The following is a 50926-nucleotide window of genomic DNA, read 5'->3' on the forward strand; positions in this document are numbered from 1 at the left end:
AAACTTGTAATTTAGTAAATATCATATATATTTAATAAGTTAAAGTTTACTGAAATTTTAAGGAAAATTGGAAATAAATAACCCACCTTTTGTGTATTGGTCGATAATAATCTCACCTTTAAAAATCACTAGCAATGGTCCCACCTTTTAACTATTTTGTCTCACTGGTCCTCCGTTAAAAAATACTTAACGTCGTTATGTTTTTTCCCTAATTTCAAACCGATGCTCTAGGGCTTTTGATAGAAAGAACAATATGAGTCGACTAATGTAAAACTTATCTCGAAACGGTGATTCAAATGGCTTAATTTTTGTTAATTGGAAATTCAAGCACTCGAATTGAAACATTGTTTCGTCGTTTGGATCACCATTTCGAGATAAGTTTTACATCGGTCGACTCGTATCCTTCTTCCGATCAAAAGCCCTAAAACATCGGTTTGAAACTAGGGAAAAAACATAACGACGTTAAATATTTTTTAACGGAGGACTAGTGAGACAAAAATAGTTAAAAGGTGGAACCGTTGCTAGTGATTTTTAAAGGTGTGATTATTATCAGCCAATACACAAAATGTGGGATTATTTATTTCCAATGTTCCAAATTTTAATTGTAAATTAATCCTGCCTCTTCATCCAATGATATCATTTCTTATAAAATCTCAATATTAATTAACTAATATAATATATTTAAAACCTTAATTTTTGGCATCATTATTCAAAATAAATGTGAAATTTTGTTACTTTAAAAACCTAATATTAATAACTAATACAATATATTTATATAAAACAAAATATATATTTATGTTGTTCTTAAAATTTTTAAATAATGAGAATTATTAAAAAAGAAAATGAAAGATTAAAAAGAAAAAAGAATGAAATACAAATTTACTAAGAAGAAAGAAAAATGTATTCTATATGAGAGAGATGAAGGAAAAATTTGTAAAGATAATCATGGTGATGGCATGTGACACTTAGAAAGTTTTGTTTATTATATAGTATAGATTATCGTATTTATTTTTGGTAGTGGATACAGAAAATATAATAAAGAAAAGAATAAATAAATAAATACGATTTAATTGAATTGAAATAGTTATGAGGATTTGGATATAGAAGATTTTTAATAGATGAAAGTTTATTTATAAAAGTGTTTTTTTAGTTAAAATGTAAGTATTCTATAAATATTGGCAAAAGTAAGAAAAATGAGAAGAATTTATAATCTAATAAAGAAAACCCTAAAAAAATTCATAACTCAGAATATAAAATGTTTCACCTGTCTTCCTCATTTCAAAAAAGAAAAGTTAAAAAATAATTAGAATGTTTCCTCCAGTTTCCTCGTTTAAAAAAAAACAATGTTAAGGAAAAAAATCATTGCGTCTTTTTATTTATCACTGTCTTTTTTGTTTATTTTCATTATTGATTGTGCATTTTTTCCTTAATATTTTGTTCATGCTATATTTTGCTCGGTAATGTCTTATATTTTGCGATTTATTTTGTCTTTTTTCTATTTATTATTGTGTTTTTTTCGTCATTGTATCTTTTTTTTCTATACATTATGTCTCTTTTGTTTTGTTGTTTTTTTTTTGAACAAGGAAGATGTGAGGGGAAATATTTTAGTTTTCTTTTTACTTTTTTCTTTTTCTTTTAAGTATACTTTGAGTTATGATTTCTTTTATATTTCTTGAATTTTTTAGAGGATTTTTTTCATAAATTCTTCTCACTGTTCTTATTTTTATCTTTTTTTCTATTTTAACATTTTCCTCAAAAATAATGATTAATTCCAATGTGGCCATCAAATAATTTTATTTTTCCTTTTTTTGGTGTTTAACTCTTTCTTTTTTACTTTCTAATAATAATGGGTTTTGAATTTTTTTTATAAGATCTTGACAAAAAAAAAAGGAAAAAGACTAAGCTATTAGTGCCAAGTACCTAACTTTCTTATCCATGAGCAAGAGACCAATATATCACACCCCGATTGGGAACATGGAGAGGGGTGGGGTGGTTACTAACCGTTGATGTCTAATAATTTTATACGTAGTATAATATACACTTTATGAAATTTTAAAATACAATTTTATAATAACATAGGGTAACAACCTATATGTTTATATGTTCATGAAGAAACAAGAATCCAAACCGTATAAGGTCGGATTAATATTTCCACCGGGTAAGGGTTAGGAAGTGAATGAAGGTCAATAGGAGTCAATAATCAAGCTAAATCAGGATCTATGACTGCAAAACAGAACACTGTGAGTCTCGTTACTGGAAGGACAATATGGGGGGGGGGGGTCTTCCCGTAACCACCCTCCGGCATGAAAATAAGTACCATTCTTTAGAGAGGAGGAGTACTAAGTGATTGATGTAATATTGGAATTGTGAATGAATACCTTATGATGATGGAAAAGGTATTTATAGCCGAGGGTGAGGGAATGTGATTGTAGGGTTGTCACTATCTGGAAGATGCATGCTTCCTTCTACCTGAATTGACGCGTGGCTTGTTTTGATAGGAGATGAGAGCTAGCCATGTGTAGGGTTGTTACAAAACATCCTGCTGGCCTCTCCAGATTGGCTGTGTCGTCACGTGCTCTCCTTTAGGAGGTAAAGGTTAGGGAATATTTTCACCAATCTTCTGGAAGGGCATTCGTTATAACCGTCTCCATTAATGAGTGCGAAGTCCTTTATTGTTTCTTTCTTGTGTGGGAAGTTTATGCGGCCCCTAGGAGGGTATTTGGACTTTTGTTCCTTTGTGAATAACTCCCGCGGGTATTGTGAATGATCCGCAGGTGTCTCCCACGGGTATTACGAAAGACCTGCGGGTACCTTCCGCGGGTATTGTGAATGACCCGCAAGTATCTCCCACGGGTATTGTGAATGACCCGTGGGTATCTTTATTTAGTTTCTTGGATTTTTGCTACCCTACCTCTATAAGTTCCTCGGTCCATTGTTTCTTCCACGGTGCATTTTTGCATATGGAATTTTGGACTTGAGTTTTCGAGGGTCAAGTGACTTTGATGATATATGGAATTTTGGACTTGACTGTTCCATCTCCCTTTTTTGCTTTTCCTGCCAGACGTGTCGGATATCCATTGGGACCTCCCCCTTTCTCTTTCTTATGTGCAACTTCCATCGTATTAATGGCGATGCGTATAAATATGAGGCACCCTTTGCGTAACCCTTTACACTTCTTCTACCTTTTTTCTCGAAGCTCAACCGGAAAAACTTATTTTTCCCTTATAAACCCTAGTTTTATCATAATAGCTCGCTACAAAAAATTTCTTGCTGATTACATGATGGCTAAGAAAAAAATTCTCCATCTATTGATCGTATAACGATTAATTGGAAAGGAAAGGGACTTTCAAGATATCGTCAATGCTTGCGGTCTTGCTCCAGAATGGGAGCCGAAGCTTCCTGCTGATGGGTCTACTGCCGATAAACCTTCCGAAAGGCAAGATGGCTCTATATGCCGAAGATTTCACTACCGGAAATCTATGTTTGCTGATTACCAAATTCTTAGGGAATTTGTTGACGGTAAGCATGATTCATCTCTCTCAGATGCATTCATTTGGTCTTATGAGAATCCGGCATTTTGAGTTTTGTTGTTGGGCACATAATATTGTACCCACTGGGAGAAGTTTTCTGTGTTTTACAAGATAGGCGGTCGCGGTGGGTAGCTTAACTGTTCGTCTAATGGGAAGGGATGGACAGGGAAGGAACCTCCACGGAGTGTATACGAATAACGGACGAAGTTTTTACGGATCCGTAAGATGTCATCCCCATCCCCATGGTCTGCCGCCCCTTGAATGAGAAGTTGCCTGACTTAACTTTTGCTACCTACATAGACCAGCCCCGGTACTCGAATTCGACCCGCACAGCTACCCCGATGCGTGCCATAAGTGAAGCTGCTTTGGTGCGTGCTGGGATGAGCCGCTTGTGGCCGTTTCCGGACCTTAAGCCTTTCTACCGCAAGCCTGGTGGATTTAAGTATTTTATATTTATTACTTATGGGTTTCCGAATTTATTTAACTTCTTTCGTTTCTTTCTTCTCCTTTATTAGCTGAGGGAACGATTTTGGCCACCCTTGTGGATGTTGCCCCGAGTTGTATGAAGCATCGCACGCGCGACCCAAAGGCGTTCCCTATACTTGGTAGGACACGCGACAATTTTTTGTTACCAAAAACCATTCGCCTGAGCCTGTGATATCTGTGTAACATTTGTTACTTTTCAAACCCGAGAGCCCAACCCATTTCGAATTTTCAGTTTTGTTTATAAATATATGTATATATATATATTATTAAATTCTCAAGTTTCGTTTCATGTATTCGTCAATGTTTATTATTTGTAATTGTATTTGTATTCGTTAAACCGACCCGGTTTATCGTTTTAATGTATTCTTGTTCATCGTTTATTGTTAACATTATATTCCTGGTAATTTACGTTTATCGTACATTTATTTTCTATTCGTATTGAATTCCGAGGATTTAGAGTTATCGTTTGCCGTTTTCAATTCATTTTGTGTAATTAACAAAAGTTAAATGATTTAAAGTCTTGCTTAATCAATTTCCAAACTATTCAGGTTTAATATGAAAATATCCAAGTATTTAAACGTTTATTCTAATCTTAACATGTTCAAACTTCAAGGTCCACCTTGTGATTTTAGTTTAATTATATTTTGAAAACTTCTTGAATTAGCAGGGACCAGAAGTGTAAAGTGATATAAAATATCCCCCAAACCTACCCAGTCCCCCCCCCCATGGTGCGGTTTTCTGGCTCAGCGGTCCAGCCACCGGAATCCGGCTTCAGCGTGTGTTAAATCCCGTCAATCATGCATCAAAACCCAATTAACTACTCGTAATTATCATTGACCATAATGGCAAACACTAATAAACGATAATAACGCACAATTAACAACTGATTTGACTGTACTGATCCGTAACCACCGGTGATAACCGCCAACCATTATTCTAAAATCAATAATGATCAATTAAGCCTTATACGCTCCGATTATTAGTATAAAATTATAAATAGGACCTAATCAATCATCTAAACTCGTCTCAATCTTCTATTCCATTTGGTAAACTCTCTTTAATCACTAATTAATCAGCCAAAGTCATTTTCCGACGAGTCTCCGTCCGTCGTCAAACAAGAACATCTAAAGGTAATAAGTATATGCATTTGATTAGTTTTTACCCGATTAATAAAACCCCTCACCTAATTATAATGAATATGGAGCGAATTAACAAGATTGAAGCTTTGGGTTTTGAAGAAGAAGGTGATCCTGAATGTAAATATATGTAGTTTTTGTTAAAATTTAATAAGCTGACAACACCCTCGGTTGGGTCCCTCTTCATAAATCCCAACATTTCTGATAATAAGCACCACAAACTCCGTTGAACCATGGAGTGCGTAGTCGTGACCGTGCCCAAAATGCCCTAGCGGAAGGAGGCAGTGGTATGAATGAGAATTTGATGGGCAAATTGTTTTTGATGAGATACCAATTTGTAACAATGGTGTCTATGTAAATGCTAATTTGTAATGTATAATTATTAATTTCAAATTTCAAGTTTCTATAATTTCGTCTGATTATCGTTATTGTTAAATGTTATGTAGATAGAGAATATTGTGAAATAATATAAGAATATAAACATTATAAATCTGATGATGATGTTAGTTATGTTGATGATGATGATGATGTTGATGATGATGACGATGATGATGATGATGATGATGATGATGATGCTGCTAATGATGTTGATGATGATGATGATGTTGTTGTTGAAGATGATGATCTTGATGATGATGATGACGATGTTAATGATATTGTTCATGATGATGATGATGTTAATGATGTTGTTCATGATGATGATCATGATGATGATGATGTTAATGATATTGTTCATGATGATGTTAATGACATTAATGATGATGTTAATGATGTTGTTCATGATGATGATGATGCTGAAGATGATGATCTTGATGATAAAGAAATCTTCTCAACCTCCTCAGAATATGCTAAGTAAGGAATCCAAGCAAGCTTAGGCACTCCGAGCAAGAAAAATGCTTCCTCGAGCAAGATATTCTATCCGAGCAGGATATTTTTCATTAAATCTTCCAAATGTTGAGTTCGAGCAAACTCCACTTCATCGAGCATGGTTTAAACTGAGTTTACGAGTAAACATGGTGGTCGAGCAAGGTATATAATAAAGAACCTTGCTCGAAGAGGTCAAAACGCCATGGTATTATTAACATTATTATATAATTATAATAGTAATATTATATAATATTAATAATATTATTATATTAATATTATAACATTAATATTAATAAGGGTTATCCGTGGGGCTATCCGCCACGGAGAGACCTCTCCGTGGCGGATATGATCTAAAAAAATATCTTGATCTGCCACGGAGAGGTCTATCCGCAGCTGATCAAGCCACAAATAACCCCTTTCCATCACGGGTTAGTTACATAATCAACAACAGCAGCACACACAGTATCATATATTCAAGATCCGACTCCAACCCGTTTCAACCCGTTCGCATCATCTATTCGAGATCCGAATCAGCCACACGTCTATTCTCGTATTGACACATCGAGGTTTGTTTAATTCTCGTATGTCACCCATTTATAACCAGGTTTGATTTACGGTTTGATTTAGGGTTTGGTTTAGGGTTTGAAACGGTTTGATTTACTGTTTGAAACGGGTTTGATTTACGGCTTTGAAACGGGTCTGTTAACAGACCCATTTTGATGAAGAAGAAGGCTATCCGCAGTACATTGCCCTCTTCGCTACGGATAGATCTTTATTATTCTTTTTAACCTTAAATAACATATATTCTAATAAATTAATTATAATAATATTATAGCTTATAATAATATTAGCATCTTATACTTTGATGATGGGGATGAGTTTCTATATGACTACGCGCCTTTGTAGCTTGAAGAGCAGAGCACACACCGTATTTGGTTTCAGAAGCTCCTGCGTATGACGCCGCAGGCTGTCTCGACCTTGTTGTAACACCCCGGCTTAAGCGGAAATGCCTGAGTGTGACGTACAGATTGCTCAAAGCACATGTGACACTATTAAGTGACAATATTATCATTAATTAATTTCAACGTCAAGTACACAAGTTGTAACAAGAAATACAAGAAAATTATAAAAAAAACAATTAAAACAACTTGTCCATTTGTTGATATAACCTAAGTTCTAGTGTATTCTCCAAAGCGTCATCCTCTAATGTTTGTCCCAGTAGCATATATATAAAAGGTATATTCGTTTTTAATGATCCAAACTATTGTCTTTTGGTCACTACTGGTCCCAACTAATGAATTGGTTACTAACGTTCCCAACTTTTAAAGTATTTGTTCCTAATGGTCCGTGACTAACAGAATCCTAAAGTCGTTAGTTTCAGGTTGCTGGAAAAACGGTTTTGGCCAGAAAACTCAATTTTTTTCCCGAAAACTCAACATTTTCGTCCCAAACATCTTGGTAACTTCGTATCAGACCTTTAGGAACCTTTTTCTAGTAAAAGCCCCAATTATTGAGGTCGATGGAAACCCTAGAACCATAGTCGGAATCGATTGACGGTGCTCAAGTGGTGGTAGTTGGTTAGCGTTGAGTCAATTGCCGGTGGGTGCGGTGCTCAGCTGGTGTTTTCCGACAAAAAATTTGAATTTTCCGGCCAAAGACGTTTTCCCGGCGACCTGAAATTAACGGCGTTAGGATTCTGTTAGTCGCGGACCATTAGGAACAAATACTTTAAAAGTTGGGACCATCAGTAGCCAATTCATTAGTTGGGACCAGCAGTTACCAAAAGGCAATAGTTGGGACCATTAAAAACCAATAAACCTATATAAAATAAAGGTCAACTAAACAAATAGTTGGTAGTTCACACAAGTTTTGATATATATAATATAAAAACCATACAATTCCATGGGACATGTGTAAATAACGCAAGTAAGGTCCTTTCCGGTTGGTAACAACAAACGTACTCAGACAATGAGGTCCTTTCCACTCATAACAAAATGGTCATGAGTGCAAAGAGGGGCGTATGATCATACTTATTGAGGATACCATGTGCAAGTAAGTTTTGAACAAGTAATCAAGTAAACACACAAGTCCATGATACGAATTGTAGTTTCATAAACGAATAAGTAAACAATTTAATTGACAGGATATATATATATATATATACACTATCCCCAAAATGTAAAAGTGTTAAAAAGGGGATGTGAGAAACTTACCTCAAAAATGAGGATGAAAGTTTGAAAGAGTCGAACAAACAAGGCAGAGGATCAGGGTGGATTATCCTAAACAAGTAATATGTATTATATATTTTAATACAAGTCTAAATGGAAAGGAAACTACGGCAAATTGAGACTTAGAGATTTTTGATAAAAATGAGTTTAACTAAAATGAATTAAAGTTTATGTAAATTATTTGATATTTATTAGTTGAATAATGATTTGTAAATGCATAATTATAACTTATTAATATAGTCTTAAATAACACGATTAAAAACAATTTATGATTACATGTTTTGCTTTATTTTAGTAACATAATAAATTAGTTTACAAATTAATTTGTTTAAAGACTTTTCATAATTTATTATAAAGAAATTATACATATTGTTTTGTAGGTTAAACAATAATAGTTAATTTTCTCAATTAATTATTTAGAGATATCAAGTATATTAGTTCTATTATAAGAAATATTTAAACAATATCTTTTATAAATCATCTTACTTAAAAGAAAGCGTGTAAAAGTTTATGAGGTCAGATTATTCTACAAAGGGAGATAAGGATGAGAATGATTTATAACCATACAAAAAAAACCCTTCAAAAAAAATTAAAAATAAATAAATAAGAAATCATAACTCAAAATTTAATAAAATAACAAAAAAAGTAAAAACACAAAAATGTTTTCATCGTCTTTCTCGTTATTAAAAAAAACTCAAAAAAGACACAATGTTGAGTGAAAAAGACCGTTGTGTCTTTTTGTTTATCATTGTGCTTTGTGTTTATTTTCGTCATTGATTGTGTCCTTTTTCCTTAATATTGCGTCTTTTTTTCTTGATATTGTGTTATATTAGTCAACATTGTGTTATATTTTGTTCCGCATTATGTTATATTTTGCGATTTATTGTATCTTTTTTAGTTATAATTTTGTCTTTTGTTCATTTTCGTCATTGTGTCTTTTGTCTCTGCATTGTGTCTTTTCGGGGACTTCTTTTTTTTTTAAACGAGAATGATGAGGGAAACATTTTTGTTTTTTTAATTTTTTAATTTTTTATTTATATTTCGAGTTATGATTTTTTTAATTAATTTTTTGGAATTTTTTTGAGGGATTTTTTGTATGGCCACAAATCCTTCTCACCCTTCTCATTTTTGTCTCCCTTTGTATTTTAACTTTTCCCAAGTTTATGATCATCAATGGATCAAAAGATTGAGATAAATATTCATGCTTGTTCTTGCAAAATAACTAGGTTTGATCCAAGATTTAGAAAAATCAAAGTGCTTATCTTGAATATCCATGATCATAATGATACTTAAAACCAAAATATAAGAGTTTTATGATAAAAATACCATGATTATGAAGAACAACTTATGAACAAGTATGAAAATTTAATGTAAACTTAAAACAAAAGCTATAAAATGCATGAAATGGTACAACTTACTTGTTAGTGCTCTTAAGCTTAAGAAAAGAATGTATTGAGGTGTGAAAATGATGGAGGATTACTCCTTTTTTTATAGTGAAATTATAGAGTTGTTATGCCTATAGAATTTATATGGAATTTAATCATGTTTAATATAATTAAAAACAAAAATTAAAATGGTTTAAAAGGTTTTCAAAGTATTTAACTCTTTCAATAAATTTATTTAATTAAAACAGTCATTGGTTTATTTTTATTAGTAAAAAAAACAACATATGAAAAGATGATAATAATAATAATAATCCAAGAATAATTATAGTGATTTGCATGGGAAAAGTTCATTAATAAATTATCTTTTATTATAAATGTTTTAGATGAGCGTGCAATACTATAAGGGTGGTGAAAAATATCATTACATAGAAATGATCACATAAAATACATGAAACGAAAATTGAGATTAATTAATAACATTAATATATATATATATATAATAAAAACAAAACCGAAAATTTAAAACGGACCAGGTTTTAAGATTTGAAAATTAACGAATGTTACACTTGTTTACGATCTATATATAGGGTTGCGGTGCGGGAGACAGGTTGACGAATATTATTGGGAAGGATTTACCGTGGCGCAGATTGTTTACCATCGCCAAGCCCGCGTACCGGGCGCTCACACTAGAGTTTTACTCTACATTCACTTTTCAGGTATATTTTGCTTTTCAAATAACTTACAAACTCGATTTACCAAACGTGTTATTATTGTTTCAGGCCACGCCCCGCTGGAGACTCGCAAATTTCGATGTTGGCTCTTGGTGCGAATCATGATCGGGAGGAGGGTTCCACATGTTCGGGGTGGACCATTACTGTCGATGGAGGAGTTTGCTGTGGCACTCGGCATATACATGACGGAGGAGGTATTCCAGCCAATTTACACGTAGAGCATACCCAATACACCGGATGACTTGTTGCGGCATTGGTGGAGGGCGATTAGCGATGGTCCTTTCCCTTTCCCAGCCACCGCCACTGACGCCAAGGCCTCATCCATCAGGGACCGGTTGCACAGGTATGTGTATAACTGTATCACCCCGGCTAAAGCGGAAACGCCTGAGTGTGACGTACAGATTGCTCAAACACACGCGACACTATTAGGTGACCATAATAACATTATTTCATTTAAATCATCATCTAACACACGTTTATCAAATAATACAAGTTGAAACAATAATTAAATAAATGATAAGTTGTTCTTTGAATATCCTATAGGTATGCTATGTGTCTTCTAACTTTCATCCTCGTATCTTTACACATGTAACATATGTATAAAATAAAGTCAGCCATGAACATAGCTGGTGAGTTCCCACAGTTTTATATACCGACATAAAAATCATACAATTCATGGACAAGTGATAAACGAGCAAGTAAAGTCTTTTCCAGTTGGTATCAACCAACGTACTTAGGTAATCGCGCAAGTAAGGTCCTTTCCAGTTGGTAGCAACCAACGTACTCGGATAATGTGGCCCTTTTCCACTCGATACAAATGGACCTGAGTGCAAAGGAGGGCGTATGATCATACTTATTGAGGCTACTACGTGCAAGTAAATTCGAGCAAGTAATCAAGTAACACACAAGTCCTATACGAGTTGTAGTTTTATTATAGAATAAACAATGCTTGAATTTTTATAAGGATACATATGCTACCATAAAACATTAAAACACTAAAAAAAGGGGTGGTGAAAAACTCACCTTAGTAATTGAAGTAAAAAGGAATAAGAATAACTTGAATGCGTCAAAGGAAACCGAAGCGGTCAATCCGTACGAACTATAAATAAGAATAAACACGACTTTTAACGACTATTCTAACGGGATTTTAAGATTGATAAATTGTATGAATAATTTTTAGAAGTTAGTTATTATTTTATTATAATTTAATACAAATTTTGTGGATCATTGATTATTATATTATTATTTATGTTTTAACGGAAAAACGGTTATTAATATAATTTAAGTAGTTTAACGGCGAGAATATGGAGTTTGTACTTTCGAAATACTTGAACTATTGTTTATAAGTCGAAAATAAGGTTATTGCTTTAGCGAAACGATTCTTAGTAAATTTGAGTTTGCGTTACGATTAGTAGACGATTTTTAGTTATGGTTTACGAAAACGATGTTTTTAAGTGTAAAATGGTGAGATATATTTTATATTTATTTTACATAATTTTTATTTAATTTAAAAAGATTTTTATAAATTTATTATGATTTTTAAATGATTAAAAAGGTAAATATATACTTGAAAAATAAATACCAAAAATAAGTGTTTGACCCGGGTTTCGAACCTGGGTCTCCGCGTTACGAGTTCCAAGTGTTACCAGCTGCTCTAGGGGAAAGACATCCAATTTAGTTTGGTTTTTAATATTTATATATACTAACAGATTATGGTTTTCAAGTTTAATAAACATTTAAAAAAAGAAAATACAAAAAGCCGCTTGACCCGGGTTTCGAACATGATTCAAGGGAGTTTATTTCTTGATGAGTGAGTTAAACTTGAAGCGTCAAAATAAGTATAAACGACTGATATTTAATATTTCATCTTAGAAAGGCTTACATGGATATTAGAAGCAGGGGCAGATAGGGCTGTCACCTTTACCCGAAATCCGAAACCCAACCCGAAAAAACCCGCACCCGAACCCGAACTAACCCGACCCGAAAAATCCGAACCCGAGAAAAGACTAACCCGAACCGAAGTAATTCGGGTTGGTTCTCGGGTTTGATTTATAAGTTTCGGGTCAACCCGAAAAACCCGACTAAACTTTTAGTTTTTGAAATTAAATATATTTTTAGGTTATAATATTCTTAGTCTCAGTCACTAAAATTATCAGAATCTGAGCCTAATCAGCATTTGTCATTCCAACCATTATAGATCGATTGTTTATTGTTAATTTATGTTTTCCGTTTATTACTAATAGCAACCGTAATCGAACAACCAAATCACCTCTGATTGAAACTGATTATGGTTTAAGTTAGTTACTTAGTTTTACTCTTCTTTTGAATCGTTTTATAACTTTATCAAGCTATGTTAGTTTATTATTTGATTATTTGCGTTACGAGCAAAGAAGAATATGTTGTTTTAATTTTAGTATTGAAGTTTTTTTAATTTTTTTGTTTTTAGTTTCATTTTCTACGATACTCGAAACCCGATTAACCCAACCCGAAAAAACCCGAACCCGAATTACCCTAACCCGAAAAACCCGTGATAGATTTGGGTTGGGTTTCGGGTTAAGATTTAAAACTTTGAAACCCGAAGAACCCGACCAAAAAAAACCTGAAACCTGAAAAACACCCCTAGGGGCAGATCTAGCTTAATGACAGGGGTAGCACCCGCTACCCCTCATCCTTTCTGGCGAAGTGAAAAGTTTTTAATATTTTTTACGTTTTATGTATTACGTTACGCTGAGATTATATTGTGTTACCCCTCAAACTTTTAAAAGCAAAAAAAAAAATAACTTAGAGAACAAATTTGGTGAATCCTACCATCAACCACCACACTGTTTGTCTCCATGGCAGACCACCCACCTTCCTACATGCCTTTGCCGGGCTTAAGAACGAAGTGTGGATAGGTTATAGTTGTTTTGATTGATTATTTTTCAAGAGGGGCGTATAGAACATATATACAAAATACATAACCTATCCACTATATTAGGAAACTAGGTTAGATACCGTGTTTTACACGGGTGAAAATTATAATAAAAATAAAAACTATTATATGTAATACGTTAATTCAGTTATTTCATATAATAAGTTTTATTTATGACTTTTATTTTATATTCATTTAAATCAAATTATAACTTAAAGTATTAAAATTGAAACACATGTACATAAAAAATTTAAAAGATTTGTCCATGATTTTCACCATTTAATAATTTTCTAAGATTTTAGTTATTGTATTGATTTATATAGTCAAAATTTTGTTATTGAGTTAAATGATTGTAAAATAAAATTAATGGAGAATTTTATATTGAATTGTAAAAGGTTAAAGATTAGTCTTTCTAAATTTATATGAATAAACTAATATAATTTTAGAATGGTAACTAAAAGAAAAATAATGAATAAAGGATTTTATACATTTAATGAATTGTTATACATTTTAATGAATTTAATGAATGTTAATTAGGTGGAAAACGTATTTAAGGGAATTGAATATGTGGAATCCAATGTGGACACTCTATAATGGTGACATTTGGAATCATCTTGCTTTAATAGTATAGTTAGATTAGATACAGCTGACAAATTAATAACAATTTAATACAATAATATCGGTATTTTTCTTTGGGTTATCGGATATTGAAGCTAGCATTGGTTTTACTGGTTACAACCACGGTCGTTGAAAAATGTTTTTCTTAATTGAAGCTTATCAAGACGAATTGGTGAAAAAGTGTTTGAATAATACTCAAGTTTGTGCGGTCGAAGGAGAAACATTTGATTAAGTAACAGAAGACGTTGTAATGACATGATTTCAAGCTTTTAAATATGTATAACTCTATTTATTATCGTGTTTTTCTTAACGAACGTTAAAAAAAATTACGCTACCCCCTGAAATTATGTGGCGAATTTATGAGTAATTCCAAACAGCTGGAAGAAAAAAAAGGAAAACAAAAAATACAAAATACATGAAACATCTTATTATTTTATAAATATAAAGCCGTGTAACATTTGTACGCAAGCTTAGAAATAACATCACAAGTGTCAGTCACCCTTAATCCCTTATCATTCTTCTTCTAATCAATCAGGATAATAATCAAATATCTTGTTAGCAGAATCATCATCCATCAACAATGGCGTACAAATCGCTGGGCTCCATCCGCATGCCCGACATACTTGAGCTCGGGATTCCAGTGGAAACAGCCACCGAACTTCACCAGAAGCTCACTGAAATCATCCAGAGTTACGGCTCCGGTACTCCGGACACATGGAAGCAAATATCGACCCGACTTTTGAATCCGGATCTTCCGTTCTCGTTTCACCAGATGATGTATTACGGATGCTACATCCATTTCGGACCCGATCCTCCAGCCTGGTTACCTGATTTGTAACTTTCCTATCCGCTGAGTTTATTAATTATGATTTTTAATTTTAAATATGACTAATACATATTATTTAACAATAATGAGAATATTAAATTGTATATTTAATATATATTAAATAAAAAATAGATAAGTAATTAGAATTTGATTGTTGTGTTTGGTGATAACTTGACCTACTTTTGGAAGTAGAGATTTTAGCTTTTGAAGTTTGTTTTGAATTTTTGCTTGATTAGGAGTTTTGTATGTGTTTACTGAGCTGCCAAAATAGTTACATATAGGTTGCGACTGATTCAATTTGCTTTCGGTAAGAAATGAATAGCTTCAATTCAAAATTTCTAACGGATTATAAATTTAGGGGAAGCTTGTCCGCTCGTTTTGAGCTTTATTTCTAAAGCTCAAGCTACGCTCGTCACTACTTTTTCAAGCTCGGCTCTTTACTAATTATGTTTATACTTTTATATACAACAAAAGCAATAATAATAATAATAATAAGAATAATAATAATAATAGATAATGTAAAATAATGGTATATATATAAATATTAATATTCTAGAATAGATCAGAAAAATTATTGATGTTCTGTTATTTTACATTATCTATTAAATAATGAGAATTGTAAGAATGTATATCTAATATATAAGATTAAAAATTAGATAAATTATAGGCTCGTTTAGGCTCGAGTCCGACAAGTGAAGCTCGGGCTTAGACTTGTTGATTAAGCAAACTTATTTTTAAGCTCTGCTCAGTTCGAGTTCTTAACGGGCCGATCGCTAGTAGCTCACGAGTGGCTTGGCTTGGCTCGTTTACACCCACCCCTAGTTATAATGGATGAAGATGAAGTATTCAAGTTGCTGTTCATTTTCCACCGTTTTCTGCTGGTTAATTTAGTATAATTAGCTTTTGATGCTCATTTATAAAGCTTGCTAACTGATTATCTGTTTATGAGATCAATTTACTTTCAGTATGAAATGAATAAATTAAATTGAAAATTTCAATTATTTTCATGAACCATAATGGTTGAAGATGAAGTTTCAAGTTGCTGTTCATTTTCCACCATTTTTGCTGATTATATTATTGAAATTAGGTTATGTAGCTCCTTGATAAAGCTTGCTTAACAACTAATTCACTAATTGATTATCTGTTTATGTTCATATTGTTCATTGGTATGACAGGGAAGATGCAAAATCAACAAACATAGGAAGCTTATTAGAGAGGAAGGGAAAGGAGTTATTGGGTCACACTTATAAAGATCCAATTTCAAGCTACATTGCTTTTCATGAATTCTCGGTTTCAAATCTAGAGGTATAATCTTGAGGAAAACCATGAATTGATTTGGGATTTAAGCGTTTTTGTTGCATGATTAAGCAATGATTATGATTTAATGATAGGTGTATTGGAAAACAATATTGGATGAAATGAGTGTATCGTTTTCTGTGCCTCCAAACCGCATATTAGTCGATGATCCATCTGAAGAAAGTCAACTCTCGCATCCAGGAGGTCAATGGCTTCCTGGAGCTTATGTAAATCCAGCTGGAAATTGTCTAAATTTAGACAGTAAGAGAAAATCAAGTGACATAGCGGTTATATGGCGCGATGAAGGAAATGATGACTCACCCGTCAACATTCTGACATTCGAGAAATTGCGTTCAGAGGTTTGGTATGCTTAATTTCAATCTTTTCTTATAATTTTTGGATACTTTTGTTAAAGGATGTAGAAAAACAGTTAAATGCGATGTCGAATAAACCTTTATACATGTGAAATGATTTAGGTTGGTTGCATATGCTATTGAAAAACTTGGATTTGAAAAAGGATCTGCCATTGCAATTGATATGCCTATGAATGTTAAATCTGTGGTGATCTATCTGGCAATTGTTTTATCAGGCTATGTGGTTGTATCCATTGCTGATAGTTTTGCTCCGAGTGAGATTTCAACGAGACTTGTATTATCAAAAGCAAAAGCAATTTTTACTCAGGTTATTATTTATTTACTTATTTAATTATTTAATCATTATATAAGCGATTGAATAACAAAATGGTTATGTATTTGACGACTTGCATATGCTTAAATTTTTTTTTTCCAGGATGTGTTTAATCGTGGTGACAGAAGCCTTCCATTATACAGGTGTTGTTCACTTGTTCTTGTATTTATATTCAAATTAAAAAAAAAACCATTATTCTCACATAGGGTAAAAGGGTACATTCTGCAGCCGAGTTATTGATGCTGGATCACCTCTAGCAATTGTTATTCCTGCAAGTGGCTTGAGTCTTAGTATGAAACTGCGTGACGGTGATATTTCTTGGCATGATTTTCTAGAACAAGTTGAAAGTTACAAGTATGCTTTATCTTTTTTCTTAATCTTGTGACATGTTCTATTGTTTGTGCATTATTAATGTGGGGCGGCTATTGTAAAAAGCCTTTTTAACGCATGAAGGGTACGGAGTGCCTATATAGTCACACACACACACACACACAATAGAAAGATAAAAAGTAAATCATTCGTTTCTTTTTTTAAAAAAATATTTAAATACAAGAACATGGTTCAAATGTATCGTTTAAAAAAATACATAAAAAACTATGTTTCTTTATACAACCTACACATGGTAGGTTATGTGTATCAAGGCTGCCTTCGAGGATTTAAATACCTCGGCCGAGCCAAAATAAAAAGCCTATAGCCTTAACGAATAACAAAATATATAAGCTAATTTTTTTAAACAACGCTTAATATTATAACAATAAACATAGAAAAATTTATTATTAAAATCAAACACCATAATAACTAACGATTAACCGATGATTCGTGAAGCTCTCCTAACATTGGAAAAAAAACATAGCTTGGTCCTTGTTGGCTGGCTTGGTCAACCATGGAGGATCTTGGTAGTCAACGAAGAACCAACAATGGTGGTCGGTTGGGTTGGTCGTTGTTTAGGTTTTGTTCAGCATTCGCAAAGAAGGAAGGAACCAAGGAGGAATTTCAATCAGCCGCTATTTCTTTTATTTTGCATTGGGTTTTATTAATTTTTTTTCAGTTTTTAGTTTTAGTTTTTGGGCCCAATAATTTAAATTTGATTAAATGGATTATAGATAAAATAATTTTGGGCCCAATAATTATAAGATGGTAAAGATCAAATCATATTTTATACGTTTTATATTTTTAAATGTATATATAAAAAATATTAAAAAAATTGCCCCCCAAAAATTACGTGCCCCGGCCGACGTTCCGACCGGCACTACCTCTCAGCCGGCCCTGATGCGTATTATGTGCAGGTGTATTTCCTACGCATAACCTACACATGGTAAACATTTAAAAGTGAAAAAAAAATATATATGAACAATTTAGTTTAATGGATTTTTTGTATGTATTACATCGACATTTGTATGCAAGAACTAAAAGATTTTAAAAATATGAACCTGTTGATAGAAAAATCAAATGATTTAGGTTTATTCTTTTTGTTCTTGCAACAATGTAGACTTCTTTAACGAATCTCTGCACAATACATCAACGTTTTATAAGAAAAGTCATACTCAAATTAAATTGAATAAAATGCTTGATTGTATGGTATAATTTGAAGTTTTTTTTATAAAGTATATAAAACTTTTGTGAGACTAAGAAACTGACAAAACTAGATAAAAAGTCAACAGTGGTTGCTTCTCCTTCTTGGCTCATTCAGTCAAAACTAGCGCCCGACTGTTACAAAATTGCCGCCGCCTCATTTCAGCCATTGATTTCCCTTGATCAATGGTCCTGAACTTCGTACACTTCTCACAAAAAAGACTTTTTATTTGATTCTGCCTCTTGTTGATGATCTCTCTCTCTCTTGTGAACCAAATAATAAAGAAGTACATTCAGGATGAATTCTATTTATAATGTACAGGAATATCGAGTTTGTTTCAGTGGAACGACCAGTTGAAGCTTTCTCAAATATCCTCTTTTCTTCAGGAACCACAGGTAGGAAATATTCAATTTCTTATTTTGTTTATTAGTTATGTCATAATTCAATATTATTAAATGTATGAGTCTAACACAGGGGAACCAAAGGCAATTCCATGGACTGTTGCAACACCATTTAAGGCAGGCGCAGATGGTTGGTGTCACCTGGACATCCGCAAAGGTGATGTGGTTGCATGGCCCACTAATCTTGGATGGATGATGGGCCCGTGGCTCGTTTATGCATCGTTACTAAACAGGGCTTCGATTGCTCTATTTAATGGTTCTCCTCTCACTACTAGCTTTGCCAAATTTGTACAGGTTGTTATTTTCTTAACTTTATACCAAAAATATCAACTTTTTCAAAATAAACCAAATTTAGAAACGTGTTGAAGGATTCGCAAATTGGTTATTATAAAAAAATGTTGATATTTTGATTCTGATTGTAATAGTATAACTTTACAAAATAAAGGGTGAAAAGTTTCAGGGCTAGTCATCTTTCACGCATACTAAAACTACCTGCTACCCAATCCACCCAACTAGGCCTATAAATCAATTGATCATTGTACAGTTCGTGAACCATTCGGTTGGAAGTTCATTCATTTCATAAATGAACGTACATGAACTAAAATTTTTGTTCATTGAGATGAACGAATGAACTTGACCACATGTCTTGTTAGTAAGGGTTTGTTTACGTCGGCTCATTTATGTTTTAGGGGCCCCAATTCTTGACATGGAGGGAGGGAGGAGGGGGGGGGGGGACACCAACGGACTCTGCCCTTACATCCATTGGATAGATAGAGAGGGAGGGCATGTCCGTGAGGATCCCACCAGAGCGCCTTCCACTTTTAATAGGCCACGGTAGTTTACGTTTGTTTAAGTTCAAACATGACAACATGTCTCGCTTGTTCATTTATGTTCGTGAATGTTTGCTTATGTTCATTCATTCAGATATGTTTATGCTCATTCATTTACGTTTCTTTTAGTTCGAACATGAACACATGTTTCGTTCGTTCATCTATGTTCATGAATGTCCGTTATGTTAAATTCGTTTATGTCCATTTGTTTACTTTCATTTATGAATGTTTTGTTTAAGTTCATTCGTTTAAATATTCATTTGAATTTTTTTAGCCAGCTACAACTTTGTCTAGTTTTAATAACTTTTAGGCTCAACACATTGTTCTTCACATTACTTTTAACCAGTTTTAGCTCAGTTATGTTCGTTTATCTATGTTCAGTTATGCTTGTTTGTTTACATTTGTGAACTGATCATATATATCATTAATGAACGAACATAAATGAGCATGAACGTAACCATACCACATAGTTCCGGCAACAATAAGTATTCTTAAGAACAAAAACGAACAAGGAAATGCATTCATTTAATTGTTTAGGTTCAGTTAAAGTTAAAGAACGAACACGGGTAGTGCTTTGTTCTTGTTCGTTCGGTTCATTTATAAGCCTACATCCAAACAGCCTTATGTAATTTTATTTTCATTGTTGAAACTTTACAGGATGCAAAAGTAACAATGCTGGGAGTGATTCCAAGTATTGTAAGGGCATGGAGAACAAAGACTTGTACAGCTGGCTTTGACTGGTCAACCATCCGGTGAGTATTGTTGATTCTTAATATTAGCATGAAATCACTCCCCTTTATTCTGGTCTACTACTATCTAGGCTTGTAAATGAACCGAACATTCAATGAATTGTTCGTTAAGAAGTTCGTTTAGTTAATAAACGAATGAATATTGACGAAACTTTTTGTTCATTTGGTTAAACGAATGAACATGAGCACATGGCCGCGGTTGTTCCCTTAAATTCATTAATGTTCGCTGGTTTACGTTTGTCCGTTAACTTTCGTTAATATATTCATTTAAATTTTACAGGCCCATTGCAATTTTGTCTGGTTTTAATAACTTTTTAGATGCAGCACATCATTGTTCTCATTTATTTTTAATTGGTTCGTTATATATGTTCAGTTATGTTCATTTACCTTCGTGAACCATTTGCTTATATTGTTAATGACTGAACATAAACGGAAATGGACATGCTCAATTCTTAACGAACAAACACGAAAAAGTAATCCTGTTCGTTTAATTGGTCATGTGTGATTGTTAGTTCGGTTATAATTAAATGAACGAACGTATGCATGCTTTGTTCGCCTACTACTATCTGATGAAAACAGTTAGGTTTCTTTTTCTAGTTAAAATCTGAATATTAGATATTGTTAGCATAATGTACAAAATTGTATTTGCGGGCCAGCCTGGACCGTTTTAAATCACAGTAAAACTTGTTTCAACCGACACCTGTTTCAATTTGGTAGGTGCTTTGGGTCAACTGGTGAGGCATCTAATGTGGACGAATACCTTTGGTTAATGGGAAGAGCTCGATACAAACCGATTATCGAGTATTGTGGGGGCACGGAGATTGGTGGTGGTTTTATTACAGGATCAGTATTGCAGCCTCAATGCTTGTCTGCTTTCAGCACACCAAGTTTAGGATCTAATCTGTTTATTCTTGGCACAGATGGAATCCCTATAGTAAGCACAATCTTTCCATAACCCCCCCCCCCACCCAAAAAAAAAAAAAAGAAAGAAAGATAAAAAGAACCACAAGAAGAAAGACGACAATTTGGATTATATGTTATTTTTGGTGGCTAACGAAAGATGCCTAGCTTAGAGAGAATATAGGCCTATAAACGAACCGAACGTTCAATGAACTGATTGAAAAGAAATTAATTTATGCTTGTTAATTTAATAAATGAATGAACATGAACAACAATGTTTGTTCATATAATTAACTGAACGAACGTGACGCATGTCTCGTTCACTCATTCATTTCGTGAAAGTTCGTTTACGTTCACTCATTCAGATCTGTTTACGTTCGTTTATGTCTGTTTTAGGTTCGCTTATGTCTGTTCAAGTATTTTTCTAAATTTTTTATGCCCATTACAATTAGTCTAGTTTTATGTAATTAAAATATCACCAATACATTTAGCCTAGTTTTACTAACTTTTTAGGCACAACAGATTGATATTCACATTTACTTTTACATGGTTTTCGCTCAGTTATGTCCGTTCATCGATGTTTAGTAACGTTTGTTTGTTTACGTTCATGAACTGTACGTTTATACTGGTAACGAGCGAACATGAACACATTCATTTTCTTAATGGATGAACACAAACAAGAAAACCATCTTTGTTTAATTGTTTGTGTTCAATCTCTTGTTTGGTTAAAGTTAAATGAGCGAACACGAACATGCCTAGAGGGAAGCAAGTCGCTGCCCAAAGTGTATTTTTATTACATAAACCTAGTAAATCATTTTTTCAAATAGTTGAATAACTATTGCGATATATAATTTTTGAGATCTTATTTGACTAGAATATGGGATGCTTGACTTTTTTGTAGCCAGCAAATGTACCTGGAGTTGGTGAGTTGGCACTTAATCCCCTAATGTTTGGAGCATCAAGCACACTATTAAATGCTGACCACTATGACGTCTACTTCAAAGGCATGCCTTCTTGGAATGGGAAGGTCAGTGGATCAAATCTAACTCAGAAAATTCGGTTTTTGAGTTTTCGAAATCCTATCGATTTCGGTTTTTACTATTTGATCTTGAAATTTTTTGGAAAAATAAAATTGGTCCAAAATAATGAGTTTGACCCGCCTGAATCGTTATGGTTAATTGATTATTTATTGGCTTGGGCTAAAATATTTGGGTTTACCCTATTTATTGAATTTTTATAAATTACTTAACAATCAAAATAAAAAATGAAAGTTCATAAATTTGGATCGGTGGTTACAAAAACATAAAACTAAATTGTTGGTTATTTGGGTTTCATGCACGCTCTTGTTTTTGCGGGCTGACAGAGTTCGATCCTTTTAATCCGAAATGTGTTTATGGCATATTAATACTCTAAAATGACAAATATATTTAAAATAACTATTTTTTTTTATCTTTTGAATTACATATATCACATTTTAAAAAAAATAAGTATAAAAGTGGGTTAAATTGGAAACCCGCGAGTATGCCACGTCGACCGGAACATGAACCTAACTTGTTTTATTTAAATATTTTTATTATTATTGTAATTCTATTGTTTTTGTAATCATAGTTTTGTCACAAGAAACGGAAACTGAAATTCATTTCTGGTCATTTTGACCGTATTAGAACCATTTCAATCCGAATTGTTTTTTACCCTTTTTTAAAATGTTTTCATCTTAGGTTCTAAGGAGGCATGGAGATGTATTTGAGCGCACGATTAGAGGATACTATCGCGCCCATGGTCGTGCAGATGATACCATGAATCTTGGCGGCATTAAGGTATAGTTTATTAGTTTTTGTAATTATATTTAACAAACTAATTCTTCATGAACAAAAAGAATTAATTACACGGATAGTCCCTGTTGTTTACTCATATTACGGTTTTGAGCAAATCACAAGGACTATCCTTGTAATTAGTTATTAAAAAATTAAAAAAAAAATTGTGGAAAAAAGGGTTCCGGGTCAACCCTACCCGTCTAAAAAGTTTATCTTTTTTGACATGTTAAACAATGTGCTTGTTTTGCCACCTCTGGTTAGAGGTGTGCAAATTTATAATTAGTTATTATAAATATTTATAATTACAATATATATATATATATATATATATATATATATATATAGGGTTTGGATCAAATACATATAAAATTAACGTGTTAAACGTGAGAATCAAGTAGAGTAATTATATATGTAAGTAGAGTAATTATGTAATTACATCATAGAGTAATTACTCTATGGTGTAATTACATAATTACTCTACTTGTACATATAATTACTCTACTCGATTCTCATGTTTAGCACGTTAATTTCATTTGTACGTTTCCCCTCCCCTATATATATATGTATATTTATATATAATTGAATGTATTATTTAGTTATATATATCATAATTCTATATATAATAATAGTTATCATATAAATATATAATCAATATATTAAATAAAAAGTCATGTAAATAATAGGCTTGCAAGCTTGCTTGAGCTCAATAAGTAAAGCTTGGGCCTGGGCTAATCTGTTAAACAAGCTTATTATTAGCCTTGAGCTCATTTAAGCTCGGCTCGATTTGAGCTTTTGAAGAGCCGATCTCAAGTAGCTCACGAGCGGCTTGGCTTTTTACACGCCTACCTCCGATTATTAGAACTGTTTTAAGATAAATAATGCTTGGTGCAGGTAAGTTCGGTTGAGATTGAACGTGTATGCAACTCGGTTGATGACAAAATCCTGGAGACTGCGGCTATAGGGGTTACACCAGCTGGCGGTGGGCCTGAGAGGTTGGTAGTTGCGGTTGTTTTCAAAGATGGCAATGATTCGACACCCGATTTAAGTAGTTTGAAGCAGTCATTGAATACAGCTTTGCAGAAGAATCTCAACCCTTTGTTTAAGGTATCATTTTTACTTAAAAACTATTTGACAAGCTATGAATTCTCATGATTTGACTTTTGACTTTGATTTTTAAGGTTTATGATGTGGTGCCCCTTGCATCGCTTCCTAGGACAGCCACAAACAAGGTGATGAGGAGAGTTTTGAGACAACAGTTGACTCAAAATGGTCAAAACTGCAAGTTGTGAGTCGTTATTAGGTGCATGTGTGTTGTATGTTCTGGATAACAAAGTAATGCTGGATTCAATACCTAATTACAATGTAATTCCATTTGTTATTTTTCTTTATATCTAAACCTAGAGATGTTCAAAACGGTTTGGGACTAGGAACCGGAACCGGTTCCTAATTGGTTCCTATATTCAAAACCCCCTTTTAAACCGGTTCCAGGCTCGAACCGGTTAGGGAACCGAACCGGTTCTCCCACCCTCGGACCCCTAACCTATCTAACCGGTTCTTACCGGTTCCTAAACCGGTTCCTACACTGTAACCGGTTCCAACCGGTTACAGTGTAAAATTTTTTTTTTTTTTCGTTTTTCGTTTGCGATTTGGATTCTAAACTACGATTCGTATTTGTATAGCATGAAAAATAAACAAAACAATTAACATAAAATTCATTTTATTTACTTTAAGAAGTTCAAAAAAAAAAGGTTACATGTTTTAAAATCTTCAAAAAACAAACTAACAAAACATTAAACTTATAAATATAAAGTTGTGACATATTATTTCTAGAAAAGCCTTCTTGTTCGTCGTAATTATTGAGCGGCGACTTTTCCTCGGAATTACTTGTAGAAATGCCTTCTTGTTCGTCGTGCACTTGAACATCAAGTGGTGTTTCATCTTCGAGAGTGGTTACGTGTTGAATACGATCGATTGAGTCCAAGTGATCCTTTAAGCAAATGCACATCTCCACCGACTCCGAATTTAGTCTTGTTCTTCTCACTGATATTACCCTGCCACTAAGAGAAAAAGCGGATTCCGAAGCTACCGTAGAAGCTTGGACGGTTAGTAAATCACGGGCCATGGTGGCAAGAATCGGAAACTCGGTTTCCTTTACCTTCCACCAAGCCAAAACATCAAAAGTGCCATATTCCTCTTCGGATAAACCGGTAGAGTAATTATTTGCACTATACCTTCCTAGTTCGCTTGAAGGGGTGTTACCCCTTTGTTTTTTAGCCGTTACGTTGCGAACGGTGTTCATAAGGCTAATCATGGGATCTCGTACTCTAGTAGCACTTGAACTTGATGAAGACCCCCCCGGCATAGGCATGTGTATGTTTGACCCATATTTATTTAAATAAAAGTCATACATAAATTTAAAATTCAAGTAAAAATAATTTTTTGCCTCTGTTGAAAAGTTTGGGTCAATTTCATGCATATCTAAGGCTGAAAAAATTTCGTCTATCACACATTCAACCCCCGTAACATTTAACATTGGGTTTAAAGCGGCGGCGCAAGTAAAAACCGGTGGCAATTCAAGAAAGTATTTTTTTAATTTAAACTTCATTGGTAATATGATGTTTGAAAACATTGGACTTTTATTTTCAAATTCTTTAAGATTGTTAACCATTAAAAATAACTCAGAAAGAACCAAGGGACTTGTCGGATAATACGTTCCCGATGGTTTCGTAGTTGATGTTTTAAAAACTTCAAGAAAAGTCGATAAGTCATTGATAATTTCCCATTTCTCATTTGAAAAGGGGATTGCCAAATCATTCTCGGCAAGACTAGAATGAAACATTTGTAAAGTTTCTCTTTGTTCCAAAGCACTTTGAAACATTGTGCAAGTGGAATTCCATCGATGAGGTACATCCCAATTAGCTCCCAAAGCTTTTCTTCCCGTATCTTTACAAAATTTTCTATAATCCATTTGTTTTTTCTTACTTTTCTTAAAAACTTCATGTAGCATTAGTCTAAAATCGTTTATAACCGATGTAACCTCATCCGAAGCAAGTCCGTCTTGCACGATTAAATTAATGATATGTGCAACACACCTTGAGTGAAAAAATACACCATTGCAAATCGGCGTATATTTTAATTTTAATTTATCAACCGCCGATGTATTATTCGACGCGTTATCAAATGCCATTGAAAATATTTTATTTTCTAGTTTATAAGTTTTTATAACATAATCTAAAATTTCAAACAAATTATCTCCCGTATGTGGATACTCAAAGAGTTCGAAAGCAATGGTGCGTTTCATCATTTCCCACGATGACGGGTCTACCCAATGAGCGGTGACACAAAGATAAGATTCGGGTAGACCATGTGGAACCGACCAAACATCACTAGTTAAGTTTATTCCCGTATTTATATTTTCAAAATATGCAATTAGTACCTCTTTGGCCTTCTTCCACAATTTTAAACAATAACGTTTAAGAGTATGACGACTTACGTGAGTGTATTGTGGTTGAAGCGTATCTCGAATCATGGCGGTTAAGCGAGGGTTGTCGAAGTGGCTAAACGGCAAAGCTTCTTGAATCACAAACTTCGCCATACGATCTTGAACTCGATCAATTTGGTATGTAAATATTCCGCCTTCACTATCCATTTGCGTTTGTTGCGAATCGACGTTCTTTTTCAACGCCTTGCAATACGGTTTTTCGATGTGTTTCTTCAAATTTGAATTCGAAAGTGGGTTTAAATAAACCCCACAAAACTTGCACCGAGCCTTCAATGAATGGTCACTCAATTCAACCAAATCCCAATTGCACCAAATCTCTTGATTACGATTATGAGGTACAATACGAACGAAACTTGGTTCGGCGTTGGAACCTTGACCAACCGATGATTGTGAGGCAGCCATAACAACAAATATGAATATAGAAGAAGAGAAAACAAGAGATTAGAGAACTCAAAACGTTGTAATAGCGTTTTTTTTCTATTTCTTTGCGTTCGGGTTTGCGTTTTGAGTGTTGTGATGAACCCATGACACCAAATACCTATTTATAGTAGTAGTGGGGCGCTTGGGGGAGCCAAAAAACGGCTATTTTTGACCCCAACGGTCAAAAAAACGGCCAAAAAAACGGCCAAAAAACGGCTATATCGATCTACATAGGAGCCCAAGAGCTTGAAAGGTTGATTAGAAAGGCGGAAACAAACCAAAACCGCTAAGGTAATGCCGAAACACTTACTTAGGGGCTGTTTAGGTTAAGTTTGTGATGTCCATATTTTTAGGTCTTGAAATTTTGCAGGGATATCTGGGACCATATCATTGAGTCCCTGTTCAAATTTGGTAATTGTTTGACCATCCGAGAATATTTGGCGAATTTTATACCGAATTGGGATGTTTAATGGGGAAAAATAGTTAAAATGCTTCAAAAATTATGAAATTTTTCTGGAAACTCAGATTTAATGTATTTTGATCACATATGAATTTTGAGATCATTTGGATAAGTTTTAAGGGTGTTTTGTGCATATACGTTCTTGTGAAATTTTATAGCCGAATTTGGGCCGAAAAGAATATTGCATGAGCCTTTTACATTTTGGAATTAATACTGTTTGTTTTGGGACATAATTTGATTATTCAGGAATTTTCGTGGAATTTTTGGAAATAGTTTGGGATAAACGGATGATTTTCAGGCGAAATATAACCGATAAAATGAATTTTTATAAATTAATAAATCAGTAAATAATTCAAGTAATATTTTTATAAAATTCTACATATTTTAATTTATAAGTTGCTAAATTTTCATAATTTAATGATTAACCGTTAATTAATTATGCTAATTTTAAGATTAAACAAACTCAGTTTTTATAAAAACCGGCAAGTCCGCGATTAACGAACCTGCGGGAATATCAAAACACCAAGAGTGATCAAAAATCATATTTTTGGATTAATTAAGTAAAAACGAACCTTTCTATGAGAAACCTGGACAATCTGGATAAATTGTACGCGTTTCTTCTCAAATCAAACTGAATAAACGGAAATGGGCCCCGTAGCTAATCCGGGTCCCCAAGATGTGATCTTTCTTTATAACTTAATCATTTTATTAACCAATACATTTACCCAAGCTTATTTTCCCAAAACTGTTTTCTGAACGCGTAAACGAACAACTTGGCCAAGATAGGAAATCGGGAATCTGAGCCAAGTTCGGTTTTAAATATTAGACATTGAACAACATCACAACCTAAGTCTATTGCCACTTTCTGGGCATTCCAGCTATACCCAGATTAGTTATACAGCCCAGTTTAGTATTGAGATTATAATAATATTAAAATATTAATATTATTATAATATTGATTATAGGAAACCGTGATTACAAGTTACACAAACCTCGAACCGACGTGCTACTGATTATCTACTAAACAGTGAGTTTCATGACCCCACTCTTTAAACAGTTTTATGAACTTTTGGGGTGAAAAGTATGTTTGATTATGTATACATATCTGAAACTTGTAATGATGTGAATTATCTAAGTACTAACACACGAAAGTCCCCACGATCATAGTGATTAACTTCGAGCCGGTGGCTTATGAATAGTACTATTGGTTTGACAAACCCAAACGGAATCGGCCTGGTTGCCGTGTCACATAGCGCCGTTTGCACATGACCATATTTTTATATACAGGCTATGTAGTGTTAGACATAGCTACCGGGGCATGTTGTGGGCGGAAGGGGAGCCACAGTGGTTGATTGAGCGTGGGAAATGGATGCACGCAGCTAGAGGTGCACAAACCGGTTTTTTTAAAAAAACCGATTCGGTTATTAATCGGACCGGTTTTTTTTGGCCCGGAAAAAAACCGGTTCGGTTAATAACCGGACCGGTTAATAACCGGTTTTTGTCTGTCAAAACCCTAACCGGTCTAACCGGTTAGGACCGGTTTAGAAACCGGTTAGAACCGGTTAATAAACCGGTTTTTTATTAACCGGTTTTTTAATAACCGGTTTTTAGGTTAACCGGTTTTTTTTTTTTTTTTTTTTTTTTTTTTAATAACCATTATTTTTTCACAGTATAAACAAACCGGTAACTACAAGGCAAAACGGACTAACCGAAGCCATTCTTTGCTTTCGTTGTTAGGGTTCTTTGCTTGGAAGATGAGTATGAGTGTGTGTTGGTGAATGTGTTTTCAACAAACCAAAGATTAAAAACACATAACTTTCATTTATAGTTTTTACATTAAAAATACAAACATTAAATCTTTATCGCATATTCATAACTCAAAAATACAAACATTAAAGAATGCTTAGACACGATTACATGAACAACTTGCTGTTTCTTACTCATTATTTGCCTCCATGTTTGCTGTTTCTTTAACTAATTTTCTTCGCTACCCGATCCCGAGCTATTTCTTAGGTAATCGTCGTACGCGGCTTCTTCATCGGTCATTGGTTGAGTGTGTCCTTCATTGACCTCGTCTTCATACAAGCCCGCTTCATACTCCATTTCCCCCTCGAGTGAGCGTTGATGTTGTGCCCTATCTAAAGAGTCCAAGTAATCCTTGTAGCAAATCGACATCTCTATAGCTGGTGGAGTGAGTCGAGTCCTCCTAATCGATATAACCCTGCCAGAAACAGAAAAAGCAGACTCCGAATCTACCGTGGAAGCTTGGACCGTTAGTAAATCTTTGGCCATGGCGGCGAGGATCGGAAACTCATCCTCCTTACCTCTCCACCAAGCCAGCAAATCAAGACTTCTAAATTCATCCGGAGTCATGTGTTTCACAAAGTTGGTACCACCATACCTTCCAAGTTCACTGCTTGGGGTGTTTACCTTTTGACGTTTACCGGCGTCTTCCCAAATCATGTAGTACATCCCCATTTCAAGGTCGGTTTGGGATTGGGATTGGGCAACAGCTCTTAACGAGTCATGAATTTGGGAAGACGACCCGTATTTTGTAAGGTAGACATCATACATGTTTGACAAGGTGGTGTTGAAAGCATTCTTTAAAGTTTGGCTATAATAGAGGTTTTGATCGTCGTTTAACTCTAGCTCATCACAAATTTTTTCTATTAAAGCTTCAACACCACCAACATTGATGCAAGGGTTTAACGCAGCAGCACATGTCAAAACAGCGGGTAGTTCTTGAAAATATTTTCTAAATTTTTCTTTCATTTTTACACCCATATCAAAATAAGGTGCACCCCTACAATGAAGTTCACTCAACTTTGTGCACATGACAGCAATTTTTGGTAAAGCAATGGGGCTTGTTGGATAGTAAACCCCGGATAAACTAGTTGTGCAAGATTTAAAAATTTGAAGGACCTCCGTAACGATCTCAATCAATAACCAGTTTCTAGGATCGTACGGTGCACATTTACCCCTACTTGACAAAATTTGATGAAACACAATTAATGATTCTTTTTGTTGGATGGCTTTCTCAAACATATTACAAGTCGAGTTCCATCTTGTTGGACAATCCCAATTTGGCCCCAACCATTGACAATTAGCTTCTACACAAAATTTTTTGTATCTTGAAAATGTTTTATTGTTGCTAAAAACATCTCGTAACATTCTTTTAAAATTGTTTCTTTGCGTTTCGATCACGTTTAACCCATCTTGCACGGCCAAGTTGATAATATGTGCAATGCATCGGCTATGAAAAAACGCTCCATCACAAATAGGTTTATACTTTAATTTTAAATGGCCAACCGCGGCCGTATTGTTGGACGCGTTATCAAACGAAATTGAAAAGATTTTATGTTCAATCTTGTATTGTCGAATGACTTTATCCAAGATATGAAAAATATTTCTACCCGTGTGCGGGTAATCAAACAATTGAAACGCAACGGTTCGTTTCATCATTTGCCACGACTCGGGGTCAACCCAATGAGCCGTCACACAAATGTATGAGTCGGGCGAACCATGAGGTACCGACCACACATCCGTTGTTAAGTTTACACCAGTTTGTAAGTTTGAAAAGTATGAAATTAGTTCGGATTTAGCGTTTTTCCATGCTTTAAGACAATCTCTTCTAAGGGTCGAACGACTTACGTGTTGGTAGCGTGGTTGAACATAGTTTTGCATCATCTTCGTGAATTGAGGGTTGTCGAAGTGGTTGAAAGGAAGTGTTTGTTGAATCACAAAGTTTGAAAACTTTTGACGTACTGCTTCAAGGTCGTACGTAAACACCGCTCCTTGATTCGTCATCTCCGGCTGCGAACTACTTCCCGATTCGTCCTTCAAGGCCTTGCAAAAGGGCCTTTGTACATGCGCTTTTAAAGTGGAGTTTGCATCTTTGCCATAAAACTTCAAACAATGTTTGCATCGAGCGTTTTGGCTACCGTTAGACATTTCGCATAGGTCGAAATGTTGCCAAACATCATGGTTTCGTTTCGTGGGGATGACCCGAACGACCGTTTCTCCCGTGTTCAAGGCACCCATGTTGACGGATGAAGCAGCACTTTGGGAGGCCATGATAATCGACTACGAAATAAGAGCGTATGGAGTGGTAATGTGGTATAATTGAGCGTGAGATAACAAAATAATCGCGTATGAAATAAACGTTTAGAGCGTTTGGAGTTGAATAATCGAGTGTGATCTAACCAATACCCAACCTAAACTATATATAGATGTTTGTGGGGGTAAAATGGTAAAAAAAAAAAACGGTCAAAAAAAAAAACGGGCATATAGCCGTTATACAACGTTCAAAAACCGGTTTTTAACCGGTTAACTGGTTATGGAGAAACCGGTTAACCGGTTTTTCCACAACGGTCAAAAACCGGTTTTTTTATAAACCGGTTAACCGGTTTTTCCATAACCGGTTATTAAAAAAAACCGGTTTTTTCATTAACAGGTTTTGCATCTAAAACTTGTAACCGAAATACGAACCGGCGGTTTGTAAACCGGTCAAACCGGCTTTTAAAAAACCGGTTTTCGTAAAAAACGGTTTCCGGTTTAAACCGGCAACCCGGTTCCCCAACTGGTTTTTTTGACCATCTCTACACGCAGCACATACAGTCAAGGCTTCACTGTAGCTTAGCATAATTACATCATTTACATACATACATACTTATATCATGATTACAAGTGTTAACTTGTGAATATTCATAACTGTTTTCTTGAAGCTCGTGAAACTCACCAACTCTAGTAGTTGACCCGTTTTAAACTGCTTTTTAGGTGTACCTAAATCGGAATGATTTGGTGATCTGTTACTTGCCCAAGGTGTGTGGGTGATGCTTTGTGAATAGAAGCAAGGGTGTAAGTAAGATCGTATAGTTAACGAACTAGTTTTGTTTGTAACACCTAGACTGTAAAACAATGATAGAACAATGAAATGTAATATATTGTAAATTAGTTTGTAATGTTTCTTTATAAACAATGTTGTTGATACCAGAGGTGTCTGTTACATTCCCGTTTTACGCTTCCGCATTGTGCTAGTCGGGGTGTGACAGCAAACCTTGTCTTTGTGGATCGGATCGATAAACCCCGGTGGTTGTCCCACGTAGACTTCTTCACTAATTCTCCCGTTGATAAAAGCAGAATTTACATCTAACTGATACACTTTGAAGCCTTTTCAAGAAGCAAAGGATAGGAAGATCCAAATCGTTTCTAGTCATGCTACTAGTGCATAAGCCTTGTTGTAATCAATCTCCACTCTCTAACTAAACCTCAGAACAACTAACCGAGCCTTGTTTCTGAAAATTATACCATTCTCGTCCCTCTTGCACTTGAATACCCACTTGGTATTAATCTGTTTATTGTTCTCTGCCAAGTCAATGAGCTTCCATACCCCTAACTTCTTAAACTGCATAAGCTCTTCCTACATAGCATTTACCCAACTTTCCTCTGTTAACGCTTCCTTATAAGTCTTTGGTTCAATCTGCGATATAAAACATCTGAATGAGAACTGGATTTGTAGTGGTGATAAACTCGTGTAGAAACAACAAAGGCTCTAATCGATCTGACGTTGTGTCTGGACCCCCGTGTTCAAATCACCAATTATGTTCTCTTCCGGATGATATGACAACGTCTTAGGCATGACATTGGTAGATACTAACACATCAGGTTGGAGAATGTTGACATTCTCTTTGACGGCCACTTTAGGTGATAAAGGAGAAATTGCCTTAATTAATTCTTCCGATGATTCACCATAGTCATCGAAAACGGGTACAGTTTCAAGTACATCATCGGTCTGAACAGGATCTGGAACATTTTGAGGAACAACAACATTTGGATCTTCTGATGTTGAAACAGTGACTAGATCATTAGATAGCTGTTGTTGATATAACATGGTTACAACATCTTCGGAAATAGTTTCCTCAGGAAGTTTGTAACTCTCCCAAAAGGCTATCGTAGTCAAACAACCGAGAATAGCCTGGTCTTTGGGTAGTCGGAGTGTAACGTTGGCAGCCAACATTTTGAACTTGCAAGATTCGGTGGAGGCTAGGAATATAATAGACACGTCTTATCGGACTAGCATACCCGACAAATAATCCCTCAACCGATTTGGGATCAAATTTACCACTTGGTTCAAGAACGGTAAAGGTCGAACCAAACTGTTCAAGCCACTTTAAGTTCGTTTTTTGTTTTCGATTAAGCTCCTCAAAACAAGACATCCCGAACCTCTTCACAGTAAGAACGCGGTTAAGAGTATAACAAGCTGACGCCACTGCTTCGGTCAAAAAATTAACTGGTAACTTTGAATCTGCAAGCATGGTTCGAGCCGTCTCTATAAAAGTCCGATTCTTTCGTTCAACAACCCTGTTTTGTTGCAGTGTATAGGGTGCGCTAAACTCATGAAGAATCCCCCATTCATTACAATACTCCAGCATCCGATTGTTCTTGAACTCTGTCCCGTTGTCGCTTCAGATTTGATGAATCAGCAAATTATACAATGTCTCGAGCTTCTTGAACACAATCATAAGCGAATCAAACGTCTCGTTTTTAGTATCCAAAAACATAACTCAAGAGAATCTCGAAAAATCATCGGTGACCACGAGGCAATAGAGTTCTCCCGTGATACCCTTGACATTTACTTGTCACACCTCGAGTAGCAAAATGCGGAAGCATCAAAAAGGGAATGTAACAGACACCTCTGGTATCAATAACATTGTTTATAAAGAAACATTACAAACTAATTTACATTATATTACATCCCTCTATCATTGTCTACAATCTAGGTGATACAAACAAAATTATATATTAACTGTCTCACTCCTTACTAAAACTTGCATCTATTCACTTAGCACCAAGCATAATCCACGAAAGGTAGCATGTCATCACATTATTCCAACTTTGGTACCATACCTGAAAAGCACGTTTAAAATGGGTCAACCACTGGAGTTGGTGAGTTTCACGAGTTTCAAGAAAACAGTTTTGAATATTCACAAGTTAACACTTGTAATCATGATATAAATATGAATGTATGTATGTATGTATGTAAACGTTGTAATTATACTAAGCTACGGTGAAGCCTTGACTATTTGTGCTGCGTGCATGCTACGGTGAAGCCTTGACTATTTATGCTGCGTGCATCCATATCCCATGCCCAATCAACCACTGTGGCTCCCCTTCCGTCCACAACATGCCCTGGTAGCTATGCCTAACACTACATAGCCTGTTTGTATAAGTATGGTGATGTGCAAACAGCGCTATATGACACAGCAACCAGGACGATTTCATTTGAGTTTGTGAAACCAATAGTACTATTCAGAAGCCACCGGCTCGAAGTTAATAATTCTGTTACCGGGGACTTTTGTGTGTTAGCACTTAGATAATTCACATCATTACAAATTTCAGATATGGTATGTAATCAAACATGCTTTTCACCCCAAAAGTTCGTAAAACTGTTTAAGGAGAGGGGTCGTGAAACTCATGATTTAATCAGTATTCAGTAACGCAACAGTTCAGCGTTTGCTTGACTTGTAATCACTGGTTCCTATAATCAATATTATAATAATATTAATATTTTAATATTATTATAATCTCAATACTAAACTGGGCTGTATATCTAATCTGGGTATAGCTGTTACACCCAGAAAGTGTCAATAGGCTTAGATTGTGATGTTGTTTAGTGTCTAATAGTTAAAACTGAATTTGGCTCAGTTTCCCCGTTTTCTCAGCTGGGCCAAGTTGTTCGTTTATGCATTTAGAAAACAGTTATGGGGAAGTAAGCTTGGGTAAATGTGTTGGTCAATAAAATGATTAAGTTATAAAGAAAGATCACACATTGGGGTTCTAGATTCGTTACAGGGTTCGTTTATGTTTATTCAGTTTGATTTGAAGAAAATTGCGCATAATTTATCCAAATTTTTCAGGTTTCTTATAAAAAGTTCGTTTTTACTTAATTAATCAATTAATATGATTTTTGATCACTCTTGGTGTTATAATATTCCAACAGGTTCGTTAATCACGAACTCGTCGGTTTATACCAGAATTGAATTTATTTACTCTTTAAATTAGCACTATTAATTATCAGTTAATCCTTAAATTATGAAAATTTAGCCACTTATCAACTAAAATATGTCGATTTTTATAAAAATATTTATGGATTTATTTACTAATTTATAAATTTATAAAAATTCATTTTATCTGCCAAATTTATCCTGAAACTCGTTCGTTTATACCAAATGATCTCGAAAAATTCCACCAAAATTCCGAGAGATCAGAATATGTTCCAAAACAACCTAGAAAAATCCCAAACTCTAACAATCTTGCCAAATATCATTTCATAGCCAAAAACGACTATAAAAATTCAATTAAACGCGAATGTACAAAAGTACGTAGGCTTTTCCAAATGCTTCCAAATTTCATATGTGATCAACATATAGCAAATATGAGTTCCCCAAAAATTTTCATAATTTTTCAAGCATTTGAACTATTTTTCCCAAATAAACAACCCAATTCAGTAAAACTTCCATCTTTCCCAAATAAACACCCCTACTTTAAACAGGGACTCATTGATATGGTCCTTGATGTCCCTGCAAAATTTCATGACCTAACAATATTTACATCACAACCTTAACCTAAACAGCCTGTAATCGAGTGATTCGGTATTATCATAGCGGTTTTGGTTCGTTTTCGCCTTTCTAATCAAGTTTTCAGGCTCTTTTTCTTCTATGCAAGCTAGATACAGGTCCTATATCACAAAACAAGCAAGTTTCATCAACATAACAGCCTCTTAAATTTGGGTTTCGGCTAGGTATAAAACCGAACTTTTGAACCATAAAAACGCCGTTTAAAGCCTCTAATCCGCGTTTATGGCAAAAAAGAAACTATCAAACCAAGTTCCTAACCATGTGTATGATCAAAACATGTTTATGGACCATTTTTAGGTTTTTTACATGGTTAGGAATGATTTTTGGTAATCAAACCATGTTTATATGATATTAAACTTAAATAAATCAAGTTAAAAATGATAAAATTGATCTTAATACCTAGGGTTTTGAAGGGGGCTAATAGAACTCAGTTTTAAAGTTGCTTTGGGGTTTGAATTGGTTGAAAATGATGTTTAAGAAAGCTTACAAGTGAAGTTATACAAAAAATAGGGTGGACTCCCCCCTGCGGCCGGACCTTCTTTGGGCCCCCTTTGGGCCCATTTTGGCCCAATTTTCTGGATCCACAAGCCCAATCGTGAAAAAACAAGTCCAAATTTATTTCTGGTTAGGTTTTTGGTGCGAAAAATATATCGGGTGAATCAAACAGTGTGAAAACGAGTGTTTTTTTGCTATTTTTGTGTAAATTTATAAAAACATAATATACGTTTGTAAAATTCGAAAATATTTTCATGGATCACTTAAAACATTTCAATTAAGTGTTTGGTAAGTCTTTTTCAGCTTAACGGATGATACAATGCTTGGTTTGTAACTATCTTTCGCGTTTAAATCTATAGCGGGTAGTTAAACGAGTATGTTTTCGTTTAAGTTATTTGCTATTGAATTAAGGCCATAATACTAATATATTAGTTTATATTTAACGTATATCACTTATATATGCCCCCCTGGGATATCTGGGTCATAACCAGACCCGTTCAGTTAATCGTTCGATCGATACTTAATAAGCGTTTATTTGCTTAATCGGTAAATACGTAGTGATGTGTACCTGGTTTTAGCTCAAATGTCACATCACCAGACCGATAGATCCATGATCATCTTCTTCGGATGAGATTTCTTTATTTCTTCCCTATCTTACATTCTAATCATTCTTCATTCAAGTGAAAACTCCTCAAGTTTACCCCATCAACCAGATGATTATGAACCAGGTGGTTCACCTTCCTCACATATATGTGTCCCATCCGACAATGCCATAGAATTGATTCCCATTCCGATGCCTTTGAAATGAATAATTGAGTGCTCATGTTGGAGAACATAGAGACCGTTCTCGCGAGGTGCACGCATCAAAATCCAATCTTCATGAATCTTAATGTTGATACACTACGTGGACATCTCGGTCTTTATTATACTATTATTATATTACTTGATATTGTAAGGGGTATGCTGGTAAATAACCCCATTCGCTCTAATGTAAGGCTATTCGTTACCCTGTAACGAATAAGCCACATTCGTTATAAATGTAAGCCACATTTGTTAACGTTGATTAATGAATGTGACCACGAAAGAAGGGAAATTCGTTAAAGGATAATGTAACACGAATGTGGTTGTTCATTCGTTAGACTTAATGTAATGAATGACACATTCATTAATGTTTAAGTTAACAAATGTGTCATCGTCTATATATACTTGTGAAATCATCAGTAATGTAATCAGAGATTTTATTATACTTTCCTACCTCGTTACTCTGCCAAAATTCTCTCTGAACACATACAAGCACACACTAACAGTATTCATCATCATAATTGTATCGATTACACGAGGAACATAATGATGTCATCATCGATCTAGATCCACAAGTGCTCTCTCAATTGGTATCAGAGCCACGGGATCAGATCTTCATGATTGTTCATCGATATTATATCGGTTCATCTATGTTTTAATCAAATTCAATCATGAATTGATAGAGTTCATCGATTAATTGGTTTCTGGTGAAACAGGGGATTATCGTAAGTGTAACACCCCGACTTTAAGCGGAATACACCCGGGTCGTACCGCTATTAAAGCGACATTAATTGTAATTAATTCATTTCATAACATCAAAAGTATACATATTGTTCATAAATAAAAAAAAACAATAACACTTCATCGGAAAGTAAACAAGTTCTTTATTTCAATATCCTTAGGCATACTAATGATCTTCGTCCTTAGCACACCATCGATTCAACCCGTAGCACATTGAAATAATATATTTTGTCAAAAATTAAGTTGGTGAGCTCTCATAAGTTTTTGCGTATACATATAAATAGAAAACTCGTCATTCAACAATCGTCATGCAATAAGTATTCAAGCGTAAAGTAAATGAAATCAAATATTGTCGTCCTCCCGTTCATTTAGCCGAAGCCATTGAAGTAGGGGAAATGAGAACCACCTTAAGTAAACGACCGAAGTCGTAGCATTAGACGGCGCGGGTACATCCCGTCGGACCCTCCTACTATGTGTATGCATTTGCGTTTGTGTAACTTCCATCATAAAAACAATAAACACGTTGCAAACAAGTTCTCGTATAATCATAAACAATATGCACGAATAATATTAACATGCACGATATAAGTGAATCGGTTTGTCAACAATCACATAACTAACGAAAGAAAAACTTGTGACGTGCTACCCCCAAAATATTATAAAGCGTTAAAATGGGGTTATGAAGAACTCACTTGGAATGAGGAATACGGTATTGAGAAGACGGTAAAGACTAGAGTAAGCTAGTTGGTCCTGCGATAATTTCCGACAATTTATCCAAATTATTAAAGTGTAAATAAAATAAATACCTAAACAAAATAAACGAACTTGACACAAGGGAATGGGTTTATAACGGTCTTGGGGTTTATGCATTAGTTGTAGTTCATAGAATATTGATAAAGATGTAATTAATTTTTGTTAGTTCTAAATTATTAGAAAAATAATTAAAAAGTTATATTTTGGTTAATAAAGAAAAATCCTTTATATAACATACATTCCCACCGATGAAAATGCTTTATGTAATCTAATTAGTTTTTAACGCGGTTCGATTTAGTTAACTTAGAAAGAAAGATAAGAAATACAATTACTATTATTATGGTTATTGTTATTATTATTATGATTATTATTATTAATGTAAGAAAAATATATAGATGTATATAAAATATTAAGTGTATTTATATATATATTATATATACATATGTATATGACATCTATTTTACAAAGGTTTATTGGATCTTAATAATCCCTATTGAAAAGTATTGGCCGATAATAATGCCTATTCATTTTATCACCATTAGCGGTCCCAAAATTAAAAAAGTTGGCCGCCAGTGGTCCTCAGTTAAAAAGGACTTAACAGCGTTATACTTTTTTCGGAATATCAAACTAATGTTTTAGGGTTTTTGATCGGAAGGAGGATACGAGTCGATTGATGTAAAGCATAGCTCGAAACGGTGATCCAAACAACTTGATTTTTGTTAATTGGAAGTTCAAACACCTGAATTAAAGCATTGTTTCGGCGTTTTGGAGCACCGTTTCAAACTAAGTTTTATGTTAATTCACTCGTATCATCCTTCCGATCAAAGACAATAAAACATTAGTTTGAAATTCAGAAAAAAGTATAATGCCGTTAAGTCATTTTTAACAAAGGACCATTGGCGGCCAACTGTTTTAAAATTGGGACCGCCAGTGGTGATAAAGTGAATAGGGATTATTATCGGCTAATACCAGTCAATAGGGATTATTAAAATCCAATAAACCTTTTACAAACTTATTGGAGTTCGGATCATTTAAACGAGTGTAACAAAATTATTGTTTTCATGTAAATATTGTTTTATATTAATTAAAACAACAATTAATAAAAAATAATATAAAACCGGACTAGGGGAGGGTCGAACTTGCGCCCCTGGCCGAGTCATGTGTTTTGTGTAATGTGCACTGGCCATATGAGCCAGTTTCTAACTCGTTAATAAACACCAAAACAAATATATTTAACCGGTTAGTCAAATAAACCTCAAACCTTAAGAACCCTAGAATTAACAATCGGATCTTACACCCTCTGTTGATCAAAATTGACAGAGGGGTTTTGTAGAGGATCAAATCATGAACCATATGCATGTTACAATTACCTGAAATGGTGAAGGATTGATCGAGATATAAGAGTTAAGGTTTTCGGCCAAGGATGAGATCAAACGAGTCCAAGAACAGATTCAACGATGCAATTAGGATAGGGCTTAGTTTCGTGATAGTGAGACGATGGTGTAGTGTTCGTTAATTGAATTTTAGCTTCGTATTTATAAGCTAACAAGAACAAAACTTATCCGCGACCAAGGTTCACGCGATTTTGATTATATTACTCAATATCTGGCCGTTTCTCGATGTTTAATATTGATTATGATTTTCAGATATTACGGAATTGTTTAATTAGCTTGATATTCGGCATAAACAAAGCAAAACTGATCGAAGGGGGAGGGGGTTGTTGACGGGGAAGAAGAGAAAAAAAAGAAAAAAATTTTTTTTCAAACATATTTGCAAATTAGTCCTTGGTCTTATGCTAATGTGCAGATGTGATAAGAACCATAATGTAAGGTTAAAAGTGCCAATACTTGATTCTATTACGCGTAAGAACATAATAAAACAAAACTGAAAGAAATAATAAATACCTTGACGTTTTTAATAAATATGGAGATCCGATTACATGACGGGTAATAAAACAAATACATTTATTAAAACGAAAATGACGAATGTCACAGCATTCCCAACTTTTAGGAAATTTCGTCCCGAAATTAGGAATTAACATCCGTAGCAAAAAGATGCGGATACTTAGTCTTCATTTGGTCTTAACGTTCCCAAGTGAATTCTGCACCGCGCTTAGATTCCCAACAAACATTGACCAAAGGGATTCGACTACACTTGGTTTTCTTATCTATTCGATCTATTATTTCCACTGGTCTCTCAATGAAGTGCATTGTCTTATCGATACGCACTTTGCCGAGAGGGATGTGAAGGTTCTCATTGGCTAGACACTTTCGAAGGGTTGAAACATGAAACACGGGATGAATGCCTTGAAGTTCTTGCAGAAGCTCTAGGCGATAGGAAACGTCTTCGATTCGTTCAAGGATCTTAAATGGGCCAATAAAACGAGGTGCTAGTTTACTCTTCATACCAAAACGGATCACTCCTTTCCAAGGTGAAACTTTGAGAAGGAAAAGGTCACCAACTTCGAATTTCAAGGGTCGTCGTCGCTTATCAGCGTAAGACTTTTGGCGACTTCTAGCAGCGAGCATGTTATTACAGATTTGAGCAATTTTTTCGGTGGTCCTTGTACCATTTCGGGTCCGGTGAGCTGGAATTCTCCGATATCGTTCCAACAAATAGGATAACGACATTTGCAGCCGTAGAGTGCTTCAAATGGAGACATTTTGATGCTTGAGTGGTAACTATTGTGGTAAGAAAACTCAATCAACAGAAGATGTCCCAATGGTAACCAAAGTCAAGTACACAAGTTCTTAGCATATCCTCAAGGGTTTGAATGGTTCGTTCGGATTGACCATCCGTTTGAGGATGATAAACGGTGCTAAGATCTAGGCGGGTTCCCAAGGCGGTTTGAAGCGATTTCCCAAAGTGAGACACAAAGTGACCATCACGATAAGAGATGATACTCAAAGTTATACTATGGCGACAAACAATCTCGTTGATATAGATTTGAGCAAGCTGATTGATTGGAAGTTTCTCTAGAATGGGAATGAAATGGGCTGATTTGGTTAATTGATCGATGATTACCCAAATGCTATCATGCTGCCTTTTTGTGGTTAGAAGTTTTGTGATGAAGTCCATCGTCATGTTCTCCCACTTCCAAACTGGAATAACAGCTTACACGAGCAAACCAGAAGGCTTTTGATGCTCGGCTTTTACTTTGGCACATGTTAGACATTTCCCAACGTAGATAGCGATATCTTTCTTCATGCCGGGCCACCAGAAAGTAGTTTAAAGGTCAAAGTACATTTTATCTGCACCGGGGTGGACAGAATATCGTGACTTGTGAGCCTCGTCCATGATAACTGTGCGAAGATTGTCATGATTCGGGACCCAAAGACGATTACGAAAGTAAAGTAAACCTTCACGGTTAGTTTCGAGTTGGAGTTTAGTACCACACGACATCTCTTTGTACATATTGCCTTCGATGACCAAGATGTGTTGGGCTTCAAAGATACGTAGCTGAAGGTCCGTTGGAATAACAACGCTTTGGAGAAGAATGCTCTTAGCATGGGTCTTACGACTAAGGGCACCATCCACTACGTTTGCTTTACTGAGACGGTAACGTATTTCATAATCGTAGTCGCTAAGGAGTTCGAACAATCGTCGTTGCCTCATATTTAAATCCTTTTGGTCGAAAATGTGTTGGAGGCTCTTGTGGTCGGTGAATACGACACATTTCGTTCCATACAAATAGTACCTCCATATTTTTAACACGAATACAAAAACACTGAGCTCAAGGTCGTGTGTCGTATAATTCTTCTCGTGAACCTTAAGTTGTCATGACGCATAAGCGATAACCATGCCTTGTTGCATGAGAACGCAACCGAGACCATGATTCGAGGCATCACAATAGACAACAAAATCCACGTTTCCTTAGGGAAGGGCTAGGAAAGGAGCGTCGCAAAGCATACGCTTTAAGGTTTGGAGGGCTTCATCTTGCTTAGCCCCCCACTCAAAAGGTTTACCTTTATGAGTTAAGGCGGTGAGAGGCAAAGAAACCTTGGAAAAGATCAAAATGAAACGGCGGTAATAACCGGCAAGACCAAGAAAGGATCGAACTTCCGTGGGTGAAGTTGGAGTCTTCCAGTTTTTAACAGGGTCAACATGAATGCCATTTTCGTTAATGATGTGACCAAGGAATTGGACTTCGTTTAACCAAAACTCGCACTTAGAAAACTTGGAAAAAGTTGCTCTTTCTTTAATAATTCGAGGATATCATGCAAATGCTTTTCATGCTCAACTTTAGATTTCGAGTAATGAGGATGTCTTCGATGTACATGGTCACAAACTTATCAAGATAAGGCTTGCATACGCGGTTGATGAGATCCATAAATACCGCAGTTGCATTGGTCAAGCCGAATAGCATAACCATAAACACATAATGACCGTAACGAGTTCGAAAGGCGGTTTTTGGTATATCATTCTCATGAACGCGCAATTGGTGATAACCTGAGCGAAGATCGATTTTAGAAAAGCAAGATGCGCCTTGAAGTTGATCGAAAAGGTCGTCAATTCTGGGCAAAGGGTAACGGTTCTTAATTGTGAGTTTGTTGAGTTCTCAAGAATCGATACACATATGAAAAGAACCATCTTTCTTATTAACGAAGAGAACAGGTGAGCCCCAAGGTGACGAACTTGGGCGAATGAAACCCTTGCTGGAGAGTTCTTGAAGTTGACTCGCCAGTTCTTGCATTTCCGAAGGTGCGAGACGATAGGGAGCTTTGGCGATAGGATTCGCACCAGGCACGAGATCAATACGAAACTCCACTTCACGAGTAGGAGGTATACCAGAAATGTTGTCAAGGAAACTTCGGGAAAATTACGAACCACCCGAATGTCTTTTATTACCTTCTTTTCTGATTTCTTTTCCATAACACTGGCAAGGAAAGCCACATACTTTTTATGTAAGTATTTTTGGGCTTGGCTACACAACATAAGTTTGAGCCCTTTGGAAGGCTTCTCACCGAAAATACGCAAAATCCAATTGTCATCAAGAGGAATCCGAATATACTTCTCAAAACACACGATTTCGGCACGGTGTTGAGCTAACTAGTCCATGCCTACTATGATAACAAAACTCCCAAGTTGCATAGGAATAAGGTCGATGGAGAAATCATTGTCATTGAGATTTAGGGTGCAACCACGAATCACTGAATCAACTGAGGTAGTTTTACCGTTTGCAACTTCAACCGTAAAGGAATTTTCAAGCTTAGAACGAGAGAAGAAAGCATAGGCTCAAAATTAAATGACACAAAAGTCATATCGGCACCGGTATCAAATAAAATCAAGCATAGACGTTATTAACCAAGAATGTACCGTTCACCACATCGTTGTTATGCTCAGCTTGATTTGCATTGATCACAAATGCCCTCCCACGAGCATTGGGGATGGTGGTGCAACTTGAGAAGTTGAGGCTTGGTTAGCTTGAACCGGTTGAACAGCTTGATTTGCCATGATCTGTGGAACCGAGGGTTGATAAACCTGAACCTGATAGGCTTGAGCAGGATACACAGGCTGAGCAACCATTTCGGCCTGATATGCGAGTCAAGGACACACGTTGCGGAAATGACCAGGATCTCCGCAATTGAAGTAGGCTCGAGGGGTGGGTTAAGCATGAGAGATAGGTTGAGCTTGAGTTTGGACACGGTTTTGATTGAAGGCATGGGAGTACGGGGTGATTTGGTGAGAGTTGGTTGGGTACGCATGAATTCGAAAAATAAGCCTAGCAGGTGTCCATAACGACCACAATGGGTGCATTGTCGGCAAGGGATGCCGAATTGATGATGTCGTTGGCAGATTTGGCAAAACGGGTGGGGACCATGGTAAGGCTTCTTTGGAGGGGGTGCTTGAAGGTTTTGGGTTTGGGTTTGGGTTTGGGTTTGTCGATATTGTAGTGGTGGTGGGTTTGGTTGGGTTAAGGCATAGTTTTGCTTTTGCTTCTTAGAGTGGTTGTTGTTGTTGTAGTAGTAGCGGATTGGCTTCGTCCTTGACCTCTTTGGAAGGTTCGGTCTCGGTTTTCTCAGTAGCCTTTTTGCTGATTTTGAGGGTTCCTGCCTAGACGTGGTTGTTAGACAAGGATGCAGCAAGAACAATAGCCTCGCGAAGAGTCTTAGGAGCACTACTTTGAAATGAATCTTGGATTTGCCTTGGCAGACCCCGAATATACTTGCCAATTCCATGAGAGAGAAGAGTGACAAGACGTAGTACCAAAATGTTAAGCTCGTTGAAGCGAGCGGTGTAGGTAATGTTATCACCACTTTTAACATTTGACAAGTTTAGACCCTTGACCATTAAATCTTGTGAATTCTTGGCCTCTCAAAATCAAGCATCGTATTATGCTTTAGCCTCGCAAAACCCCTTGATGCAGCGAATGTTATCCATGGACAATGAGATTGGGAAGCACAATAAATGTCCTAAACTACTGAAATTGTCTGAGTTCTCACGTTGGGAGCCTAGGTTTCGTGCTCATTTTGGATCTGTGCATCCGAGTAATGTGAGATATTTAGATGTTGTGTATATGGCACCATTGGTAGGAAGTGATTCTATAGGCTGGACTGAAAAAGCTCATCATTGTTATAAAGCTCATGAGATCAAAGAAGCCGAGAGTGAGACCAAAGCCTACTCGACTCTCACTATGGCGTTGTCAGATATTCCCAAGTACCAAACTAAAGTGTTATATTAAATTTATCTCCCAAAATCTGAAATGGGATGATTACATTTGAGAGAGTTAATTGTTGTGAAAAAGTATATCACAATCTGTTAAGTGTCTCACAGATTTGTGATAAGAAATATAATACTATTTTCACCGACAAGGAGTGTGTTATCCTGCAACCGGGATACACCATTCTCGAAGAGATGGTTGTCATTTGATCTCCTCGATCAAATGATATTTATATCCTCGACATGAGTATTAATGTAAATGTTTCACCCTCCGAAATGTGTTTTGTCTCAAGGGCTACGGAGAAAGACTCGATTCTGTGGCATCGACGCATGGGACACATCCACGTTCGCAAAATGAATCATCTTATTACTAATGATTTGGTGGATGGTGTGACCCACAAGAACTTCAAATTGAGTGATCACTGTGTTGCGTTCAAGAAGAGGAAACAGAAGAAGAAGCCATTGGAACAACTTCACATGGATTTATTCGGTCCAGTGAATTGTGCCAGTATTACGGGTGATTTATATTGTTTGGTAGTAACTGGTGACTTCTCGAGGTACTCATGAGTTTTCTTTATGGGTTCTAAAGATCAGACACCTTTTTTATTCAAAACCTTATCATAAAGATCAAATCACTTTATAAACTGAAAGTGAGAAGAATTCGGAGTGATAATGGAACTGAGTTTAAAAACAATGTATTGGATTTGTTTTGTATTCAAAAAGGAATACATCGGGAATTTAGTGCTCCGTATGTTCCTCAACAGAACGGAGTGTTTGAGCGAAAGAATCGGACGTTGATAGAAACGGCTAGGATAATGCTTGTAGATTCTAAGCTTCCCGTTCAATTCTGGAACGAAGCTGTGAACAATACTTGTGATACATTGAATCGCGTGATAGTAAAGAGGTTCAAGAAAACAAGTTATGAACTTCTAAGTAACCATAAGCCTAATCTAAAGTATTTGAAACCATTCGGATGTCCATGTGCCGTATTGAAGAGAGATGCGGAGAAATTTGATGAAAATGCATTTGATGGTTAATTTCTGGGGTATAATTCTCCTAAGAAGCGAATCTTCAATCTTCCTTCGGGATCTGTAAAATAATGGTATCCGTAGATTGTCAAAGCTACACTACACCTCCAGCTGGTACAGGTCCCGATTGGATGCTCGACTATGATGTTTTATTTAACTCGTTTACACCAGCAGTTGATGAGATACCGGAAGACTTGGTCCGATGCGGAAGCGTGAATAATGGTCAGTATTAACGGTGGAGCTCGGATCTGAGCTAGGATCGAATCATATTCGCTCTTGAAAGGGGGGTTTTGGACGGATGAGTGGTGTTTGGGAGAGAGCCTGAATTGATTATAATGAACAATAGACTGGATGAACAAACATATGCAATCGATTCACAAAGATAAAGATGTGGCAGTATGATTTCATTAACCACAAGATTGTCATTACAAAGCTCTCATACATACACACATACATACAATAAAGATCAGCCACCTCAAAGAGATAAACCCTAGATCCATGCAATACACAATACACAATACACTTATGCTAGACAAATTAACAAATACATCTATTTATACTAGTCTAGCATGTCTTGGTCTTCAAGCCATCCACCCTTGGTTGAGACCAAAAATATTAATTATTTTTCACCCATAATAATAATAATTCGATGCGTCGGTCTAAAATATATGTCCCAACAATCTCCCCCTTAGACCGATGCCATCGAATTTCTACTCAATGTGATCATCAAATAATCATCCATTCTTCAAACCCGTTTCTTCCCTTGTAAGTCATCTTCAAACCTTATCTTTGCAAGGTATGCTCGATGAGTGTGTTCGAGCATACTTTACTTAGAATATATTCTCTTTTGGAGAATTATAATCTCCTCCAGTAAGCTTCATTCTTCTTGACTAATCCAAGCTTTGCTCGAACTAGTCCATCGAGCAAGCTCATTCTTCTTGATGTCTTCAGTTATTCTTATTCAGCAGTCTTTATCATGCTCGGATGAAATTCTTGCTCGGGAACAGAACTGTGCTCGAAGTCCTTGCTTTGATCACGTGACATCTTCTTATTGCATCCATGCTCGTCCCCATGTGCTAGAAAATCCTGTGCTCGGTTCACTTGGTTAAAACCTGAATGATCAAGTTGTTTGCTCGATTGGCAATCCATACTCGATAGAAGAACACTCTTGCTCGTTGAAGTGTAGCTTGCTCGAAGCCTTAACACTTAGAAGAATCAACCGCTAAAGGTTCTGAACCTTGCTCGAGGTAGTAAATCATGCTCGATCGTAGTATACTCACAAATAAAGAAACATAAAGAATCTTGGATTATTGATCTTGATCAACTTTTCCTTAACTTGAGTCTTTTCACTTGATTTGAAGCAATTTGCAATGAAATTCAAGAATTTTTACTCCCCCAATGTCGTTGCAATTGTCTTTGAAAATTGTGTCCTCAAATCAAGTGTGGGTGAAACAACCTTGACCATCCTTATCAAGATTGTTGATTCTGTAATAAACAAAGATAAACAAAACATTATGTTGGTTGACACTTATAAGGGATGAAATCCGTAAGCTTGGTCAACACTTGTTCTTGTAAAGCTCTTTGATGAAGTCGTCAAAAATTGATAAGGCTTTGATTTCCTTTTGCTTGTTGATGATTGGATAAAATTTACCAAAATACCCCTGGTATATATCTTCCGCAAAGATCAGCTTGGTCAAACGGTCAACGGCACCAAATATTTCAAAAAGATTCTTCAAAACTTGTAATTCATTCACGAGCATGGATTATCGGTTCACGAGCATACATAAGTCCTTTAAATCCCTTCACAAGCACACTCATAATTTTTTTTTTTTTAAATCGAGCGTGCTCAATTTTTTTTTTACTCGAGCATGGACCTTGAGCAAGGTAACTATCTTGCTCGAGCATACTCAATATGCTAGGTATGCTCGATGAGTGTCCTCGAGCATACTTTACTTAGAATATATTCTCTTTCGGAGAATATATTCTCTTCCAGTAAGCTTCGTTCTTCTTGACTTGTCCATGCTTTGCTCGAACTAGTTCATCAAGCAAACTCATTCTTCTTGATGTCTTCAGCTTTTCTTATTCAGCAATCTTTAGCATGCTCGGATGTAAAGCTTGCTCGGGAACTGAACTGTGCTCGAAGTCCTTGCTTTGATCACGTGACATCTTCTTATGGCATCCATGCTTGTCCCCATGTGCTCGATCATCCTGTGCTCGTAACACTTGGTTAAAACTTGTATGATCAAGTTGTTTGCTCGATTGGCAATCCATGCTCGATAGAAGAATACTCTTGCTCGTTGAAGTGTAGCTTGCTCGAAGCCTTAACACTTAGAAGAATAACCATTTAAGGTTCAGAAGACCTTTCTCGAAGTAGTAAAAACATGCTCGATCGTCTATGCTTGCTCGAAGTCCATACTTAGCCGTTTCCTGAGGAGGTTGAGAAGATTCCAATCTTTCTTATCAAAAATCCGACCCAACAATCTCCTCCTAGATTGGAACAAGCTCAGATGCACCAAAACATACCTGCATAGAGTTACACATGTATCAGACATATAATATATATCATTTAAGAACATGTCGTTTCATTACATAATAAGGAATTCTGCCTCATGAGCATTACAAATATTAAAACAAAAGTAAAAAGATAAACAGAAACAAATTAATTTTCAATCAGCTCCATTCCTTTATCTTCTTCCTCTGCTTCTAGCATCAGCTCTTTCCTTTATTTTCTTGATATATGCAGCCCTTTGTTTTAGCATATCAAGTTCTGAGGAGTCAGATGCATCACTTGGAAATCTTGCATCAATTAAATCTTGTAAGTCTTGTGGATGCATGAACTTTAGGTCTTCATCATGTCGTATTACAGCAATGGGAACTCCAGACATATTTCTCAGAGTAGTGGAATCATCAAGCTGATTGTATGTTATGTATGTGATTCTTCCAAATAGTTGCACCTCTGAGTTCGGTTCCCGCATGACTTCCCTCATAGCCAAGCACTCTTTCAAAGTTTTCCTTTTGTGGTGAGAGCTGCTTGCTTGAGTTCTTTGTTTCTTCAATTCAAAGAGGGAGAGTTCTGATGTGTGTACTTCATTTATCCTTTTATTTCTCTTTTCCCTCTCTACTTGACTCCTATCTCTCTCTTTTTCTGCATCAGGAATGGGAATCCTATTTCAGCTTGTTCTTTAAGAATTTGGAGAGATCATTCCTTTGTTGACCAGATGGCTGACTTCTGATTTGATTGTCATACAAGGTCAGTTCAGTCATCCTGGTTAATTGTTCCTTTATAAAATCTCTCAAATCATCTCTATAGATGATGAGATGTTCTTGCTTGTCTTCAGTAATGACTCTCAAGGTCTTTGACCGTCTATCGAAGAAGAAATGTGTGGGAAAATTTAAGTTTCTTGGCGGTACAGTCCTCACACTCTCTGACCTTGGAGTCCGGCTTGTGTTTCCTTGCTGAGTTTTATTTTGTGCACCAAGCCCCTCTTCCTCATACCATATTTTCAATGTTTCATTAGTTTGCACCACTAACCTTGACATTTTCAGCTCTTACTTCTTCTTCTGCTTTCATCCTGTCTTCCTGCAACTTTCTTTGTGTTTCAAGATACAGTTTCTGCTCTCTGTTATATGTTTCCATTAGTCGTTCAAGAGGCATGTTCTGAAACTGTTCTTCTGTCATTCCTTTCTCCATCATAATTTTCTTTAACATCTCTACCCTCTGAGGGTCCTCAAACCACTTTTTCAATTTTTGATTTTTCCTTTCAACTTCATCCTTTTCTTTTTGTAACCTCATCTTTAACTCCTGCTCTCTTTCAAATTTTTCTCGACTTGCTTGATCTTTGTGAGAGTCTATAATATGTTGAATTCTTGTAAGGCCCCGAACCCCGGGAACCCCACAGTTGGTAACCATTCAGAACACTCGTAAAAATAATTAAACTTAAAAGCAACTCTTTGCATAAAATAACATCACAAAGTATAATTCGGCGGAAAACGTAAATAAATGAACGAGTTCCCAAAACCGGGGATTTAACCCCAAAACCAAAATTAAGTATAACTTTTACAAGTCTTTTGAAATTATATTCATAAAAAATTCTTCATTCCAGTATGCCCTTCACCGTCCAAGTAGCTCCGTGCACGTCCAAGCGATAAAGCATCCTCTTCCTAACCTGAAATCTCACACTAGCATGCACACAAAGTCAACTTAAGCTGAGTGAGTTCAAGTTTTAAGTAAGTAGCAAAAGTCTTAATAATCATTCCAACGGTTTTAAAACAGCAACCGGAAGTACATCGGTTAGGTCACCACGTTCAATAAATAGTCATTCTTACGTATGAGCATATCTATACGTGCATTCCTATATATATCAATATATGTATATATAACATTCAATAATAACATTCAGGGCCGAGAAAACGTACAACCCAAACACGTAACATTCGATGCATGCAAACACAAGTACGCCAT

The 50926-nt window shown here is 35.5% G+C and overlaps 1 protein-coding gene across 1 annotated transcript; it reads left to right on the forward strand.

The window, feature by feature from the left end:
• Positions 1-14471: 14471 nt before the first annotated feature.
• LOC143529458 (putative acyl-activating enzyme 17, peroxisomal) lies at positions 14472-24361 on the forward strand. Its single transcript, XM_077025244.1, has 14 exons — positions 14472-14726; positions 15894-16023; positions 16110-16378; positions 16491-16695; positions 16804-16844; positions 16930-17055; positions 18596-18669; positions 18749-18969; positions 20163-20257; positions 20972-21188; positions 22056-22181; positions 22873-22971; positions 23860-24072; positions 24147-24361. Exons 1-14 carry the CDS (start codon positions 14473-14475, stop codon positions 24255-24257), a joined length of 2181 nt encoding a protein of 726 aa, XP_076881359.1. The 5' UTR covers position 14472; the 3' UTR covers positions 24258-24361.
• Positions 24362-50926: the final 26565 nt, after the last annotated feature.

The sequence above is a fragment of the Bidens hawaiensis genome, unplaced genomic scaffold (genome assembly GCF_021521415.1).
Source record: "Bidens hawaiensis isolate Kalapana, Puna unplaced genomic scaffold, B.hawaiensis_p1.1 tig00008553_1, whole genome shotgun sequence".
NCBI classification, from domain to species: domain Eukaryota; kingdom Viridiplantae; phylum Streptophyta; class Magnoliopsida; order Asterales; family Asteraceae; genus Bidens; species Bidens hawaiensis.

What these genes read in the sequence shown, in the direction of transcription:
- LOC143529458 (XM_077025244.1), top strand. Translation starts at nt 14,473, where the DNA reads ATGGCGTACAAATCGCTGGGCTCCATCCGCATGCCCGACATACTTGAG. An exon ending in GCACAGATGGAATCCCTATA is followed by an intron (nt 21,189 to 22,055) that starts GTAAGCACAATC and finishes ACTTTTTTGTAG; the next exon opens with CCAGCAAATGTACCTGGAGT. An exon ending in ATCTCAACCCTTTGTTTAAG is followed by an intron (nt 24,073 to 24,146) that starts GTATCATTTTTA and finishes TTGATTTTTAAG; the next exon opens with GTTTATGATGTGGTGCCCCT.